General features: G+C 35.3%; 1 protein-coding gene across 1 annotated transcript; it reads right to left on the bottom strand.

Annotated features, from left to right (window-relative positions):
* Positions 1 to 48772: 48772 nt before the first annotated feature.
* Positions 48773 to 61722, bottom strand: LOC149206356 (uncharacterized). The gene is made up of 5 exons (XM_089393689.1): positions 61519 to 61722; positions 49709 to 49833; positions 49444 to 49530; positions 49258 to 49350; positions 48773 to 49085 (listed from the first exon to the last, which is right to left on the bottom strand). The coding sequence occupies exons 2-5, from the start codon at positions 49754 to 49756 to the stop codon at positions 48942 to 48944; spliced, it is 372 nt and encodes a 123-aa protein (XP_089249815.1). The 5' UTR covers positions 49757 to 49833; positions 61519 to 61722; the 3' UTR covers positions 48773 to 48941.
* Positions 61723 to 72089: the final 10367 nt, after the last annotated feature.

Raw genomic sequence — 72089 nt, 5'->3', positions numbered from 1 at the left:
ATGTTTGGGACTAGATCTGAAATATTCACATGCACCTTGAGTTCAATATTGGATCAGGAATCATGAGACTTGAAATGACTTATTCTTGAATGATCTGATATTGGGTGAGACTAGATCTGATGTTTTGCACCTGTTCTATTCGTTACCTATCATGATCTGGGTTTGTCTGAAGTCTGGAATTGCAGCAAAATTCTGAGTCAATATTTGCAGATTTGTACATAGGTTCGTCTCAGCCAAAGGGCATATACACGCAGGTTCGGTTCCTTCAAGTAGCATATACTAAAGAAAAGTTTATTTTTCAGATCTGATTGATCTATCTGATAAAATTTTGTTATTTTACTGTTGTCTTTCAATGAAGTCTTCTTAGATCTGAATGTAAAATTGAATGCATAAGGAGGTTGGCATTTGATTGATTGATTGTATAAGTGAGAAGAAATGATCTTTCTCGCCGCCTGTGTAAAGCTCTGAAATTTGACAGTAGATATTTAGAATATTGATAGTTGGTACAGACTTGATTCAAAAGTTTATGTTTGTAGTAGTTTTAAAGGTATACACAGGTTCAATTAATAGAAGTAGCGTACACACGTAGTTTGGGTGCAGCCAAGTAGCATATACATTCTAATGCATGATTTTTTAAGTTACAACTGGTTATGAATGATGATGCAGGGTTCTAGGTTCAGTACAGTGTTCTGCTATTAGTGATTTGATTTTTTAGATTAACTAAATATTGGTTGATGTAGTTTAAGTTTAAAAACTTTGATGAGTCTAGTATGAAAATTTGATGAAACATGGCCTTTAGTTTGTGGTGTTGCGATCCAGGAGTATCCAGTCTGAAAATTCATGAAACGTGGTCCCTAGTGGAAGAGTGGAGTTTTCTGTAGGCTGACACCTACGTACTAGTAAACATATTGACTAGTACAAGAGTTAGGGGGTTGTAGCTCCCTTCCAGTAGAAGCTAGAGAACAAGAGAAGGTTGTAACCTTCTGCAGGAAGAAGCCTGCATATTGGTATGAGTCTGCACTAGTGCAAGATTGTAAATAGATTTTCTTATTATTAAAAGAAGACAGACATGACAGCAGCAGGTGGCTTTTATCCACATTGGGTTTCCACCTTAAATCTTGGTGTTCATGTGTGTTGCTTATGTGTGATGATTTATTCTACTTTTACTACACTATCTAATAAATCTCTGATATACTGGTTTAAGATCAACACATGATAAATTGTCTAAATCACAAGTTCGCATATACGCTTGTTTCCTTAAGCACAGTCGCATGTACATGCTAGTTCACTTCACTGAAATAGCATATATAAATTTGTTTGAGAAATAAAATTATTGATCTAATAATACTAATTCACCCCCTCTCAGTGTTATTTCCAAAAATTGGTATCGGAGCAGGTCCTTCAGAAAAAGCTTGATCACTTGAAGGGAGATCCATCAACATGAATAATCAAGAAAGCATGGGATCCATTAGACCACCAATCTTCGATGGGAGAAACATTGTTTATTGGAAAGCAAGAACCACATCCTATCTACAATCGCTTGGAACGGATGTCTAGGAAATTGTGGAAGGAGGATATACATTTACAATAGAAATTCCTATAGATGCGGCAGGTAAAAAGCAATATGAAACCAATGCCAAAGTTGTCAATAGTTTATTGGGAAGTCTGTTACAGTCAAAGTTTGTCAAAGTCATGCAGCTCAAATTAGCCAATGAAATATGGGACAAAATCGTTCTCAGCTACGAAGGAGACTCTCAGGTAAAACATGCTAAGCTTCAAACTCTCAGAATTCAATATGAAACTCTTAAGATGCATAGTGCTGAAAGTATATCTAGTTACTTCTTACGTATAGATGAGGTAGTTAATTGTATGAATAATCTGGGTGAAGAAATAAAGGAAGTTACCTTAGCTGAGAAAGTTTTGAGATCCTTGTCTGCTAAATTTGAATCAAAAGTGTTTTCATAGAAGAAAAATAAGATCTGCAAAATATCATTATGACATAGCTTCACATAATCTTAACTGCCTTCGAGATGAGAAAAGGAGGACCATAAGATATGAGAGAAGTCGCATTTAAAGCTTCACCAAAAGGAAAGGAAGAACACAATGAATCAGGACATATTTTAGAAGAAGAAGATGAGGCAAACTTTGTCAAGAAGATTCAACAAGGTTCTAGAAGGTTTAGAGGTAAGCTACCCTTCAAATGCTTTGCTTGTGGCAGAGCCGGTCATTATGCTGCCAGATGTCCTCATAAAGATAATATGAAAAAGGAAAGGAATAGCAAAATAAAATAGAAAACAAGTTGTGAATAAAAGAAGTTACTATACTCATAAAGATAGCAATGGTTTATCTAATAGTGATGAAGATGAAACTGGACAAGATTACAAACTTCTCATGGCCTATGATAGCAATGATTTTTGGGATAGTTTAGAAGAGGATAGTGATGGTTTATCTAATAGTGATGATTATAGACTTCTCATGGCTTATGACGATGATAATTTTTGGGATGCTTTAGAAAAGGAAGACCTTCATGAAGAAATCTCTAAACTCAAAATTTGTTTAGAAGAAAAGAATATTATTATAGATACCTTAACATACCAACTTGCTGAAAAGGAAAAACACAATGAAAAATTAGAATGTGAAATTGTGGGTCTAAGAAAGGATCTTGAGAAAACGAAATCTCCCAATCTTAGATTTGCTAAAGGATCAGAAACATTAAATGAAATTATTAAAGTTCAGCGTTATCCACTGATAAAGACAGGTCTTGGATATATTGAAGAAGCATCTCAATCACAGAAGCCATCAACCTCCACCAAAAGCTATCTTGATGCAGCAAAGACCAGTGAACAATATGAAAATCGTTAGCAAAGGTATAAAGCTAATCACCAGGTAAATCATACTCAATTTACTCCAAGGATGAATAGAAGCCACAACCAACCTCAGAAAAATCATACTCAATTTGCTCCAAAGATGAATATCAATAGAAATTACAATCACCAGGTTAATAGTCGCAGGAACTTTTTTAATGGGCAATGTTTTTCATGTCATAATTTTGGGCACAAAGCTGCTCAATGCGTTGCTTACAAAACCATCATGACTTGAGAAGCACGAAATGAAAGAAATGTAATAGGGATCAAGAGAAGTTCCTATAATAACTTTTCTCCTCTTGAAAATGAAATAGAATGTTCAATTTGTAACAACTTTGGTCATGAAGAATCTAAATGCAGGAGAAAATTTCGGAAAACATCTCAAAATGAGCAAACGCCATTAAATCCCAAGATATGGAGAAGGAAAAAATCTTAAACAAAAATATGTGGTATAGCCTTGTATGCAGAAGGACAAGAAAATCAGTGATACATTGACAGTGGATGCTTCAAACACATGAGAGGTGACAAAGAAAAACTTCACTCATATAATGCCTTGGAAAAGGAAAAGAATACCTCATTTGGAAATGACACTGTTGTTGTCATAAAAGGTAAAGGTTCTATTTTCTTGAAAGAAAAGGTTAAAGCTGGAAATGTTATGTTTGTAGACAGTTTAAAGCATAAACTGTTGAGTGTTAGTCAAATGTGTGATTAAGGAAATGAAGTGGTGTTTTGATCAAACGGGTGTGTTGTTCATGAGCTTGATACAGGAGAGACCGTGATCAAAGGTACAAGAACTCCAAAAACTTATACATGCTCAAGGGAGGACAACAAGAGTGCTATCTAAGCAAAAATGATGAAAACTCTCTATGACATAGAAGATTGGGACATCTAAGATTTTCTCAAATAATAAAAGCATGTAGACTCAAGGTTATTCGTGACCTTCCAGATATCAGCATCCTAGAAAATACAATATGCGAACCATGTTAAATCAGTAAGAAAACCAGAGTTCACTTCATTGAAAAAGAAGGGTCAACTAGTAAGCCTCTTGAACTTGTCCATACTGATTTATGTGGACCATCAAGGAAAAAGTCACCTCGAGGAGAAGAATACTTTATTTTGTTCATTGATGATTTTTCTAGAATGTGTTGGATGGGTCTTCTAAAGCATAAAGATGAAGCATTTGAAAAGTTCCAAGCCTTCAAAGCTTTGGTTGAAAATGAATTAGATCGAAAAATCAGATGCCCCAGATCTGATCAAGGAGGGGAATTTACATCGGATGAATTCTTTGACTTTCGTGAACAACTTGGAATAAAAAGGCAATTATCCACTGCAAGGACCCCTTAGCAAAATGGTGTGGTAGAAAGAGTGAACAGAATAGTTCAACAAATGGCTCGAGTTATGATAGATGATTCCGGAACTCCTACAACCTTCTAGGGTGAAGCTACATTCGCTTCCATGACTATTCTCAACAAAGCAAATGTTCGGGTAAATAGCACTCAAAATCCATATGAACTTTGGTATGGCAAGACTCCTACTATAAAATACTTTAAAGTTTTTGGAAGCAAATGTTTTATCAAAAGGACTGATGAAAAACTTGGTAAGTTTGAACCCAAAGTAGATGAAGGTATTCCTTTTGGTTATTCTTCCAGAAGTAAAGGATATAAATGTTATAATAAAAGACTTGGGAAAATTATTGAAAGCATTGATGTTGTAGTTGATGAAGCATGAAAAAATCCAAAACAGATAAAAACAAAAGATTATGACAATGAAGAAGATGGGGACTATTTTCCCACATCAAATCAAAATGATATTGAAGAAGAAACCAATGAAGCACCAGAAGAAGAGATAATGGTAGAAGAAAAGACTCCATCCAGGTATGTTCAGAAAAATCATCCAGAAACTCAAATTTTAGGGGAAAAAGAGGCAGGTGTACAGACAAGAAGAACTATTACAGGGACCTCAAGCTATCTAGCATTACTATCCTCCACCGAACCTCAAAATATAAATGAAGCATGCAAAGATGAATGTTGGGTCAAGGCCATGGATGAAGAACTTGAGCAAATTGAAAAGAATGATACTTGGGAATTAGTTCCTAGACCTCATGATAAAAATATTATAGGAACTAAATGGATATTCAAAAACAAGCTGAATGAAAATGGAGAAGTCACTAGAAACAAGGCTAGACTTGTTTGTAAAGGGTATTTTCAACAAGAAGGTATAGATTTTGAAGAAACTTTTGCATATGTTGCTAGACTTGAAGCCATAAGGATGTTTCTTGCTCTTTATAGCTTTTAGAAATTCAAAGTATACCAAATGGATGTAAAATTAGCTTTCCTTAATGGAGATTTAGAAGAAGAAGTCTATATTGAACAGACAGAAGGATTAATTCTTGGAAATGATTCAAAACTTGTATGCAGACTCATAAAGGCTTTGTATGGTTTGAAACAGGCTCCAAGGGCCTAGCCTTGACAAATATCTATGCCAACAAGTTTTTACAAAAGGTTCAACAAATAGCAATCTATATACAAAGATTGAAACTAATAAATTGCTAATTATTATTGTTTATGTTGATGATATCGTTTTTGGTAGCAATGAAGAATCCATGAGTCAGAATTTTTCTTCAGTAATGCAGCAAGAATTGAAATGTCCTTGCTTGGTGAACTTACCTATTTTCTTGGTCTACAAGTTCAACAAAATAAAAATGGTGTTTTTCTTTCACAAATCAAATATCTCAAACAGAACTTGAAAAGGTACGAAATGGAATATTCTAAACCTTTATGTACCCCAATGGTAACAGGATGCAATCTCAGCTCAAATGATGAATCAACAGAAATACATCAACCAACTTACAAATCCATGATTGGTCGTCTACTTTATCTAATAGGTATCCGACCTGACATCATGCGTGTAGTAGGAATAGTTGGAAGATTCCAAGCAAATCCAAAGGAATCACACCTTCAGGTAGTCAAAAGAATTTTCAAATATCTTCAAGGAACTCAAGACTTCAATTTATGGTATCCTAGAGATGCAGATCTTACTCTTCATGCATATATAGATGCAGATTGGGCAGGATGTGCTGGTGATAGAAAAAGCACTAGTGGTGGTGCATTCTATATGGGTTCCAGGTTAGTGTCTTGGTTTAGCAAAAAACAAAGTTCAATTGCTTTATCTACAGCTAAAGCATAATATGTGGCTGCTGCATCTTGTTTCACATAGGCATTAAGATCACATGTACTCCACCCATCTCCATTATATGTGATAATACAAGTTCCATTAGTATTTCAAAGAATCCAGTCACGTGTAGGTTTTAACCCCGTACAAAAATTACCTGCATATGAATTCTAAAACACAAAAAATAAACAATGCGAGAGGTCAACACATAAAACACATATACACAGAGATTTCCCCTGGATCCCAAAACCGGGACTACCAGTTTGATTTTTCATTATTTTCCTTTCAATATTACAATACATATTTATACATGCTAAAGCATCCAATACCATAGACTGAAAACCATTGCGTCCAAAACCATGGAATGAAAACCATCGCTTCTAGAAAACATGTGCAAAAATCATGCACAAAACCATAAGTGGGTCCGCCCAACCTAACATAGGGTCCAAAACCAAAATTTTCTGGGGCGATGCCCCGGACCCCATAAAGTGGGTTACGGGTATGCCTCAAACCCCCTGTGACCCCCCCCCGCTACAGAATCGGCACAACGAACGGGGGGCTCCACCCCCCTCTAACCCCCTGGTTAACTACGTGGGCTAGTCATGGAAAGAATATAACACAACCCAACATTCTCCCACTTGTTGTTTTCTTTCCATAGGGGGGAACAAGAGAGCTTAGTCATTTCTCCAGCCCTGAAATGCCCATTGTTTTTCTACGCCAAGAGAACTTCTCAGAGCTCACATATTTTGTTAATGCATCTGCAGTATTCTTCAAAGTGTCCACATTTACCAGAAACACCTTTTTCTCTTCTATCATATCCCTCACAAAGTGATACTGAACATCAATATGCTTTGTCTTTGAATGGTATGCAGGGTTCTTTGCCAAGAAAATTGCACTTTGGTTGTCAGAGTCTATCCTTATAGCTTCCTGTACTAACCCCATACTTTAAGACAATCTTTGCAACCAAACTGCTTCCTTGCTTGCATGAGTGGCTGCCATGTATTCTGCCTCTGTAGTTGATAGTGCCACTACAGATTGTTTCTTACTCATCCAACTAACTGCACCTCCAAATAATTTAAACACATACCCACTTGTAGATCTTCTCTGATCCAGATCTCCAGCCTAGTCTGCATCAAAAAAGCCATGAATATCCAACATTCTATCCAATCCTGCTCTTCCTTGGTAGCACAAACCATAATCAGTAGTGCTACGCAAATACCTGAAAACCCACTTCACTGCTATCCAGTGCTCCTTCCATGGTTTTGACATAAACTTGCTCAATACTCCCACTGCATGTGCAATGTCTGGTCTAGCACAGACCATTGCATACATCAGGCTACTGACAACACTTGCATATGGAACACGGGACATGTCCTCTTCCTCTTCTTGTGTCTTGGGACACTGTTCAGTAGATAACTTCACACCTACAGGAATAGGAACCTTCACTGGTTTACTATCTTGCATATTAAACCTCTGTAGTATTGTCTCGACAAACTTCCTCTGGTTTAACCAGAGCTTCCTCTTTGTATGATCTCTTTTAATTTACATGCCCAAAATATAGTTTGCAGCACCAAAATCTTTCATGTCTAATTTGGAGGACAATTGGGTCTTCAAATCCTGGATAATTTCTTTGTCATTTCCAACCAGCAAAATATCATCCACATACAAGACCAAATAAATAACACAGTCACCAATTAATTTAAAATACACATAGTGATCTACTTTGCTTCTGGTGAAGCCAAGTTCCCGTATAAATGTATCAAATTTCTGATACCACATCCTTGGTGACTGTTTTAACCCATACAGAGACTTTTTAACTTGCACACAAGTTCTTTCTTACCCTTCACCACAAAACCTTCAGGTTGCTTCATGTAGATCTCCTCCTCTAGATCCCTATGAAGAAATTTTGTCTTCACATCCATCTGTTCTACCTTATAATCAAAAGCAACAGCAACAGATAAAAGTAATCTAATATAAGCTACCTTGGCAATAGGAGAAAAAATATCACCAAAACCAATTCTCGGCACCTAGGAATAACCTTTTGCTACCAACCGAGCTTTGTATTTATCCAACTTTCCTTCTGCATTTGTCTTATTTTTGAACACCCATTTGCTGCCAATGGGTTTCCTTCCAGCTGGCAACTCCACCAGATCCCAAGCCTCATTTTTGTGCAAAGATACCATTTCATCAACCATGGCCTCTTTCCAGAGTTTTCCATCCTCTAAATCTACTACTTCCTTCACAGTTCTGCGATCATCATCAGTAATAGATAAAGAAAAATTTGAATAGAACGTAGATGGACTATACCTCTCTGGCTGCCTTCTTTCTCGAACTGATCTTCTCACACTCAGAGTTTGTGGCTCTTCATCTTCTGATTCCTCCTCTATTGTAGAGTCTGATTCTTCCTCCTTTAGCCCAAACTCTATCTTCTCAGGTTCTTTTGGTTGGATTTCATGTTTAATAACATCTTTTACCTCTTTGAACACCACATCTCAGTTGTACACAACCTTCCTTGTTATAGGGTTCCAAAGCTTATAACCCTTTAAACCATCATTATACCCAATAAAGATGCACTTTTCAAATTTACTATCCAACTTGGTTCGTTTCTCCTTTGGAACATGTACATATGCATCACATCCAAATACCCTCAAATGTGAAAGTGAGGGTTTCTTACTAGTCCATACCTCTTGTGAAGTCTTATCCTCCAACGTTGATGAAGGTGACCTGTTGACCAGGTAACATGCAGTATCCACTGCCTCTGCCCAAAATTCTTGTCCTAACCCAGCATCACTGAGCATGCTTCTTGCCCTTTCCATCAATGTCTTGTTCATTCTTTCTGTAACTCCATTTTGCTGAGGTGTATATGGAGTAGTCTTCTGCCATGCTATACCACACTTCTTACATAATTCTTCAAATTCCTTGCTGCAAAACTCTCCACCATTATCTGTCCTCAGTACCTTTATCTTCTTCTACGTCGGATTTTCCACAAGAGCCTTAAATTCTTTAAACCTATCAAAGGCTTCAGATTTCTTCTTAAGGAAATATATCCATGTATTCCTTGAGAAGTCATCTATAAATGATACATAGTACACAGACTTACCCAGTGATGGAACCTTCACAGGTCCAAACACACCATTGTTCACAAGTTCTAATATTTTTTTCGCCCTCTTATTACTAAAAGGGAAACTCACCTGATTCTACTTCCCATATACACAATTTTCACAGAAATCAAAATCCAAAGAGCTATTACTCATACCTTCTACCATACCTTTACCATGAAGTATTTGAAGTCCCTTCTCTCCAATATGTCCAAGCCTTTGATGCCAGAACATGGTCTTCTCTCCAGAGACCACTAGATTTTTTACTCCACTTTCAGGAACCACAAAACTGTTGCACCCATCAATAATAGTGCTACCTTGTAGCTTGTACAGAGTTCCAATTCATACTCCCCACATCAATACCAGTGCTCCCCAAACCTTTTTACAGGTATCCTTCTCGAACACTGTTTTTACACCTGCATCATCCAGCTTTCTTACAGAAATTAGATTTCTACCCAATGCGGGAATATGTAGAACACTCAGAAGTGTTCTAACCCTTCCACCTTGCAACTTCAACTTTACTTTTCCACGACCAATTATTTTGGCCTTCCTATCATCCCCTAAGAAGACATAACCACCATCATATTTCTCATACTCATAGAACCACTCTTTATGGGGAGTGAAGTGAAAGGATACACCTGAGTCAATCAACCATGCCTCATGATCTACATGTGTACTTGAAAAATCCAAGTACACATCCCCACCTTCATCTGAGGTGGTTTTCGCCTCTACAAAAGGAGCATCATCAGATCCCTTTCCTTTATCAGGAGCTTTAGATTTACAGTCCCTTTTGCAGTGCCCTTCCTTTTCGCATTTCTAGCACACCACCTTTAAAGGTTTTCCTAGAGATTTAGATCTCCCCCTAGATTTAGATCTCCCACTTGATGACTTATTTTTTTTTCAGCTCTGGGACCGTCCTTGGACAAGCAAGGCATCACCATTTTGGCTCTCCATATTTTTTCGTCTCATCTCCTCCATCAGCAAGGATGAGACTATTTCATCAAATTGCAAGGCAGTTGCATTGAAACCTATTGCAATAACCAGACTATCCCACGAATCTGGTAGAGAACACAACAAAATGATGCACTTATCTTCATCTAAAATTTCAATATCAACAGATGCTAACTGACTTACCAAAGTATTAAATGCATTCAGATGCTCTGTCACCAAGTCTCCATCTTTCATCCTCAGGTTATATAGCTTTTTTCGTAGGAATAGTTTATTCACCAGAGACTTAGATTGGTACAAAGTCCCTAACTTGTCCCACAAAGCCTTTGTCGTAGCTTCCCCTAATACATTCAGCAATATTGAATCTGAGACACACAATCGTATTGTGCTCTTTGCCTTCCGATCCAACTTCTTACATTCTTCATCAGACACTCTCGTTGGTTTAGTACCCAGATCTACCGCGATCCACTGATCTTTATCCACCAACAAATCCTCCATCTTGAGTTTCCACAACTCAAAACTTTGACCATTAAATTTCTTGATCTTTATCTTTCCACTACTCGCCATCTTCTTTCACCAACAGAATCGATCTCGCAGTTCTCCCACTGAACAGGGTCTACCACAAGCTTGAACAAAACCCCTCAGCAACAAAGGTGTCCCCTTGAAGCTAAAACAGCTCTGATACCAAACGTAGGTTTTAACCCCATACAGAAATTACCTGCATATGAATTCTAAAACACAGAAAATAAACAATGCGAGAGGTCAACACATAAAACACATATACACAAAGATTTTACCCTGGATCCCAAAACTAGGACTACTAGCTTTATTTTTCATTATTTTCCTTTCAATGTTACAATACATATTTATATATGCTGAAGCAACCAATACCATGGACCGAAAATCATTGCGTCCAAAACTCGACCAAAAACCATCGCGTCCAAAAAACATGTGTGAAAATCATGCACAAAACCATAGGTGGGTCCGCCCAACCTAACATAGGGTCCAAAACCAAAATTTTCTGGGGCGCTGCCCCGGACCCCATAAAGTGGGGTTACAGGTATGCCTCAAACCCCTTGTGACCCTCCCCCTGCTACACAATCGGCGCAATGAAGGGGGGGGGGGGCTCTAACCCCCTGGTTAACTACGTGGGCTAGGTGTGGAAAGAATATAACAAAACCCAACATCACACACTCCAAGACCAAGCACATACCCATCACGTACCATTTTCTACATGAACAAGTGCTTGAGAAAAAGGTCAAATTGGAGTATGTTCCGTCCAAAGAACAGGTTGCTAATATATTCCCTAAACCACTGCCCAGAGAAACATTTGAATATCTCAGACAAAATATGTGAATAGTTGTTGCATCATCTTGCTGTTAAATCCAATTTTTTCATAGAAATGTTATTATACGCATGTTTCATGAAGTATAGTCATGTACAAACATGGGTTTCTGTGGGTCAAGGAACGTATATCTTTTTCAGACAAGAAAAACAATGGGGCAGGCTTTGATATGGGCTCTCTGTCTGATGTTGATGATTATAGTCTATTGATATGCTTTGTTCATTAATTTTTATCTGACTAACAAATATGACTTGATCATTGACTTGTTAACAATGCACAGGTAGCACAGGTTCAGGGGGAGCATTAGACTTCACGTGCATTTTGCATTGTTGGCATTTTGGTTACTGAGTCCATCTATGGCTTCAGATATCTATACCATTTATTACTTAAGTCATGTAAAAGTATAGGGTGTGATATGTCTTCTCATACATTTGAATGAGTCCTCTTGGAAAAATGATGTAATTTGTATCCCCACTTTGTATGGGATGGATGATGTAATTTTTATTTGCATTTCTGTCATGTATAAACAATTGGTATATCCCCACTTGGTTGGGAGATGGATGTATGTGTGAGTCATTGGTGATAGGAAGGTCATACTCACATAGTTTAGTTATAGAGTCATGTTATTCCTTTGAAAAATATTTTTGCAGACTCTGCATGTGATTAGGGGGAGCATGGACGGTGTAGTGCATCTCAGAATGTACAAAGGGGATCTCAATCAAAGAATTCAACATGCACTCAGGGGGAGCATGGACAACATAATGTATATCAAAGGGGGAGAATAACTTGGTTCGCCCTTTGCCCTTGATGTCAAAGGAAGAGAGTGTCTTGGTATTGTTGTTGCCATCAAGTCCAAAGGGGGAGATTGTTGGCATTATGATACCGGTGTTGTCCTTGATGGCAACTCACTCAGATGACAGTTCACAATGCAGCAGGTTAACAGCAAAAGATTACATATTAGACTCCAAAGAATGAAGTAAGAGAGGTATACGCAAGTTCACTTTGTCCAAGGAGTCTATACACACGGGTTAACAGAAAAAAAAAAGAGTGTATAACGTATACATGCACTTTCACAGGAGGAAAAGTGCATACATGTTGGAAAACTAAGTTTTTGGTCTAAGGTATTTGGTCCAAGGTATTTGGTCCGAGGTATTCGGTCCAAGGTATTGACCCTAGGTATTTGGTACAAGGTATTGGTCCTAAGTGGTTTTGGTCCAAGGTATTGATAAAGGCATAAGAGTATATAAGGAGGAGAAGATCATTAGACCATGTGTGCAAGAAATAAGATTCTAAGGAATACTTCTATCTGAAGTATATTTTATGTTGCAGGGTTATGTTTGGGACTAGATCTGAAATATTCATGTGCACCTTGAGTTCAATATTGGATCAGGAATCATGAGACTTGAAATGACTTATTCTTGAATGATCTGATATTAGGTGAGACTAGATCTGATGTTTTATGCCTGTTCTATTTTTTACCTATCATGATCTGGGTTTGTTTGAAGTCTGGAATTGCAGCAAAATTCTGAGTCAATATTTGCAAATCTGTACACAGGTTCATCTCAGCCAAAGGGCGTATACACGTAGGTTCAATTCCTTCAAGTAGCGTATACTAAATAAAAGATTATTTTCAAATCTGATTGATTTATCTGATAAAATTTTGTTATTTTACTGTTGTCTGTCAATGAAGTCTTCTTATATCTGAATGTAAAACTGAATGCATAAGAAGGCTAGAATTTGATTGATTGATTGTATAAGTGAGAAGAAGTGATCTCTGTCCCCGCCTGTGTAAAGATCTAAAAGTTGACATTAGATATTCAGAATATTGATAGTTGGTACAGACTTGATTCAAAAGTTTATGTTTGCAGTAGTTTTAAAGGTATACGCAGGTTCAATTAATGGAAGTAGTGTACACACGCATTTTGGGTGTAGCCAAGTAGCGTATACATTCTAATGCATGATTTTTGAGGTTACAACTGGTTTTGAATGATGATGTAGGGTTCTAGGTTCAATACAATGTTCTGGTGTCAGTGATCTGATTGTTCAGATTAACTGAATATTGGTTGATGCAGTTTAATTTTAAAAGCTTTGATGAGTTCAGTAAGAAAATTTGATGAAACGTGGCCTTCAGTTTGTGGTGTTGTGATCCAGGAGTATCTAGTTTGAAAATTCATGAAACGTGGTACCTAGTGGAAGAGTGGAGTTTTCTGTAGACTAGCACCTACGTACTAGTAAACATATTGGCTAGTACAAGAGCTAAGGGGTTGTAACTCCCTTCCAGTAGAAGTTGGAGAAGGAGAGAAGGTTGTAACCTTCTGCAAGAAAAAGCCTGTGTATTGGTATGAATCTGCACCGGTACAAGTTTGTAAACAGATTTTCTTATTATTAAAAGAAGACATAGAGGATAGTAGCAGGTGGCTTTTACCCACAGTGGGTTTCCACCTTAAATCTTGGTATTCATGTGTGTTGCTAACGTGTGATGCTTTATTCTTCTTTTACTGCATTGTTTAATAAATCTCTGATATACTGGTTTAAGCTCAACACATGATAAATTGTCTAAATCACAAGTTCTCTGCATATATGCTTGTTTCCTTAAGCACATTCGCATGTACATGCTAGTTCACTTCACTGAAGTAGCGTATATAAATTTGTTCGAGAAATAAAATTATTGATCTGATAATACTAATTCACCCCCCTCTCAGTATTATTTCCAACAGAAGACAGAACACCAGCATCCAGCTAGATTGCATCATCCATTACCCATTCCTAAATGGAAATGGGAGGTTATCATGCTTGATTTTATTATTGGTTTACCTAAGACTAAGAAACAAAATGATTTTATAATGTTAGTAATGGAAAAACTAAGTACGTCGGCATAGTTCATCCTGATACAATCTACCTACAAAATATTCCAAATTGCCAACATATTTATGAAAGAAATTTTTCGGTTGCATGGAATACCAAGAGTAGTAATTTCTGACAGGGATGTCAAATTTACTTCTACATTCTGGAAGGTTTTGTTCAAGGGACTAGGCACACAAATACAATTTAGCATTGTGTACCATCCTCAAACATATGGTTAGACTAAATGAGTAAATTAGGTACTCAAAGATATGCTAAGAATGTATGTGATGCAACAACCGACTAAGTGGGAAGACTATATCCACTTGGTGGAATTTTCCTATAATAACAATTATCACACCTCCCTAAATATGAGCCCCTTTGAGGTGTTGTATGGACGTAGATATCGAACACCTATTAATTGGAGTGGTCCAAAAGACAAACTTATGTTAGGACCTGATATTTTAAAAGAAATGGAGGAAGCAGTGAAAAAGGTAAGGATGAATTTAAAATCCGCCCACGACTGCCAAAAAATATATGTTGACAAGAAGCGAAATTTCAGGAATTCCAAGTAGGAGACCGCGTGTATGTAAGGGTGAAGCCTAAACAGAGTACCTTTCACTGGGGATGTTGTGCTAAGTTAGCACCCCAATTTTGTGGTCCTTTCCCGATCTTAGCCCGAGTTGGGCCAGTGGAATTCTAATTAGCCTTGCCTAACCACATACGATTTTATGACGTGTTTCATGTTTCATTATTAAAAAAATACATTTATGATACTAAGCATATCATTGATTGGAAGGATATATATTAGTGTATTATGTATATGTAATACTAATGTTAGTGACAAAATCTAACAGTGGTTCATGGCTATGGGGATAGGTCAAGGCAGATGGAGAGTTTCTAGTTGAACCCCTACACATCATAGATCAGAGAGAAGTAATATTGCAGAAACGAGTTATCATCGAGGTTAAGGTGCAATGTCAACACTTTAGTCCAAAGGAGGCTACCTGGGAAGATGAGAAGCTTATGAAAGAAGCATACCTTAACCTATTCTGAATTTAGGAAAACAACGTAACTATGTTTCGTTTGGGGGGGAAGATGTCATGACCCCTGATAACATCTGTAAAAATTTATTTACTAATGACTGTGGTAGAAGAATTTTGTTTCATTTATTATGCTATGGAGGCTGAACTATAAATGGACATATATATATGTGTGTTGAATTTTGTTTGAATCATATGGTTAACATGCATATTGTTTTATATGAATTATGAAAGAACGATGCTAGAGAAACCCACCCTAGGTAGGTTGGTAGTTACAAGTGAGGTAGTTACCCACCCAGGCTCTCCAAGGGAGAATATGAAAAAATCTTGAAAAGAAAGCCAAGAGGGTAATTAGAACTTGAGGCAGAAAGGAGAGTGTTCAGAAGGAAATATTGGACTGGAATGACTCTAGAGCTCGTTAGCCAATGGATTCGGTCAAGATTTGGGAAGCTCGGACCTTTTCAATTGGCTAAGTACCGCCATGATCATATAACATTGTATTGTCCTGTACACTACTATGGGAGTGAGGTGAGCTCAGGGGGAGACATAATGAGAAGGAATGGTCTCAAGGTTGGGTGGAGCATCGTTCACTTATGGTTGGAGTTCGTGGATGACGAAACCGACCAGAATTTAGGTAAGTATATTTTATAAATTTGTAATTTTTTTTGGAACAATGCATGCATATATATTTACAGGGTAATGTTTATTAGTAGTAATACTACCAAGAAAATAAAACTGAAATTTCAGGTCTTGTTTAATTAAAAGATTTGTTTTAGTAGACCGAAGTAGGCACTTGTTATGCAGTTTTACATGCCGCAACACACAGGTGAAAAGATTTAAATGTTTGAATTGTGATTAAGCCTGGGAGGTGAGTTTACCCCTGGCATGTTTCTATCAGAGAAATAGATAAAACAAAACAAACACATTCCTGTAAGGATTATACCCATGGAATAACGAAAGGTGTCATGTTAAGTTTATAGTGTGAGATGATACCCAATGGTAAATAACCTAATGAACTTGGGATTCTACCTAGGAGAAGGTTAGTTCTCTAGGCCTGACAGGGAACTGGAAACTCAGATACAGTCCTTGGCTCGCTAGAAAAGAAACTCATAAGGGGAAATTACTAGGAATGTACCAGAACAAAGTAGAACAGAAAATTGTTACATGAATTTAATTAAATATTGACGGGCTCCTATATATCTTGACTAGAAAAATTCATTCTTACATAGAGAATTATCCACTTAACTAATATAAAAATCAATTGGAAATGATTATCTATATTTCAAAAAATACAATAGACAATACCCAGTAATTCATACAGGGTCAAACCCTCAAAAGGAACCAAAGAATATGTACAATAGGCGCCGACATTTAGTTTGCAATAAAAATAACTAAACGCAACCCATACAAGATTAAACTAGATTATATACAATATTCCCACAAGTAGGTTAAATTTCGTACAACAAAACAATATCCGATAAAATTTCAAATACCATTAAAAACTATCCTCAACACCATACATCGCTAATTGCAGTCTAAATTATAAAACCCTTGACATTTCCTTTAATTTCAATAGTAGAAACCCTCATGGGGAGGTAACGACTAACACACACAGGCCATAACCTAACCTTGTAGGGTTAATTTTTAACAATTTGAAAGAAAATACATATATCCATTCCAACTGGAAACAATAAGGAAGAATACCCAACCTGGCACAGTGAATGATATGCGGGTTACTATACAAGAAGATGTATTAACCAGTCATAAACTAAACCAAGATCTTGAGTGATATATCTGTCAGAGTCCACGGAAGAAGAATAACACTTTGGCTAACAACCTGATAAAAATGTAGAGCATTTTTTTCAGTATTCGGTAACCCCAAGACTTTGCTCACCTGACATACCTGCATGCCTACTGAAGGAAAACCAGGTCGAAGAAGGTGCACCTACAGTCATTTATTTCCAATACTCAGAATGCAAAGAATATTTCAAAGTAAGAATAATCTTGGTCACTAGGTAAGTAACACAACGTTACCTGCAAAGTATAGCTATGTTGCCATAGTTTTGTTGCCATATACCTCCTCAAAAAACAAATTGTAGAGATGGACACCCTGTAGGTCAACTAGTTCAGTAATGTATGAAAATAATAAAATAATGCCAACGATTAAGACATGAAAGAAGAAACAAGGTTCCAAATCTTACCTGAGGTTGGAGTCGGCACCGACCCGCCTGTTAGGTCACTATACTACTGGTGTAGCCCCTTATTGTTATTAGTGCAACCCCCTTATTGTATTGTTGTGCACATGTAGTCCCCATATTTTATTACTGTGCCCTATAGAAGTCCACTATTTTTATTACTGTGCGCTGACATTATTATTGTTATGTTGGCTCTGATTATATTGTGACCCTTAGACTCTTATATATAGAGAGGAGGTTTTATCATTTGTATCATCCAAGAATTGTTCATTTGTGTAATGTAGATTATGTTTACCCCTTGAAGAGTCTTATTTTTAAGTCGTTGATGTATCTTTTCTTCTATTTTGTGAGCTAGTTGCATAACATTTGGTATTAGAGCTTTGGATTCTAGGGTTTTGTTGCTTCAAATAGGTCATAGTGGAATTTTCACTATAACTTCTTTTCTACAAAGTTTCAGAAGCTAAAACTAAAACCCGTTTGATTTGAAATAGTGATGAACCTCATGATTGAATTTTAGATATTGTATCGCTACATTTTCAGAGATATGAATTGATGAAGTTAGGGTTTGTGCAGGCTCTCGAATTCCATCTCAAATAGGTGACCTTGATAAAATTTTCATAACTTTCTCTCTAAGTATCAGATCTAAATTTAATAAAAAGTGATAGAAAGAGGATGGACTATAGTTTGTTGGGTATCATTTTCAAGGTCGAAGGTTGAAACAGTGACACATGGCATGTCGAACATCTTACAAGTTCGCTCTACTAAACCATTATATAATTAGGTCATCATGGAAGATTGGGCATAATTCGTTCTTGGAGAATCCAATTCAATCAGAATTTTGGGGTTGGAAAGTGAACTTAGAGGGCTACCACAGACCAAAATTTTAAAACTTAGAGATCCGAAATTACAAAGTTACAGTCATTTAAATATCAATCTCCTAAAAGAAAGAAAAAGAATGACGCGAATCAAGAAAATAGAAATAGCTAGTAAGCAAAACTAGATGGATTATTTAAAGAATGTGATCGAAGCTAAGCTAAATAGTTTTATCTATGCCATGGAAGCTAATATCAATGTTATGGAAGAAGATTTGAAGAAAGTCATGGAATATTTGAAGAAAGACATGGAAGGTTTGAAGGAAGGTGGGACAAAGCTACTACAAGAAAGGCCTCCTAATGGCGAAAAGGTAGTATAGGAAACTCATGATGAGAAAAAATAAATGTTAATCATGATTTCAAAGAATATAATGTTGGATTGAAGACCCATCATATTCCAATGATCGATATGAAGAAGTTTGATGGAAAGGATCCCATAACATGGATACTACAAATGGATAAATATTTTGATCTCCATAATGTGAAAAACAAACAAAAGGTATGTATTGCAACTTTACATTTAGAAACCAGTCAGTTCTCATGGTATCAATCACTTTTCTCTCGTAAAAAAGTGGTCACTTGATCCATTTTTATGGAGGAAATGATAGAACATTATGAGGATAAAAAGAGCAACACCTTCTTTAGCTAATTGATAAATCTAAAACAAAAGTGTTCAATGGCAGAGCACATTGAGGACTTCCAAAAATTGAATATTAGGATAACCAATATTCTAGAGGAGCACAAGATTGATGTCTTCATAGGGACTTTAAAAGATAGCATCCGACATGAGGTTCTCCTTTGGGAACCTGATTCATTGGAGAAGGCATTCAGGGTGGCAAGAAAAGTTGAAAGCACAATTATGGCAACAAGGAAGTCTACCACTCATCACTATAAAGATGGAAGTGTTGTTTATCCTAGTCTTCCACAAACTACAAGTTTGACACCACAAAATTTGGAAGAAAAAAGAGCAGAAGAGCTTTGTTAGTTGTGATAGCAAATACACTAAAGGTCATAAGTGTGCTAACAAGAAATTTATTTACATAAATTGTGAAGAGGAGGAAGAAAAGGATCAAGAAACGTCAAAAGAAGAGGATATACACTAGGAACAAACCCTGGAGAAGGAAGAAATGAATCCGACCATATCTTGTAATGCATTGGCACTTTATGGATATCATCCAACATCCATCACATCATCTTTAAGAGAAAATTCTAAGGTTCAAGAAGCGGAAGATCACATCGAGCATCAACAACAAGTTCTCCAACTCTTAAAGGATAACTTCACTTTAGCGTAGAATCAAATGAAACAACCTATAAATGAACATCGCAGTGAAATAAGTTTTAATGTAGGTGACTGGGTAGTTTTACGACTACAACCATACAAAAAAATGTCCCTCAAGCAAGCTAAGAAGGATAATAAATTATCACCAAAGTACTATGTTCCTTACAAGGTGCTGCAAAATATTGGTACTATGGCATACAAATTGGAGGTTCCTGCATCTTCCCGAGTGCCCCTAGTTTTCCATTTTTCATGCTTAAAGAAGGTTATAGGTGACAAGATCCCAGTTCAAAAAATATTGTCAGAACTTGACAAGAAAGGAAAAATCATATTGGAACCTAGAGGAGTCATGGAAACAAGAACTCGATAGGTACGAAATCAATCAATTTCATATTATCTAATCAAGTGGAAGAACTTACCCGCTGAAGACTCCACATGGGAGGGCGAGAATTTTATACAGAAGCATCCATAAATACTCAAGCGTTGAAGACAACACTTTTTGAAGGAGAGGGGCATGTTAGGTCCCTATCCTACTAGTGTAGCCCCTTATTGTTATTAGTGCTACCCCCTTATTGTATTGTTATGCCCATGTAGTCCCCATATTATTATTATTGTGCCCCATAGAAGCCCGCTATTGTTATTGTTGTGCCCTTACATTATTATTCGGCTCTGATTATATTGTGACCCCTTAGACTCCTATATATATATATATATATATATAAAGGACGTTTTATCATTTGTATCATCCAAGAATTGTTCATTTGTGTAATGTAAAGAAGGTTTCCCCCTCGAAGACGCTTATTTTTAAGTCATTGATCTATCTTTTCTTCTATTTTGTGAGTTGGTTGCATAACACCGTCTGTAGAAAAGAATAGGGTTGAAGAAATCTTGCAGAGAAAATAATTTCAGTAGTAAACCATAACTAGTAGCAGAGCACAGAAGCCAGAACATGAAGACATGGAAATGAGGTCCGAAAGTGGAAAGGGGGTGGGTTAGTTGCACTACAACTTCCCCAAGTTGATCTGCACTGTTTGATTGATGAAGCCATGGTGGACCATCGATCCCCATCACATCCGAGGAGTAAATTTCCAAGTGGACGATCACGGTACACCCTCTAGAGAGTTCGCATAGGTTTCATCAATGATGTGGTGGTGCAATAAAATAAATTTGTTAACATGTCTTATTCATAGCTGAATCATAGTGTTGTAAAATGTATTAAGACATAGCGGTTGGAAACCTAAGGTTTGATCATTGTGGCGTACAACTACGCATGTATTGGGTTTAGAATTGTTGATATAATGAAATATTTATTTACATAAATATGTTTTGATATAACCATTCTAACCCTCAACTTTCATGGATATCCATTTTATTATTTTTAAATTCCTTAATTTGGCTTCTAACTCCATGTGGTCATTCTCCTTGTATGTATGTGTCACTATCAAATTGTAGTTAAGTTTTCAGAGTAGTATAAGGAGTTGTGACAATTATATATAGAGATAGATTTTATTCCATTAATAAGTATGAGGGAGATTTGTAATTCATCGAATGATATATATATATATATATATATATATATATATATATATATATAATATATATATATATATATATATATATATATATATATATATATATATATATATATATATATATATATATATATATATATATATATATATATAGATATAGATATAGATATAGATATAGATATATATATATATATATCACCGAAATCCAGTGACAATTTCAAGAAAGATTGTGATTTTTATTGTTTAAAATGCATTTATGAATACATAAATGGATTCATAACCCTAAAAAAAGATGTTTGGGGCACTCTAATTCTATATATTAAACAACTTAAACTCAAGTGTTTAAGCATTTCTACCGATTTTGTTTAAAATTAACTTGAAAAAAAATGTCCTTAAAAAAGTGATTTCCTCTCTCTCTCTCTCTCTCTCTCTCTCTCTCTCTCTCTCTCTCTCTCTCTCTCTCTCTCTCTCTGTTATAGTTAAAACATTTTATTAGTGTGTTTCTAAAAACCAACATAAATCTATATTAACTCCATATTTACTAAGAGTCTAGAGAAATAAAAATTTTAGAAGTGAAAACTTTTCTTCAAATTTTGTAATAGAAAAGAGGTCTACATATTCGGGAATTTCATCCTTTTCGGGGCAAACCAATAATTAACTTAATACATAATGCTAGGTGGTATGATTTCAAGTAATATCTACCACGATGAAAATCTGCTGACGCACACTTAGAAAACCATGGAAGTACCTTTTCACATTAATATTTTTTTTAATGAGAATAAATTAATGTACAATCAATAAACCAAATTATTGACTTATCACATAGTGCTTGATACATTAACATTACTCACTTAGATAAGACAATTAATGATCCATCAATTCATTTATGGGTGAAAATATCGCCTTCTCTCACACGAAACCTGGTACTCAGCTGATGACCTTTAACTTCAGATCAATCGCGATATTGTATATCAATTTGATAAGGAGTTGGACTAATGGATGTCTGGGATAAAACAATGAGTATATTGTCGCTGGCCTAGAATCTTCAAAATATTTGACTACTTTTAAATCCATTATATATATATATATATATATATATATATATATATATATATATATATATATATATATATATATATATATATATATATATATATATATATATATATATATATATATATATATATATATATATATATATATAATTTGACAAGGAGTTGGACTAATGGATGTATGGGACAAAACAATGAGTATACCGCCATCGGCCTAGAATATTCAAAATAGGAACAGTTTATAAAGCGACTTTTTAAAAAATCCAACAACTGGGAATTTCCTCTTTTCGAATGACATGACATTCCTCATTAGTCCCTGTGACATCCACCAAAGTTCCTCGCCTATGCCATTTCACATCCCCATCCACCGGTAAAAACTAAGCCATACATTTTACATGCATGACATGGTGCTACCCCGTCTCATCGCACACCTTTGTCTACACCATGCATCCATTATAGAGCCATGAGGCCATGCACCCATAATAGAGCCATGAGGGAACACATTTCGTATGCAGTCATGGAATACCCTATTCACTCATATTGATATCAAAATCTACGACCACAATGTATTGTATATCACCCAGGTCGACATCCAAATCGATGTAGTGAATTAAAGTTGAATTGTTATGTTGTATCTCACTCGGATCAACAACCAAATCAATGTAGTGGAATGGTTGGACTATGTATTTAGGGGCTTCTCGAGTAGGCAATGGAGTTTTGGTATGCACATTACGGTGTTATTTCCCTTCCTTGCAACTCCATGTTGTTTGAATGCATTCTAGGTCCCTTCAACGAAAATGACTAGGGCACTGTGAGCATTTTGATACACTCTCGGAAGCACGTTTAGTCAACTTTTCTGTTATTTTTACTTTTCTTACCATTTGAGCACTTTCTCTCAACATTTTTGTCTGACTGGTAATGTCTCTGCAATGTTTAAAACCTATTGGTATATATAATACAGAGTTGAAATGTAAAGTTCTTTATCTTGATGATAAAACATCAGTTTATTAATGTACCTTACCTTGCATTTTATTTGGGGTTTCACTTGGATAGGCTCCATATCCTACACTACATACACAAAGCGAAATCATATTTTCTCAAAAGCCCCATACCACCATCGGCCTTGCACGGAGCATTGAAATTCTTGGAAGAGAAGCTTGGAAATTCCTAAGTTATTCTCAATCCTCTTTGGGGATAATGGATGAAATTCCACCCTCTAATATACCATTCCTTCATCGAGCAGATAATTTGCACTCAATGCAGTATACAATTTCATGGAATGATCTAAGCAAAGATGCAGAGTCTATCACTTGGATTTGAAGGTTATACCAGTATATAACTCCTTATGTTTCCATCTCCTAATGGGACAACCATGGTTGAAGAAGCGACGTCATGGGTGAGAAATATTTTTTCCATAACTATGTGAGGCTTGTGAAGGTAAAAAAATGAGGGCCGAGATCTGAATATCGCCCATGGTAATTTGAACACTCATGGGTGTCTAATGTGCACAAAGATATTTATGAAAATCGTGGTTGTCCCATTAAATCATTTCATATAAAATCTACTTTCTTCTTTCTTTAGACACAATTACAAACTCTTCCTATAAACTATTCTATCCTTTATACAACTGCAAACCTTTCTCCAACCTATAATTTGATTGCAATTTTTTTCTCTAGTTAAATATTTAACTACAAAATGTTGATTTACAAATACATTCAACTTCAAATGTTGTCACACCCTTAAACTTTGATGATCACATTCATGAATCTACTCTCTAAACCATACAATTTAAACTTACCAAAATAATAATCCAAAACCTAGGTAGTGAGGCCAAATTCCATGTTAATGTTAATAGTTAATAACATGGAAGAATTTGTCGCAACGTCAAACATGTAAAGGAAAAAGATAAGTACAAATTTCTCTTATTTCATGGTTTATAGGATATGTATTTTAGAATAACATGGTCGTACTTGAGCTTTCAAGAAAGTATGAAACATATACACATAAATATCTCTCATAGTTTTACATTCAAAATCAAATTCCTCATCGCACCTAACAGATCTACATTATAAAAGAAATAAGAATGAATTAGAAGTTCAACATAGGGGGTGGTGGGGAATTTAATTAAATATGATGAGGGCCACAGACGTGGGTTTACCAAGGAAGGTTGGCTTCTCATCCCCGGCCATAATCACAGTCATGCTCATGACACTGAAATTTTGACATATCATCTGTGTTCTCATTCTTCCAATCTCTATTATGAATATCCCTTGATATATTTCCTTATTGGCCTTCAAAAGGGTGCCCACACATGGAAGATAGGGTCACGTTATTTTTTATTTTATCTTTATTTTTATTTATTTTTTCATTTTTGATTATGTATTTTGAGAAAGTCAAAATGTTTAACAAGACATGACACGACATTTTTTTTCAAAGAGAAAAAAAACAACTAACTTTCTATTAAAAAATGTTGTTTTCATTTACATTATGAGTTTTGATCAACTTCATATCCCTTATAAGTGCTAAATTTTCTATTTTTGAGTGAGATTTCTTGTATCCTATTCATTGATATCCCTCAATACCCAAAAAATATGTCCACATGATCTTGTATATGAACTGTCACAATATTTAGTTAATACAATGATTTTTAGAATTTCTAGCATTAGCATTTTCATACAAAAAAACCCATCACAAAAATGACAAATTTTCACTTTAACAATATGATTCTATGTCATTGGAATGTTTCATGCTCTATGAAGAAGAGAGCCATTGCAGAAAGATGCATAAGAGATCACTCCATGAGGAATGGTACAACCTTGTTTTGATAAAGTATCCATGGCAATATTCTACTCCCTATAGATATGTTCAAACTTAGGTCCTAAAAAGTATCAATCAACATCTTAATATATTTCATCCAATTAATAAACAAGGGCAGCACAAATTTTATTTTCCTCAACACCCAGTCAATGACCAATTTAGAGTCTCTATATACTTTTATGTGATCAATAAACAACCATCTAACATTAAAAAAAACTCCCCATAGGGTGATAATCTCAATCTTATTATTAGATTTGTAACATATTTAATATAAATATGATTAGAACTCTCAAACAAAAATTATTAATTAAAAAACAAACTATTAATTTATAAATTAAAATGTTTAGAAACAAAAATTATTATTATATTACAGATCTGTTATCTGTTATACTATATTACAGTTTGGTTAAAAATGATATTTAAAAGGACCAAAAAAATATTTTTTTAATTAATTTTGACAAAAGTAAATTAAATAAATAAATAAAAATAAAATAAAGCAAAAATTGTTAATAAAAATGATATTTAAAATAATTCAAATTAAAAAGCGTAAAAATCTTTTTTATTAAAGAAAAAATGTAAAAAAAATTAAATTATAATGATTTATATAATTTAAATTTTGAAAGCATAAATAATAATACAAAATAGAATCTATTACCATTCAAATTAAAATATTTTTTATTATACCTTTAACCAAGATAAAAGCGTAAACGTTTTATTTATTAAAGGAAAAAATACTCTTAAATTATAATGATTTATATAATTTAAATTAAAAAAATAAATGATAATAAAAAAAATGAATCTATTACATCATTTAATTGATAAGTGTGGTTATTGTAGGGCTATTTTATTTCTAGAGAATGAAAGTATTTTGTAGAGATATTTGGTATGGATGGGTAGGGATATTTTACGGCTATTTTTTTAGTTTTCAAGAAGGTTATTTGGAATAAATTATGGAAAGGAGAAGAAAGAGGGATTAGTTTACCATTTCTTATGTTTATAATGGAGAAAAAAAAGGGAATTAGTTTATTATCTTTTATATTTCCAATTTATAATTATATAATTGTTTTTATAAAAAAAGGAATTAGCTTATTATTTATATTTATAATTTATAATTATATAATTTTTTTTTATAAAAAAAGGAATTAGCTTATTATTTATATTTATAATTTATAATTATATAACTTTTTTATAAATGATGTTGAAAAGTTTTTGAATAATTTAATGTTTTTAAATAAATTAACTATATTTAATAATTAAAATATAAAATAAGTTTAATATATTAAAATTAATATAAAATATACGTGTATAAAAATAAATAATTTTAATATGATTTATTTAGTTTAATATTTAAAAAATAATTTTAAAAAATGGATTTTTTTCAATTTTATTTTATAAAATATTTTCTTAATATTTTTTATTTTGATTAAATATAAAAAAAAATAGTTTAACAAGCAGATAAATGGCTTTATTGATGTTTAAAATACCTTTTTTGAATGAATAAATTGATTCAGTGCTTGAGGGAGCTGATTTTTGCAAATTAAACAACCTAAACATATGATTTCTAAAAAATTGTCCACGGGGTCTTGGATAGACAATGATCAGGTGCTCTATTAAGGCACTCCTTGATGTGAAATCGTCAATTCAATTCCCCGCCCCAATTGGGGTGATATATTGGACATGATGAAGATGTAGTCCTGCCAAGCTTACAAAAAAAAAATGTATATGATTTTGGACAAATTGACAATAAAAAATGATCACGAAAGAACCATTTAATATATTAGTTAAACTACTCATATAAAAAATACTAACATTTTAAATTATGGTTTCCTAAACCAATAGTCTGTGTAATTTGAAATGAATGTTTATAAAATAAGTTGTCAATTCTACTATGTAAATGTCAATTATACTATACTAGGCTCTTATAGCTTATTTGAGTCCATAGAGTGTTTTCTTCAATCTGTAAACTTTATCTTCTTGACCTTCAACTTCATAAGCTAGAGGTTGCTGCACATAGATTTCTTCTTCTAGGATTCCATTTAAGAAGGCTAATTTCACATCCATTTGATACACTTTCCACTTGTTTTGAGCTATTGTTGCTAAGACGACTCTTATAATATCCAATTTGGCTACTCGAGAAAATGTTTCTTCAAAGTCTATACTCATTTAATGCGATAACCCTTTTGCTATAAGCCTTGCTTTAAATCTGTCAATCTCTCCTTTTTCATTCAACTTTGTCTTATACACCCATTTCACACCAATGATATTTTTATCTTTTGGTAAATCAACCAAATCCCAAGTATCATTATTTTTTATATATTCTATTTCTTCATCCATAACTTGCACCCAATTCTTATCTTTGATAGCTTCTTCAAATAATGAAGGCTGAAATGAAAACAATGCAAAATTTGAACTAATATCCAAATCATCATGAATATCTTGTAGACTTCTCATTTTTCCCTTACCATTGCTTGATTCATCACTTGATTTATAGTTGGGAGTATTTTTATTTGTTGATCTGCTTGGAGATCCATGTTGTTCAAAAAACCTTAGATTCCTTGCTGGCGTGACTTTGTTTGGTGTCTTCTCCTGTGACGCATGTTGCTCATTTTCTTCTACATCCTTTTATTCCATCAGTAGTACTCTTGCATCAACTGTTTTGTTTACACTCCCATTCCATGACTCTTCTTCTTTGAACACAACATCTCTGTTGATTATAGTCTTCTAGGTGACAGGATTATACAATTTATAAGCTTTTGATTGCTCACTATAACCAGTAAATATTAATTTTTCACTTTTATCATTTAGCTTTCCTCTTAGCTCTTTAGGTACATGGGCATATGATACACATCCAAACACCCTGAAATGAGATACAATGACAAGGCATACTTGACCATGCTTCTTTTGGAAATCTATTCATCACACTCTTTGTAAGAGATTTGTTTATCACATAAACAATGCATGCAAATGCTTCCACCCAATACTCATTAGACAAGTTTCTTCCTTTCAATATCCTTCTTTCCATATTTATAATTGTTTTGTTCTTTCTCTCTGCTGCACCATGGAAGACAGGGTCAAGTTAATTATTATTATTATTATTATGTATTTTGACAGAGTAAAAATGTTTAATAGAACATGACATGAATTTTTTTTCAAAAAGAAAAAAATAACTAACTTTCTATTATAAAAAATTTGTTTTCATTTACATTATGAGTCTTGATAAACTTCATATCCCTTATTATTGCTAAATTTTCTATTTTCAACTAAGATTTCTTGCATCCTATTGATTGATATCCTTATATACCCAAAAAATATGTCCACATGATCTTGTTCATGAGCAGTCACAACATTTAGTTAATACAACGTTTATTAGAATTTCTAGCATTAGCATTTTCATATGAAAAAACTCATACCAAAAAAGACAAATTTTCATCTTAACACTATGATTTTATGTCATTGGAAAGTATCCTACTCTATGAAGAAGAGAGTCATTGCAGAAAGATGTGTAAGTGATCACTCCATGAGGAATGTTGCAACCTTGTTTTGATAAGCCATATGTGACAATTTTCTACTCCCTATAAATATGTTCAAAAGTTAAGTCCTGAAAAGAATCAATCAACATGTTAATACGTTTCATCCAATTAATAAGCAAAGGCAGCGAAAATTTTGTTTTCCTAACATAAAAAACAACTCCCTATAGGGCGATAATCCCATCCTTATTATTAGATTTGTAACATATTTAGTATAAATGTTATTAGAACTTTAAAGCAAAAATCATTAATTAAATAATTAAATATAATTTTTTATTATTACTATATTACAGTTGGTTAAAAGTATTATTTAAAAATGACAAAATATAGATATTTTTTATTAATTTTGGTAAAAGTAAAAAAATTAAGAATATGTTAATAAAAATTATATTTAAAATAACTCAAATTAAAATATTTTTTTATTATAATCTTAATGAAGGTATAAAAGCATACACTTTTTGTTTTTTTTTTTACACATTGGGAAAACCTATGGTAACTCAATTGTCAAACCAACATTGAGGGAAACCATCACTAACTGCTAACAACAAACGACTCATCACCATTATTCAAGGAAAACCACACCACTTGGAATAACCCACTGGTGGTCTGTAAGGGGGCAAGCTTTCACTTCCTCCATATGCCTTTGGGTCTTGGGTTGTTAACCTATTTCCTTAGGATGAACATTTTACCAAGTAAAAGTAGTTTTAAGGCATACTCTAAAAGCACACTCCTTAGAGTAGTTTTAGTTTCTCAAATAAACTGCAGTATTCACTGCTTCAGCCCAAAAACCATTCGAAAGATTCTTACCTTTCAGCATACTTCTAGTACATTCCACCAATGTTCTGTTCTTTCTTTCAGTTACTCCATTCTGCTGTGGAGTATGGGGTACTGTGAACTGCTACAAAATTCCACTATCTTTGCAATATCTGATAAGCTCATCCTTCATGTATTCTCCCCGTTGATAGGAACAGAGAATTTTTATCTATTTCCTTGTTTGTCTTTCAATCATATTTTTAAACTGCTTAAAGTATTCGAATGTATGGCTCTTCTTACTTAAGAAATACACCCAATAAAACTCCGTACAGTCATTAATGAACAATAGGAAATACAGTACACCTCCTAATTATTTTGTCTGCATGGGTCCACAAAGGTTTGTGTGCTAATTGAAGTATATCCCTCTATTTCTTTTCTACTCGAACAGGGAATTCTTCTCTATGCATTTTTCCTAATGTACATGCATCACAATCATTATGTACTTGCTTTAGCATAGGAAGATCTCTTACCATTTCCTTCTTTTGTAGTAACGGCAAATCATTGTAGTTGATGTGGCCAAATCTCTGATGCCAAAGCTCTTCTGTAGTCAGGCTCGCTGCTGTCAAAGCTTGAACTGGTGCAGGTCTCACATCCAACTTATATAAACCTCCTATTCGGATTCCTGTAGCAATTGTCTTCATGCCATCTAGCAGATCTTTAATATAACAGTTAGGTTTAAAGAATTCAACTTTCAGATCTTGATCTGTAATCATGGATATAGAATTCAAGTTCTTTGTTATACCAGGCACATACATAACATTATAAATTTGTTTGATATTACCATTAGGTAGAATGACAGAAACCTTCCCACATCCTTTGATTTGATGACTTCTGTCATCTCCTAGGTAAATCTGCACACCTTTGTTAATTTCTTTAAAATCTTTGAGCTAGTGCTTATTCCCTATCATGTGTGTTGACGCTCCTGAATCTACATACCAGATGTCTGCATCAACATTTTCATCACAATCTGCCATGAACAATCTGAAATTTTGCACCTGATCACCATTTGCGAGATGACCTACATGCCTTTTCTGCTTTTGTTGTTCTTCATAATATTTCTTTTTCTTGTACTCCCTAGCAATATGACCCAGTTTTCCGCAATAAAAACATTTAGTTTCAGTGTAATTTCTATTCGAATGCATACCTTGGGTCTGATTCAGTCTTTTGTGTGAGATTGCTCCATTTTGTTGTTGTGGACTTACTTTCCCTTTGAATAAGTTCTTCTTTGCCATCAATGAAAGATCAGCACTCTGGGGCTTCAGAGATGATCTTCTTTCTTCTTCCTGCATCAGTATTCCTGTCAGCCCTTCAAATTTCGGGATCTTCTGTCTGGAATTTATCGTAGTGATGAACATTTGGTAATCATCAATGATACCATTCATTCTAATGGTTACAAGATCTGTATCATCAACTGTATGACCAATGTCTGCTAATTTGTTCTTTAGATCCTTAATCCTTGCTATGAATGAAGCAATTGTTTCATTCTCCTCAATCTTCAGGGATATGATCTTACTCTTGAGGAACAGAAGACAATTTGAATCCTTGATCTCATTCAACTCCTTTAGAATTCCCCAGATCTCATTAGTTGTCTTACAATCTCTAATGTGCAGTATGATGCAGTCTTTCATTGACATCCTTAACATTGTCCTTGCTCTATTTTCTTGTTTCTCCCAATCTAGGATCGATGCTGATCCAGCCGTGGGCTTCGGCTCATCCCCATTCACAATCGTCCAAGCACTCTGTGCTTCTAGCAGAGTCTGCATCTTGAACTTCCAATTTGCATAATTGGAACCATCAAGCTTGTTATGTTCGTTCATGCATGCTTCAAATATATTGTTATTCATCTTGGCAATTTAGAAAGAAAAAAAAATCGACAGCTAAACGATGTTAAATTTACCCTAGATCTGTGACAGAGACAGATCATTATTCTTCAATGTTGTTTGATCTCACAACACCCCCGCAGATCACCACGGCTTCCTTCTCAGCCTCCAAACAACCTTATGTTGTCAGCTACAGCCTTGTTCTTGGCTTCCTCACGCAGCTTCTCTGACAGCTACATCCTTGTTCTTAGCTTCCCCTCGTAGCCACAACCTTGTTGTTGGCTTCCACGATCGTCGTAGATATGCCTGTCTTTTCTACGATGTCATTGCAGCTGTACATGTCTTTCCTGCGACGAAAAAGTTAAAAATATGGACGAAGGAGCTACAGTGCCTCGTCGTAGAGGTACACTCAGAACCAGTGATGATCTCAGAATCGTCGCAGTTATCCTCCTCACAACTGCGATGATCTCGGTTCAAAGAATCACCCACCAAACAGCGTACAGGTTCCTCAGCCCTAACGCTCTGATACCATGATAAAAATGGCAATGTTTGTATTAAAAAAATAAAACCCATTGGTCAGCTCTACGAAAGAGAGTCTAAACCAGGAGAGTCTGGCTCTGCAGAACACTCTGCATTGTTCATACACATTACACATTAAATAGAAAACATGGTTTTAGGGAAGTTAGAACAACATCCTAAGAAATAGAAACTAATTCCTATCCTAAGGTTACATGAACCAACTCTGCCTATTCTAGGATATTCTCCATTATCTTCAACATATGTATGTTTTCAATCCCTCTCTGAATTTTCAGAGGCGATTTACAAGGACGGAGTCCAAAAACTTTTCAATGTACATGATTTTTTTAATAAGGTAGTCTCAGGTGACCATGGTTGGGACCGATCTGTTGGCCCAAAAGCACTTGACTCTTCCCCATCTACAAATCTGCGGTCTCTTGAAACCGAGGTTCAACCTTTTCTTCACTTTGTTCAATCGGTTTATGAGAACTACAAGCCATTTTCAATTACTTTTCAACAAATCAAATGGAAATAATAGTCAGTTGAAAACAAATTAATGTTTTTTAAGTTGATATAATATCCAAGTTGACATTAGACATTAGTTACTCCTAGGTTTTAGTATACCTCTGGCCTAGCGTTAAATATGCTATGCCTAAATAAAGAAGCAATAGCTTAAACTATATTTTGTTGTCAAAGTGGCCCTTTCCACGCCTACCTCTAAGCCGACAACTGTATTATGGAGAAAACTCTGACGCGAGAAAGGAAACGGTGTTCTCTCCCTAAGGTCCTAGTTTATAAGGTAATATTTGTCACGAGCCATGTTGTCACGCTCCCCTTGGAGAGAGAGAGAAAATATAGTAGTTTCTCATCCTTCCTTGTTAAACTCTGGCATTTACGATTCCAGAGGAAGAAAGTGGGGATGCGCCAAAGGCGGTATTGGGCGTTGGAGCGAGTGGTTTGGTTAAATCTCAAAAGAGCTTGATGGCCATTCAGATCCAACCACATAATCTAGGTAGTGGGGGTCACATTGTACATTGGTAATAGAATAAAGCAGAATAGGATAGGATCGTTAGGAGAGAGGTCGAATTTGTTGGAAATAGTAATTACTCCTACGTGTAGGGAAATCTATATTAAGAGTGTGAGTTAATTTGAGTTAGTGTGAGTTAATTTGAATTCAATCTATATTTGGAAAAGTCTAATTTAGTGAGTGTTCCCATGAACATGTTAGCAAGAGTTGAGTCAAGTCTAGTTAGAAATCACATGATTCCATATTTAGTAAGTTATGGCTTTATATACCTGCGATTGGGTCATTATGAAATGTATGAGCCTAGAAGAGACAAGAGTCACAACTCAGTGAATGCAGATGTGAGGAATTTTTAGGAAGATAAGATTGTTTTATGTGTGAATTTATTTTTTCCCTCCTTTGCCTTTCCATCAAATTGGTATTAGAGTTGAGATCAAGTTTAAGGATACAAGGGAAAGCTAGAGGATATAAGGAGCCTGAGAGTCTACACCCACATCTTTCAGAGTTGCATTGTGTGAGTGATAAATCATGGCCTAGAGGGAAAGGTCGAGAATAAAAATTTAAAGCTTTTTTCACTGCCAAAGAGCAATAAGCCATAGCTTGTCAATTTTTATTTTTTCTGAAAAGAGTGAGGGCCAAAGCCCTAAGTGTGTAAACCATCATTGTTGTGTTCACATGGAAGTGAACGAGTCGTCCCATCACTGATTAAATAGAGTTGTAGCTCTTGCCATGGCTACAGCCACGAGTTCTTTGGAGTGGAATTTCTATGCTGTCATGAGCTTTGAAAAGTTAGCCTGCGATTGATAATAGGTTCTCTTTTAGAAAGGAGGTTTTTTTTTGGTAAGTTCGTCATTGGTAATGCTACATCATGGTCATGTCCAAGAATAACACCCAAATAGGTCAGAGAATTGAACTGGTGACTTAACATCTAGGATTATTTTAACAACGCACCCAATCACCATCTATTCAAGACCCTGTGGACCAAAAAAGAAGGGATGCATAGTATGAAAAGGTTTGAAAATGTAGTGTTATAAAGTTTATGAAGGTTCATGAAGATTTATAGATAGATTTTTAAAGTGATTTAACAAAAAAAGAGAAAAAAAAATAAGGAAAAGGGTTTTATTGGAAAGAGAGTTTAGGACTTTGCAAAGGTTTGTTCATCTGTAATTTTTTTCTGATTTGTCAAGAATGACAGTGTTTGGGGTTCGGAAAAATCTCTGTGTACGTGAATCCAGTGAATATTGTGCCTTACCAGGGCGCATATTGAAAATCATTTTTTTTCGGGGGTGATATGGAAGGAAGCCTCCTGCAATAAGGAAAGCAATCATAAGACAGAAGAAATACAACAATCATGGGTCGCAAAGCACAATTGAAGCAGATGAAGAAAAAGAATAAAAAAGAAGAGGTAGAGATCAGTGCCATATTTAGAGAGGTTCAGACTGCAACTGAGGAACCATGAATTCTAGCAGAAAATGGAAGAGAAATCGAAGTTGATCATTGTAGTGTGGATCTGCAACCACCTCCTATGTTTACTCGTAAAAAAAATGAATTTTGAGTTGTCAAAATGCAAACTTTTCTTCGAAATAAAGAGATAATTGAGTATCAGTCTAATAACCCATATGGTGAAGTATGTGATGCTTTAGTATTGTATTTTATAAAATGGACATTGGATGAGAACTTTTTGTGCAAGGTAGCAAAAGCTACATCTTCTAAGGAAGCCTGGAAGATCCTAGAAGAAAAAATTGGTACAAAGGAAAGTTACATGTAGCAACAAGTTGTGTCACAATATGTTGAAGAATCAATTGAGAAGTTAGTTGCAGATCTGAGAGTAGATGAGCAAGACTCTCGAAGGACAACAAAGCTTGGAGAATCTGACTCAAAGGTGGGTGATGGTCATGAACACTATAAAAGTGAAACCCATTATACATACATGAATATGGATGAAGAATATGAAACAAAGATTGCAAAGAGAGGAGTTGAAGCCTTTGTGTATGAAGTCGAGAAAGAGCATATAAATGCTCAAGAAATCCACTATAACATGGATGGTGAAGATGATGGTGAATCCCACTGTGATGAGACACATGTGGATGCTGACTGCAAAGTGAGATGTGAATTGGTGAATCTAATCGCAACTGATGAAATTGTTAATGAGAAAATGCATGCTCATATATCCCATTGTAGGGTGGATGAACATTATATTGATAACATGTGTCATTTATTTTTTGAAACAAGGATTAATCGTGGCAATACGGTAAGTGCCATGTTTGATGAAGAATTGAAGGTTGAAGTTGCCACTGTAGTAGAAAGTTATGAAACAATTGGAACTGTTCATGAAGCAGTGTGTAATCTAGCAACAGTTGATGCTGAAGAAGAGGTTAAAGTGAATGAAGAGTTTTTTATGAGAATATCCACTGATAGCATAATAGTGGGAGAAAGTTTCAATGAATTTGAAGAGGTAGAGAAGGAAGAGGTAGAGAAGAAAGCTCTCACTGTAAAGCATAATGAAGATGTTGTTTCTAACATTGTTTTTTAATATCCAGGTGTTCAAAATAGCATGGCAGCTATAGTTAAAAATAAATTTGTTGACAAGTTTGATGCAGATTTGAAGCTCATTGAAGAATGAATTGAGAAGTCAATTGAACAAATTGATGATAGTATTAAAACAACAACTAGAATAAAAGAATTAAATGAAATGGTGAATGAGAAAAAGGTAAGTGATTATGATTTTATATGTAAGCCTAATGATTATATTGAGTTTGTAGATTGCAAGCAAAAATAAGCAGCACATGATGATGAAAGTGAAAGGAAAGACATGGAAATTTGCCACAAGATGAAGAAAAAAATATTGAAGAAATCTTTAAATTTTGGAGTTCTGAAGAAATTAAATTTTACTATGAGCTAATGTTATGGAAGCAGTTGAGTTATTAGGTGTATGATAATGATAAATTGAATTTTGGTTATAAGCTTGATGATAGTGTGCATAAATGGTAGCAGTCCATGAGTGAAATAATTTTTGAAGAGGAAGCTATAGAAGACAGATTCAGAACAGATAAAAAATAAGCTGAAGAAAAATTGCAGCAACAACAAATGAAGAAATATGGAACCTGCACCAAGAAAGCATAGCCAATAATGAAGCAATTTTGAGGGTATATAATATGGAAAAAATGAAAAATAAAATCTAGCATTAAGTTGTTGTAAGCTTAGCTAATACTTAGACCAGCAGGCATGTTTAAGTGATGATTGAGTCAATTCTGAGTGTAAACCTAGAAGACAGAGGTGAGTCATGTTTGAGTTATGTTGAGTCATATTGTCGTCATTAAGGGGGAGTCTTGGAACTAGTAATTACTCTCGCATGCATTGAAAACCATATTAAGAGCACGAGTTAATTTGAGTCAATGTGAGTTAGTTCAAGTTCAATCTATATTTGGAAAAGTCTAATTTAGTGAGAGTTTGCATGAACAAATTAGTCATAGTTGAGTTAAGTCTAGTTAGAAATAACATGATTCCATTTTTAGTAAGTTAGGGCTTTATATACCCGTTGTTGGTTCATTATGAGATGTATGAGGCCGGAAGAGCCAAGAGTCGTAACTCAGTGAATGTGTATATGAGAAATTTCTTTGAATATAAAGATTGTTTTATGTTTGAATTTAATTTTTCCCTCCTCTGCCTTTACATCAAACTCTCTCAAAGAATTGACCTCTCTCCTAATTGTGAGATTCTAGGATATTCCCATAATATGCAATCAACATAACTTCAAGAGGAAACTAGGGGAGTTAAATCCCTTACTATTTTCGGTAAAAGTGTTTTATTCACCATTGATCACTTGAGGAAGCTTTGGATTACACCACGTGTCCGGTATAGCAAAATGTTTCCTCCAAGGGGGTTAGGGTAGCTATGCCTTTTTTCATGGTCGACGCAGATGGGACTGGCAGGCCTATACAGGATTCTATGAACGCCATCATTATTTTTATCACCAAAACATAAGGGTCTATCTCATTCCTTGGAAATAATTTCAGTTTGATCCAAGATTTCAACCGAACAATAATGGGAAGCCTCACTGAGCCAAAACGATTAACTAATCTAGCTCATTCCTTCCTCGGAAATAATTTGAAGTTAATCTAAGATTTCACACAAACAATTATCGAAAGCCCAACTCAACCCAAATTATTAACTGCTTTCCATATCTACAAAGAAAAACATGTTTTAAAATGATTGCACTGATTTTTGAAAATAGATAACACAAATTCCTTAAAATCAACAATGTTACAATGTGTATCGTTTCCTTGGAAATTAGATTGTTCCTTAAATGGATCTTCAACAACCATTCTATTATATGACTATAACATTGTATATCCTACTGGTATTAGCATTATTGAAACTATATCTTTAACATTTTATTAAATTCATGAAACTAATCATATTTTTACCTCTTAAACGTGTTGCTACTTTGTGTGTCATAAATAGACATGGTAATGCAAAGTAAAAAGTGTTAATCCAAAACATTTAAAACTCATTACACAAAGTACTATATGAGAAAATGCTTCAAATATGAGGGAATGTCAAAACATTACAAAGCATATTGAATCACATTGCTAAACTATTTAATATTTTCCTTATATTTGTGGAAGCATTTAGTTTAATCAGTTAGAGTTAGTATTATTGGAAATTTAACTAGTTACATAAATTGCCATTACCAATATGGAAAATCATACTTGATTTCATCACTAAATTTTCAAAAAAATCCTCTCCGTACAATTAGATATTGGTAATCGCATAGATATGCCAAAGTGTCTTACCACTTATAAATGGTTCCCGGAACTAGCATGGATCTGCCAAAAGGTCTTCCCACTTAGAAATGCTAAAAATTTAATGATGTGTTTCAATCTTGTTGTGGGCTTGACAATATTCTTCCTAATATTAAACAATGTGCTTTGCGTAATACTTGTCCACTAATCACCAAAATTTACAAATCTCTAATGTATCATTTGGATATTAATAGCCCTGAGGGATAACTCAATTGGTTGAGTTCCCATTGTTAAGTACATCGTTGATTAAGAGGTCACGGTGTCAATTCTCCTTGACACCCTCAGGGTTAGGCTCTACTAGTTTGGCTGACGGGATGCGATCCCTTCGGGTTGATCTCCAAGGATTTTCCACAAAAAAATAAAATAATAAATAAATAAATAAATGGATAATAATAAAATAATTGGATTGCCATATGTGTTATGATTGACGTCTTTGGGAATGGAATTGACCTATTTATCATAATTTTTCCTCCTTATTACAACCCCAAAATTTAAAAATAAATAAATAAATTTCCTCCAATGTTATGTGCTTTAATTTTCCAAATTGTCCAACTATTTGTTTTTCCCTGTACTGCAACTATATTTCCAATTTTGTTTGTAAGCTTACATTTACATTCCCCTATACCAATCATTTTCGCAATCCATATTGGGCCCTCACTAGTTTTTTTAGGGTCTCCCTTAACACATGGCACACATGCATTCACCTTCTCACATGTTGACCCTACTTAGGCCTTCCACAATCCATGTGGGCCTTCCACATGACGGGACTAAGTGGGCATAGTTGGACGTTAGGTCTACTCCCCAGTTGTAACATCCCCTGGTAACCTTGCAAGAAAATGTGTGGAGCTAGGAAAAATTTTCAACATTTACCAATGTGTAACCTTCTAAATTATTTTCCATATTCCTTCAATAACCATTAGATAATCCATCATCATTACATAGAGCAATCTTTAGTAAAACCATAGTGAGTTACGTGATCAATAAACAGAGAGACAAACAGATAGATGAGCAGCTTAACAATAAGGGAAAGCCTAGGTATTCGGACTTACTTCTGATTAAATTCAAAGGCTCCTTAAACAGCAGAGCTGAAGTAGGTTTCTCCTCCTCAACCGAACATGCGCGTGCAACTACCACCTCTCTCCACGGGTCTTCAAATGCCTTCACCTTACAGCTCCAAGTTCTTTTGGATTACAGAAACTGTCCTCAGACAGGTGGCCCAGTAGGCTTCGATATTAATAAAAACAAGCAGAATACATAAGGCTTATTACAATAAGAGATCTCAAAGTTCTTTGTCAAGCGATGATCTTGAACTTCTGCCGATCTTCTCTTTTATAGGCTTTCTAACTCTACTGTTCTAAACTAAAATGACAAAACAGAAATAATTGAGGGTCCTTTCGGCATAATTTTTGCCGATGGTGTCTACTCAACTTTTCTGGTACAAAAGATTCTATCCTATCCTACCATGGTCCTATAGGACTCCTATATGAATCATAGTCATTATCAGGATCAAATTCATCAGAAGAATCATGTGTTGGCCTGTATGCATCGAGCATCTTTTGGTAGTGACGTTCCATCAGCTTAGAGTATTCTTCATCAGTATCTGTTGGGTCCTGGGCATCTGTCAGCTCGTCCTGTAAAGTAGATTTTGTTGTTTTTCCTATTCCTTTGGCGTCTTCATGTAAAATTATTGTCCTTCTTGATGATTCTCCATTTTCCGTATTTTTCTTTATTCGGTGGAGACCCTGTTGCTGAGGTGTATACATAGCCACTTGTTTTTCCCACTTGTTCAGGAAAAATAAATGGTTGATCTCGATATCTAGAAAAAGAATCTCTAAAGACATTTCAGACTATGGGTGACCTCTGTACTGCCAATTCGATGTCGTTTAAGAGTTCCCAATTAAAAATTTGAAACATATTAGTGGAACTCTCGATTGCATGTTGAACCCATTCTCTGCAATTATTACTCATGAAATCTTTGTGTTGCCAGCCTATTTCGAAAATCATTGATGTACAGATTCTTTCTGAAATCGTCAGGCTAATAATATGGATTACATTGTTATTCCAATTAGGTCAAATAACACTGATAGTTGCCAAATCTTTTTGATTAATCATAAATCTTAATGCCTTGGGTTCTCCTTGTAAATCATCCATCTTTTGTAGAATCTGTATTTTTTCTGTCAACTTTAGATTTCCAAACTCATTGAACCAACTAGCATGCTGCTTAATCATCTCTTCATTATTGCTGGTCTCGATTTCTCTGATCCTCTCATGACTAAAAACCTGTGCAAAAGGATTAGGGTCAGTACTTTCTCTTAACCTGAGACTGTGATAATCCCAAGGGGATGAGAAGGTTCTGAGATATTGTAGTGTCCTTTGAATGCACTGAGATATCCTAGTGGTTGGCTTTTTTTTGCTCCCAGTCAGCGAATCCTTCAAAAATATCATATTGAGGAAAAGTGTCGTTTGCTGCATAATTCTCGTCAATCCTTTGTAGAAAGGAGGCTTCCAATTCTTCAAAAATATCTGGGATTTTTAAAGATAGAATATATTTTCCTAATTCAGGCTTTATAGGAATTTCTTCAAGATCTAAAATTTTTGCTCCTATGAAAATGCTGAGAGCAAAATCAATCCCTCCAATAAGTTGATAAAAATTCAAAACCTTGAGGGTCCATACCATTTGTTCAGTATATTCGCTAGACCATAGATCTGAGAGACTTCTGAAAAATAATTTTATCTTCATATTAGGCAAAGGATATACCTTTACCAGTTCAGCGTCTAGGCCTAAAGACATACCTACATTCTTGGATTGCCATGCTTGGCATTTTCGGATCCAAGTGTTTCTTCTCAGTCTCATTCCCACAACTTTTTTGATTTCTTCTGCAAGGTGGCTTGCATGTCCTTCAAGTAGCTTGAATCTGTCAACAAATGTATAAAAACTGTCGTCCTGTGGACCTTTACCTGGGATGGTAAAACAAGAACCTGGACAAGTCATGAATGCTTTATTCATGTCCCTGGTTAATGAATCTGTCAAAAAATTTGAATTACCTGGGATCCACTCAACTTCAAAATCAAACTGTTGGAACCAAATCTGCCATGCAAGAATTCTTCCTTTTGCAATCTGTCTTGATATTTTGGCAGATAAGAAATATTTAAAATTCTTGGAGTCTGTTCGTATTAAAAATTTCACAGGAGTAAGATATAACTCAAACCTTTGTATCCCATTGAATATAGTCAATGTTTCTTCTTCTACTATGAAATAATTCTTTTGGCTGGGTGTGAATTCTCCCAAAAATTTAAAGAAGCATCAGTTTGGAGAATAAGCAGACCGTCACCTAGTGGCAGGAGCTTTGGAAATTACTGACATTCTGCTTTCAATTGTTTAACTACTGTTGTTGCTTCTAGTGACCATCCCTCTTTGAGATGTTTCCTGATTGGGGTTGTTTTTTATGCCAAATTTGGGATGTACTTGTGAATGTAATTCAGGACTCCTAAGAATCTTTGAATTGTTTTTGTATCTTTCAATTCATCTGGAAACTGTGTCAATTTAGTTAATACATGTGGTTCCATTTGAATTGCACCATTGACTACATTAATTCCCAGAAAATATTTACTATCTTGAAACAACGTCATTTTCCTTTCTAATAAAACTATGCCATGCTGCTGAACTTCTTTTAGAAAAATTTCTAAATGCTCTAAATGGGTTTTTACATCTGGACTATGAATGAGAATGTCATCAATATATGTGACAATGAAATCATATTTGGCAAAAATGAAATCCATTCTTCTTTGGAAGAATGCAGGGGCATTCTTTAAACCAAATGGAACAACTTTCCATTGGTAAAACCCTGTAGGACAAATAAAAGCAGTTTTACGTCTGTCTTCTTTTTGTATTTGAATTTGATAATATCCAGACTTCATATCAAATTTGATGAATACCTTGTTGTGTTGTATTTTCTGCATTATGGTTTCTGGCCTTAGCAGTGGATAGTTAAAACTCTGGGTGATTGCATTGAGGGGTTTGTAATTTACTACCATTCTAGGTTTACCCCTAACTATCTCAGAATGATTTCTTACCAGAAACGCTGAACAAGAGTAATGAGACTCACTTGGCTCGATGAGCTGCACTTGTAACAATTCTTTTATTTGTCTTTTTATTTCTTGCTCGTCTAAGGGAGTGCAGGGAATCAACTTTCCTTTGACTCCATTATCATACAAGGTTACAATTTCTTGCATTGGACTTTCTGCTTCCCAAAATTGTTGGGGATTTTCTGAGCAGCTTTTTAGAAGTCTTTTGTGGATATCAATTTGTTCTGGATACCAATTGGGATCTATGCATGCCATTTTTTTTGCTTTGGATTCTTCTCTTGATTCATAAATCTACAGAACTTCTTGCCAGTCGTCCGAATCCATAATTGGCTTTCTGGCTCCCACCCTTTTCTGGCTATTTTCATGTCTTGCTTCTGAATTTGCAATAAAAATTCTGGGTACAGCAATAGCTTTCTTTTTCAGGTTTATAATCAGCTTGTCTTGGTTGATCATTACTGGAAGAACAGAATTTAAGAATGGCATTGCCAACATTAAACTAGCTGAGGGATCAAAATGTTGTATTGCAGAGATCTTAACTATACTCCCCCCAACTTTTAATGGAATATTATCTACATAATGAGTTAAACTCACAGATCCTCCTATGGTTTCAGAAACCAGTATATTTTGCAAGGGTTTCCAAAGAGATTTAAACAAATATGGTCTAGCCAAATTATTTGATCCACCGGTATCTATGAATGCATCAACAGATATCCATTCAATTTTTACTTGAAAGTGAACCGGGATATAAATAAGGCTATTAGTCTTGACTATCTTTTTTAACAAAGTATGTTCTTTTGTCTTAGTAATCTCTGGTTTTGGTGGACTAGTAGAGGTCGTGGTTCTTTACTGAAATGGACAAAAAGCATTTACTTCTGGAAAAGGTAACATAGTTTGCTTACCTTTGTTTTTTGACTGTTCTGACCGTGAGCTTTCTGATTCATCCTCTGAAACCTCTGTTGTTTCGCTAGTGACTTCACTGTCACTTTCTTCTTCTTCACTATAGTGGAGCTCTTCTGAAAAATCATCCTCTGAACAGGACCAACAAAAATTCATCTTCTGAACACATTTTTCTTCTTCTTCTGCATCTGATATTTCAGTCAAAATATATACATCTGAAATATAATATTCTGATTCTACTATGGACCAATCATCTTGAAACTCTTCTATATCTATACAAGCTTTAAGCTTACTTGATGAATTTTGCGAGCACTTTCGTGCGAAATGTCCTTTTTTACAAATGAAACAGCAATTATTGTTTCTTGGTCTTGGTTTTTTCTTCAAAAATTTATACTTGCGGAATGGCTTTCTTGGATTTGAGACTCTCTTGGGTTTAAATCTACCATACCTTTTTGTTTTCTTCTTCTTTTTGAATGGTGTCCATGGTAGCATTATTTTGCAAACATCTAAACTGGGTGTGATGTCATGTGCCTTCTTTTGCTAGCATAAGTATTTAACCTTCTCTGTAATTCTGAAAAGAAGATCAACCCAATAAACTTGATCTAGTCTTTTGTTTTGTACATCTATATCTTTCATAATGAGGTCTCCTAGGTTACTTGGAAATTTTGAAAAAAGAGAAATTTTTTGAGCCACATCATTTGAGAGATTAGCTTTAAATACCTTAGCCATGAAATCTTTACTGAATTCGTCAAAATATTTCAAATCTTTTAATTCCATTCGGCTAAGATCTGTTATCAATTGCTTTTTCTCATCAACTGGTTCTGGCACGAACTGTGTCTTTAGCAATAATTCTAATGTGGACAGTCCGACTTCCATAACGGCTCTTCTCTCTTCCTCTGATGGTCCCATCCACCAATCATAGACTATACCAGTCATGCGTTTTTCTGCTAGGACCATAATGGATACATTATCCAATTTTGTTGTGACCTGCATCTGATACAGAGCACCTATCCAAATCCGGATTGATTCTCCAGGATTTGAAGAATTATCCAAATCTAAGATATAGCCACTTGTGTTAGCAGCATACAGATCTTCCTCAACACGTGGATAATTATTGACTTCTTTCAGGATATGAACCTTATTTTGATTATTTATGGATGGCAAGATGAAAGAAGGGAATTTAGAGGCAGCTTGTTCTAGGGTCATCACTTCCTTTTTTGAAACAAAGGGTTTATCTGTTTTATATGTTTCTCTTTCACTGGTTAGCTTTCTAGTGTTCTTAGAAGTGGACTCTTCTGCACTGGTTGCAGTTACTTCTTCCTTTGATTCTTCTTCTTATTCTTGATCCCAATAGTTGGGTGCACTCATATCTATGTGAAAATTAGGAATTTCTTTGGCCTTCTTCTTCTGTCTCCTTCTTCTTCTTTCTTCCTTTTCTAGCTTTTCTGATTGCTGCTCATCATAGAGCAATTTCAGATTAGCATTTATCAGATCAGCTTGTTTACCTAAGTCATCTAGAACATCTTCAGTGTGAGCACACCAAGTGGTTAGATAGTTTCCTATCTGGTATACTTGGTCCATATCATTTGGATTCTGTGAATTTTGTTCTAGTAATGGAGCGCAGTCAGCTCTTGTTGCTGGCTGTCTAGTATTGGACGAAGAAGTACTGAACTTTGTTTTAGGCGGCCACTTTCCTCCTTTTATAAATCTGCGATTTGCAAACTGGAATTCCTCTACAGGTAGAGTAGTATTGACATATGTTCTAAACATTTTATTTACAGCAAAGAAAGGTTTTTCTTCTGGTATGTACAACTAGTTTGTAGACAGCGGGGTACTGGTGGAAGAACTAGCTTCATCTGGTAAAGGGATATGACGATAAAAATATTTTCTTCCACTGACAGGAGGTTGTTCATTTTCTGAGATTGCTGGTAACACATGTTTTTCTGGCATGACTATGGGTCGTGGTATTTTTGGTCTGTTTGGAATAATTCTAACACAACCATCTGATACAGACATTCTTTTGATGGAATTATTAGAACTATCTGCAGATGCCAGAGATTTATATTGGATATACCAGTCATTAGGCAAAGCTTCTTTGTCATAATGAACACCTTCTACTTGTGCATTGCTTATTCCTACAGCAACACAATCTTTTAAAACTGGCTGTCTTAATTTAGGATGCACTGTATTTGTTAACTGGAAAGAGGTTTGGACTATCATAGATAAATATTCATTGTCTTGAACCATTTCTAGACGTTGTACTCCAATCAAAGCTTTCCAACAATCTTTTAGGTGAATATCAGACAGACTAATGGCATAATCTAGATAGATAGTACCATATTGACATCCCGAGGATAGATTTCCAAGTATTGTTCCAATTCGGGCATGATCATATATGTTATGTCTGGTGTCGAAAACTTCTGCTATACAGGGAGTGTTGAGGCCATGACGGAATAGTGGAGCTAATCCAATTCTAATTCCTCCAAAATGTAAATAGAAGAATCTCTTTTCAGCCACATATTTTTGGAATTTTTTAATTTCATCATCAGAAAACAAGTTGAGACCGACAATTTGAACAAATGGACCTGATATTTTTATTTTTAGTTCTACTTCTTTGAGCAAAGCCCTTTTGGACAGTCTGAACAATGATGGAACTGGATAAACTTCTTTAGAACTTAACATAGGCGGGTTCCAGCTTTCTGGGTCTTCTACCTTTTCATGTTCTACATTGTCAGATTCTAGAGATCTACTGTCTACTTCAGATACAGATCGTCTGTCAATGTTTGAAAAGGATCTTAAGAAATTGGCCATGTTGAACTCTTACAATCTATTTCAGAGATTGACTGAAGCAGCTTTTATCTACACAGCACTCGTAAAACAAATGCTTTTCGAAGGCTACCTGGCTAACTTCAGACTCTGTCTATAGAATGTATCGTGTCCAAGGAACAGGGTGTGGCTCTGATACCAAAATAGGGTGATCGATAAACAAAGAGACAAACAGATAGACAAGCAGCTTAACAATAAGGGAAAGCCTGGGCATCCGGACTTACTTCTGATTAAATTCGAAGACTCCCCAAACAACAGATCTGAAGTAGGTTTCTCCTCGTGATCGATAAATAGAGAGACAAACAGATAGATGAGCAGCTTAACAATAAGGGAAAGCGTGGGTATCCAGACTTACTTCTGATTAAATTCGAAGACTCCTTAAACAACAGATCTAAAGTAGGTTTCTCCTCCTCAACCGAACATGCGCGTGCAACTACAATCTCTCTCCAAGGGTCTTCAAATGCCTTCGCCTTACAGTTCCAAGTTCTTTTGGATTACAGAAACTGTCTTCAGACAGGCAACCCAGTAGGCTTCAATATTAATAAAAACAAGCAGAATACATAAGGCTTATTACAATAAGAGATCTCAGAGTTCTCTATCAAGCGATGATCTTGAACTTCTGTTGATCTTCTCTTTTATATGCTTTCTAACTCTACTGTTCTAAACTAAAATGACAAACCAAAAATAATAGAGGGTCCTTTCGGCATAATTTTCATCGATGGTGTCTACCCAAATTTTCTGGTAGAAAAGATTCTACCATATCCTACCATGGTCCTATAGAACTCCTATCTAAATCATAGTCATTATCAGGATCAAATTCATTAGAAGAACCATTTGCTGGCCTGTACACATCGAGCATCTTTTGGTAGTGACGTTCCATCAGCTTAGAGTATTCTTCATTGATATCTGTTGGGTCCTGGGCATCTGTCAGCTCATCCTATAAAGTAGATTCTATTGTTTTTCCTTTTCCTTTGGCATCTTCATCTAAAATTATTGTCCTTCTTGATGATTCTCCCTTCTCTGTATTTATCTTTATTCCGTGGAGACCCTGTTGCTGAGGTGTATACATAGTCGCTTGTTTTTCCCACTTGTTCAGGAAAGATAAAGGGTTGATATCGATATCTAGAAAATAATCTTTAAAGACATTTTGGACTATGGGTGACCTCTGTACTGCCAATTCGATGCCATTTAAGAGTTCTCATTTAAAAATTTGAAACATATTAATGGAACTCTCGATTGCATGTTGAACCCAGTCTCTGCAATTATTACTCATGAAATCTTTGTGTTGCCAGCCTAATTCGAAAATCATTGATGTACAAATTCTTTTTAAAATCGTCAGGCTAATAATATGGATTACATTGTTATTCCAATTAGGCAAAATAACACTGATAGTTATCAAAGATTTTTTATTAATCATAAATCTTAATGCCTTGGGTTCTCCTTGTAAATCATCCATCTTTTGTAGAATCTGTATTTTTTCTGTCAGCTTTAGATTTCCAAACTCATTGAACCAACTAGCACTACAACAAAACCAGCGATTTGCGCCAGATTTAGCGCCAGATTTTAGTGCATTTTTTTTGTAATTGTGATGAGAAACCTGGCGCTAAATCTGGCTCTATTGTACAATTTTTAAAGCGTCCTTTTTTGCACCCGATTTTGCATCCTTTTTCACGCTATATTTTGCATCATTTTTTACACCAAACTATGCATCATTTTTTGCGTCAAATTTTGAACCAAGATTTGCATATTATTTTATGACAGGTTTTGCTTCTAGTTTTGTGTCATTTTTTGCATCTATTTTTCATTCCCTTTTGCTTCCTATTTTGTGTCATTCTTTGCTTCCATTTTTGCACCATCATTTGCATCAAGTTTACACTGTATTTTGAATCCAATTTAACGTCTTTTTATGCATCCATTTTGTGTCAGTTTTTGCATCTAGTCTTATGCCAGGTTTTGTATCTAGTCCTACACTAGTTTTTGCTTCTATTTTTGCACCAGCTTTGGTGCCTATCTTTGCACCATGTGTTGAATTTGATTTAGCACCAAATTTTGCATCCATTTTTGTGCCCATTTTTTCATCTTTTTTTGGACCATTTTTTACATCCACATTTACGTTTGATTTGTCTCCATTTTTCCCATCTCATTTTGCACCATATTTTGCGTCATTTGTTTCATCCAATTTTGCATCATTTTTAACACCATCTCTTGCATCTAATGTTACATCATTTTGAGCATCCAAATTTGCATTTATATTTGCATCTTATGTTGAGTCATGTGTTGTGTCCACCTTTGCATCTTATTTTGTGTCTAATGGTACATTCAATTTAGAGCCATTTTTTACGTCTACTTTTGTATTTGTTTTTGCACCAAGTTTTGCATCCAATTTTAAGCTATTTTATGCCCCTTTTTGCACCATTGTTTTGTGTCTACTTGTGTCCAATGTTGCACCATTATTTACACCGACTTTTTAGTCCAATTTTGCATTTTTTTGGTGTCTAGTTTTACATCGTTTTCACCATCCAAATTTGCATCTTTTTTTGCCTCATTTTGTGTCCACATTTGCATATAATTTTGTGTCTGAGTTCGAGCCTAAATTTGCATGTGATTAGGAATCATTTTTTACATCCAATATGGCATCCTTGGTTTCACCTTTTTTCAGCCCCATTTTGCATCTTGTTTTATGTCTTTTCTTACATCTTTTTTTTTCCTTTTTTGCACCCAAGTTTGCATCCCAAATTTACACCATTATTTGCATCATCATTTGGCATATTAAGTTGTAACGTTTTTTGCTTCTTTTTAACGCTCAACTTTGCATCTTATTTTACATCTAGTTGTTGTCTTTTTTTGCATCTAATTTGGTGCCCATTTATGTGTCCTTGTTTTTGCCCAATTTGATATCCTTTTGTATGCCATGTTTTGTTCCCTTCTTTGTGTCAACTATTGCACAATTTTTCACTTCTAATTTAAAACACTTTGATTGTCAATTGTTTGCATTTTGTATTAATTCCTAGTTTAACATCCAATTTTACTTTCAATTTTGCATCCATGGTTACATCCGCATTTGACTTCTTATATAGAGTATATTTTTCTTTACATATATGACCCCCTTTATAGATTCATAGTGAAATATATGATAGTTTCTAAATATCATTAAAGCAGATATCACAATTCAAAATCATTTGTAAAGAAATTTAAGAGAAATTGACAACATCCATCCAAAAAAATAACAATGTGTCATTAACAATTTTCAAAACATGTATAAAATAGCAACATAATACTAATAAAATCAGTATTATTTTTAATCAAAACAAGTAAAATTCAAATATGATTAACAAATCAAAATATTTCATGAATATCGTTATTCTACGATAAATTAACAACTTACGTAAATCAAACTCATCGTATGATTACAAAATCAAAATGTCTCATTGATATAGGGTAAATTCACAACACCCATCTAAACATAACAATGTCATTCTACACAATAATTTCTTCATAAAAAACAATGCATGTGCATGCCTAGCTGCCACCACCAAGATCATCCTCATGATCATCTTGACCATCCTCATTACTCTAATCCACATCATCACCAACACCGCAACTATCATCATCATCTCCTCCTTCACCACCATCATCCTCATCCTCATACTCATCATCTCCTGATATATGTTGAACATAATTTGGATCATCGTCTTGGCAATCATTACCTATAGCATTCTGACAAAAAAAATCAATATTACATGTTAGTATTAATTACATAACACAACACATGTTTTTGTTATACAATGTTAACCATAAAATGAGGTAAGATATAATATCTAATAGTACTAAAAAATAAAATGAAAATATGGTTTAAAAGTATATTGGAAATCCAACTAAGATTACATACCATAGAGTCCATCCAAACAACAAATTCAACCCATCTCTTTTGCTGCAACACCTCCTTTTCCAAATGATTTGGGGGTCTTCCATATTTTAGTTCCTATCAATCAGTAAATAGGGAGAAATTAGATAACAATGACTTTCTTCTAGTACAAAATTTATTAAAAAATTATCACATGTTTAATATACTTACAAAGGTTGTTATCAGTGCTTTTAAACCTTTCTGGCCACTACGATGAGTGACTTTTGTCTTGGTTAACCTCGCCTTGGATGCCTTGTCCTTAAACATAAACCAATTAAATTTATTTTCACACAAATACTTATAAGTATTAATACATTCTAAATATTGTTTAATGAAAAATTCAATACCTGAATTTTTATTTCATATATCTTATTTATAACATTTTAATGATTACAATAATACTCTTGTTACCAGATATTGTCAGAAGAAATCTTACAAGACCGCTACCTAAGAACATTGGACAGTTGAATGCATTAGTTAACATGTTTGAAGAATTCTATCTTCAAATCTAGATCCATCTCATGTGATTCCCGTATGTGGTATAAATTGTCTTAAAGGTACCTGCATCATTCGACACAAAGCTATTCAGCACAATCGTTAACAAAAAACATCACAACTGCACAATATGAACGGTGCATCAAAATTGGCATTCACACGTCTAAGGTCTTTTTGGCATATCTGGTGTGGGTATAAAAGGTTTCCATTAAATCTCGTAAGCCTTTTTAACTATTATAAATAAACCACTAAAGTAAAACAAACAAATCAGTTATAAGAACTGAAAAGAAAGCTTGAAAAAAAATTAATATTTTCTAAAAGGCAAACACTAGAACACACTTCCAAATACTTTTCCTAAAATACTTCTTCAACCTGGCATCAAATTTGAAGGGCATGGTCATATTTCAATATGAAGTCATACTATATTTTCAACCCTTCTATGTTGGCAAGTTAAAACTAATGTTCCACCAAGACTCCGGGATAGGGAGATGCATCTCTGGGGTGATGCACAGGGGGGGCGTGTGAGAGTACCCTCAAATTTTAGGTAAAATTAGGGGGCAGGGGGATATGGGGGTATATAAATTTTTTAATATATATATATATATATATATATATATATATATATATATACTCAATAATGAAAGCATAAATACATTGATCCATACATGATTGAATTAAATAATGAAATACACTGATTCATACTCATCATTCATACTAATACATACATCATTCATTCATACACCACGAGATTCAATAATGAACTAGATTGATCCATATTCATCATTCATTATTCAACATTCTAGAATCTAAATTGATTTAAAAATTAAATTCATCATTCATCATTCTAGATTCTAAATTGATTTAAAATTTAAATTCGTGATTCTAGAATCTAATTAGTACTAACCAAAATAGACTATAGTAGATACTTAAGCCTGAAGATTGGAATAGTAAATTGATATAACTCAAACTCAAAAAAAGTAAAGAGTGAAAGTCAAAGAATCAGTCTAAGGTCATCCATATCTAAAGTCAAGACTCGAAAGTTAAAACTGACGATTAAAAATGGCCAATGAGCATTTTAGGAGTGCCATGGAGGAGGAGGTGCAACAGTTAACTGGTAAGTCAAATAGTGCTGCGCAGCAAGCTGAGTAGACATAAGCTTGGTAACTCGAATGAGTGAGTTAGAGATTGCAAATTAGTTTAGGTTTTGATATTTGTTATGTGTTGTTCTTTTTAATTTTAATTTTTTTTATGGTTGTTTTATAATTTTTTTTAATTTCAATATTACAACAGTTACTAGAAAAAAAATTAAGCAGAACATGGGAAGGGGCAGAATTTGAAAACTATTCTAATCCATCAAAACAATCTTCTGCTCAATCTAATATTATCGGGTTAATCCTAATCATCAAGTTTAGCATCTAATGGTTATCACTATGTAGCAAAGTTGCCAGACTTGGTTGGGCTGGGACTTGGCAAGACTCAATGACTCAGCACAGACCCAACAAAGAGAGAAAAACTCAAAACATGGTAAATTTTGAGCACAAACCAATCCATATAAGTTATAAAACCACAATCTATGCAGAATTTCAAAAGATTATCTCATAAAATACGATGACACAACATTTGACACTCGATATTTGTATGCAAAATAGTGAACTGAAATTCCACGATCAAATTCACAAATAGTACTCCATTCAGCTACATAACTCATAGTTTCATAACATAATTGGATAATCAAGGTAGACAATGTCTCCAAGTCCAATCTCAAGCCTCATTCATGACTACAAAGATGCCAAGAATAAGCCCTCAAGGAGTTAGCCAAAATCTCTAGACTGAAGCAATAATTGTGGTGCAAACGTATTTGGTGTTTCCATTAGAGATAATGAAACACTAAAGAGACCCTGAGTCTCTTCATCAAGCCTGTAGGATGACATCCCATCCTACAGGCCTACTAGTATAAACTTTAAAAAAAATGCAAGTTGATAAACTAAACAGTAAAGCCTGAATGTGTAATTGCCCACTTACCTGAACTTTGAATGCTGAGAGGGTGAGACGACTTTACTCAGCAGCTAGTGATCATTGATGATGCTAAAGCCTCCTTCAATTTCCCTCATAAATGATGATGCACTCAACCCACTCACAGTGACAGCACACAGCACTCTTCTAAGGAAGAAATGGATCTTAAAAATATATGGAATGATAAAGAATAAGGGGAGAAATGTCTTTATAAAGACTTCCTGCCCTCTCAAACACTTCATTTCCCTCCTAAAAATCACAAGTGCGGGGTATTTTTGGTCACTGTCATTGGGTCAGCTAAGCCTGGGTCAGACTCCCGAATCTAGCAAGTCTGGCAAGACTCCGCTAAGACAAAGGGGAGCCTGCCAGGGGAGTCGCTGGGGAATACTCTGTCCAGAGCTGACTTGGCAAGACTCAGCCAGACTCAGGAGACTGGGAAGAGTATGAAGCACTGCTATGTAGCCAAAGGATATATGCATTTTATGGTACTTGTCTACAACTAGATAAGCAAAATTGTTGGGCAATCCAAATAGAAGTCTTCTACATTTGCATAAATCTACAGGACATAACAAAGAGGACTGAACCATCTATCCAAAATGAACCAAGTAAAATACAAAACTTTGAGTCGACTCAGCCAATGCAACAATTTCATTATTTTGTAGATTCTTTTACTTTTACATAAAAAAAACTAGTTTGCATTGTTGTTTTTTTTTCTATGTGGTTCATGAACCCCGGAGATCGGTGACCGCTACATCCCCAAAATATTTGTACCAGGCAGATCCATCTGAAGTGACCACTTACTGCCTGCGCAACCACGGAGCCTAGCCTCGAGAGTGTTGACAGAATCGAACCCATGCCCTCTCAATAACAAAGCTGCTTTATTGACAAGACTCGACCAATTGAGCTAACCCTAGGGGCTTAGTTTGTATTGCTGTTACAGTAAGAAACAAAAATATTTATCACTTTCTGTGATTATATTACCAATTTTTTGCAACAAAAATATTGATGATGGTGCACAAAGCATTTTTTGTAAACTATGAAGTTAAGTTTAGTTGTGCAAAAGTTTGTAAAGAGCCTCTCAGAAGCCAATCCCTGCGAGCTGGAATCAACCAGGGCATTATCAAACTCATTCCTATGGCAAAAGACCTAGTGCTAAACACCACCTGGAGACCCATAACTCTTTTAAACACCTTTTAAAAAATCTTGGCCAAGGCATCTGCCTTGTACATCAAGCATATTCTTCCAAAGAGTATTCGCCTAGAACAAACAAGGTCTACTTGTGGGCAATATATCCTTGACAATTTCAATGCAGTCTTTAAAGGCATAGAATGTGCCCATCATACTAGCCTCAATGGCTTGTTTGTCAAAATAGACTTTGAGAAAACTTATGACCGGGTGAAGTGGTCCTTCATTCAGCAACAAGTGACAGCAAGGAGGCAATCAATCAGCAGCTCCACTGAAGGTTGAGCTGAGGAAGATAGATCTTAATTGCCCAAAGCAAAACATGGCCCCCCTCAAAAGGGGTGCTTTTGGGCTTGGTGCTCTTGATTAAATGGTAGTTCCAAACCCTTATATATAATAGAGCCCAATGGAAACATCGCAATTCGCTCATTCCTGAAATCCTAAAAATTGTTATGTCTGATGCATTTTGAGTGGAATCTGAAATTTACTTTCTCCATATGAAATAAAATGAGGTCAGAACCACTCTCAAACATCCTAAGTCAATTAATAGGGCCCTAGGGTTGAATGTTGAGCTTTCCCACTCATAAATTATTGTTTCAAGCAAAATTAAGGGGGGGCACCTAGCCCTTTTTTAGGGGAGCTGCCCAGAAGCACCCCTTTTAGGGAAACACATCCCCACAGTAGGGAAACGTTTCCCCTGCGTCTCCATGTGTCTCCCTAAAAGGGGGCGTGGGGAAACGTGTCCCTGAGCATCTTCCCATCCTAGGTGTGTGGGAAGCGTGGATACGTGCACCCCACCATAGGGGACACATCCTCATGGAACACTGGTTAAAATAAACTATTGTTTTCTTACAAAAGCAAAAAATGGATCAAAATTTTAACTATTTCGTATTTTATGTTTAGCACAATTGCAAGTCGTGTGGTAGTACTAAAATAGGATAGATAAACAACAGTGTTTTTTATAATCACTACATAGTCGAATTCCTATCAATCTTATGTGGAAATGATGTAGCTTGAAGTATCTAAATGCAGTACCAAAGTAGAATTGATACCAATAACCAAACAAGGCAGTGACAGCACAAACAAAATTTGTTGTAGCATCAAACTACAGAACTGTATTATCTAAATTTTTTCTTGGTAGCACTCTCATTTCTGTAAAATGTTTTTAATTCCAATGAACAAAGACTTGCCTGACTCGATAACGAAATTGTGTTCCTTTGACATCAAGGATTTAGAAAAGGATTTAGAAAAGAATTTAAAAAGAACCAATCATAGTAGAAGGATCATTACAGGATCTAAATACTAAAAAATAATCACCATAAAAGAACACTAAACATTAAAAGTTAAAACTAAAGATTGGAGTATCTAAAGAACAGAACCTAATTATTGACAAAAACTAGACATTAAATGAAGGATCGTGGGATCTATGACCCAGTGCTGATAAGAATACAAAATCAACTTCTGCATTCCCCTCATGACCCATCTGGATATGGACTTAAGGAGACCAAAACCAATCTTAATAGATTAATTACAGGATGTAACTGCACAAGCCTACAACTCCATGAGTCTATCCCCAATCTGCTTATACTAGATATAAACAACACGTTTGTAGAAAGTTAGAAAAATACATTGTACAATCAGGTTGAACTCAATACAGATTCAATTGGACCTACAACACATTCCAGCCACAAAGCTGGAAAGAGCACAATAAAAATAAAAGCAAACATTGAATCTTATCACTGTTGTGGATTTTGTCCTTAGAATGACATGAGACATTCCAAATATGATGCCCAATCTGATATGTTGGCTCTTCTAGCATGGATGCAAAGAGAAAGCAATTACAGTACTTGATCTGTTTTTTATAATATAAGACTATATTTTGCTAAGAAAACAAAGGTATACAAAAAAGCCCACATGCATTACATATCGAATATCATTCCTTCGGGAAATCCCTAAAAGCCAAGTGTATGTGGAGACTAATATCAAAAGAGGACCTCTGGAATCAGATTCACATTCAGAGATATATTGAGCCCAATTCAGCAGAAGACTGGATTGGAAACTCAAACAAGTCAATCAACAATGCATCCATATTATTGAAAGTACTGACTATAACATTCCCTTTAATAGGCAGATTGTTGGCATGGAAGGTTTGCAATGAGGCTAAGTCGAAGATCAGTATAGACCCATGGATAAGCAGTGGAGCTGAGTACAAGCTGCCAGAAGCAGTGATAAACTCTCTTCAATCTAGATCAGGCAGCTGGACCAGGAAACTCCTCCATTTGCCAGCAGGATTGGAATAGCGCTGAACAGAGAGACGACTCAAAGGCCAAGAAAATATTCAATCAAAAGGATTTATAAACAAATCAAAAGTGTGCCATGCCTATATAAAAGACTCTGATGATGAACATGTCTGGTCTAAAATCCAGCCTTGGGGATTTACACTCCAAAGTTAGGATAAGAATCGTGTACCCTGGACAGACCAGAATGCACACTCTCATGGTGGAAGCGCATCTGGATAAGAACCTTTAAAAGTTCATTATTTACATGCAGTTGGCAATCTTAAATAGAGCACCCACATAGGAAGTTCTTAAGAGAAGAAATGGATCAAGTCCAAGCAAATGTATCATGTGTAAAAGAGTTGAAAAGAACATAGACCACTTACTGATATTTTGTCCTTAATAAAGGAAATTTGGATGGTTTGACAAGGATAAAGGACTGTGGACAAGGAGGTTATGCTGAAGAGTGCTCTAAAAAGTGGTAGCAAAACTCAGTCCTCAAAGGCCTTCCTCTAATAGTATCATGGGGAATCTAGAAAGATAGAAATCTTGAAATCTTTGAAGACAGGTATATAACTCTTTCAATGTGCCTTCCAAGGTCAGTCAATCTTCTCAAACTTCAAAGCTTTTTCATCAACCCCAACACAGAAAAAGTTGATTCGTGCTCCTATGGACAAATCTGGAACATGGGGATTACTTTGATGGAGCTAGTCAAGGTACCCCCCAAAAAAGGGAAGCCATACGTGTTCTCTATCTCAATAACTCTCACTGTATCAGATTTAACACAGATTTAGGTGAGGATCAAATAACTACACCGAGCTTATTTCCCTAACAATACTCCAAAAGCTAGCAGCCCACGGTGGAATTTAAAAAAATACCAGTGTTTGTTGGCTCATTGTTGTTAGATAGTGTACCCCAGATCATCTTCTACTAGGTTGGAGCACACATGGCAGATCTGGGCACCTTATATTACAGCGGCATTACACAAATCCATGCAGCATTAAATTCCAAACAGCATCATGATCTGTTGGTGAGAATGCAGCAATAAATAGACAGTAGGAGCACATCACAAATTTAACTATTCCAGCAATAAGGGCACACACATGCATGTATGGACCAGCCATAAAAAGAATAAGATAATTTTATCATTATACTTCAGGTTAAAGATAAAGTGCTAAAGTTAGATGAGTCAGTTCTGTTTTATTTTTCAGTCTTTCTGAATTCATTTTTTATCAGTTAGATAGAGCACAGATCCAGAGATCTAAGTAATATATCTATTTTTATAAACCCTAGGTGTCACTTATAAGAAAGAGTGAGAGTATGGATCTGTAATAGGGTTAGTTTCAGTTCTTACACAAAATCCTTTCTAGCAGATTTTTATTCAGTAGTATTGGAATAGCAGTAACAGGTGTTTTTGACATTGATCTGTGTGTTCCAATGTATGTATTCCAACAGTGTTTGTAGATTTTAGTGAGATTTAGATTGCAGTTTTGATTAGCCTTTAAATTTAGACAGTGTTAGTTTCCACTAGAAGAAGAATCTGTTTACAATGAGTTAGACAAAAATTCATAATGGTATCAGAGAAAGGTTTGTTGAAACATTGTAAAAATCCTTGAATAGATAGTAGGACTGCTACCTATGAAAGGGAGCTGTCAGGAGGCTCTAGGGATCGGATGCTGTGATCCATGCTTGAGAAAAGCACAGTGAAGTTTCAAGTTGTCGGGTTCTTTGTTAGGCTGCTGATCTGTCTTAACTTTCGTTTAGGCGATATTCCAATGCAGTAGTATGGCTACAGTCAATCTCAAATACATGGACAGATTGGAAGGTCCCTCTTAACTTCATCCCAGGGAAGTCTCAGGTAACCAGCCTGCATCCATCTTAACTACAGATCTTCCAAGCATTTGGCGGGATCAAATCTCTTTTCACTCTAAAAGAGGTTTGCACCTCAATAGATTTGATCCCTCTCGACACTCGATAGATCTGGAGTTAAGATGGATCTAGAGTGAGAAATTATTCTTACATAAGAATACCATTAGCAAAACCATGGGTTGTCAAAACCACCAACAATAAATTGACTATTTTACCTCAAGTTTATTTTAATTGTTAATTTTATTTTTTATTTTATTTTTTTTTAATTTTATTTCATTTCCATTTTATGCAATTTGACTGAGTCAAAATGTTTACATATCAAGACACGACATTACAACATCTCTTCCATACCAGGCTGGTGAGCGCCTCTAGGCACAGAGATATTGTTGGAGTAGGATTTGTCTAACTTCATTGAGAAACTGGTTGTAGAGCCTCCCAAACCTGTGTAATTAGTAAATCATAAAAAGAAGATGGCCAAGGTCAAGTGAGTCATACTTGAATCTATGAAGGATCATTAGATCCCTCACATCACCAAAAAGACCACAATAAAGTACATGTTTGATGCTCTAGTCACTCTATCAGAGTGAGAACAACAAACAGAGGACATTCCTAAGAAATAAGCTTAATCCATGCAAATGAGTAAAAGGATATTGTAGTTTCCTACTTAATGAAGATTATTGATCTCCATGATCAGCTTGCAGCAATTGAGAGGAGGTGAAGGGTGAAAAGCTAGTACTCATTGCATTAAATAGGTCCTATTCTTTTTGGAAACTTTTTGGCTATGACATCTAGGCCAAAAAAAAAGTTAAAACTTCCCATTTTGAAGAGGCTATGGAATGACTTCAACTAGAAGGAGCAGAATGTTGTCCCCATTAGTAAGACGAAGAAGGGCAACAAGAAAAGAGGAACTAAGAAGGGTTAAAAAGGGAAGAAAGAGAAGCCAGGTTCTTGTAACCAGGGAAGGAAGGACTTGAGCCACATCAAGTGCTTCAAGTGTCAAATGTTTGGGCACTTCGCTTCCAATGTCATCAAAAGAAGGGGAAGGGAAAGCAACTTGTAAAGAGTACAAAAGCATCAGCTCAAGTGGATGAGCTTTCATCCAATCTCGAGATACACTTCTCAATGGTCTCATGCCTGTCATCTGACATCATGTCTGATGTGGACTGGTATGTGGACAGTGGAGCCTGCAAACATACAACCTCTAACAAGAGTACCTTTAGTAGAACTTCGTGATGATGCCACATATCCAGTTGCAAGAGTGGGATCCATCAAGTGATATCATTAAGCTTACTAAGTTAATGATGTTTTGTATGTACCTAGCTTAAATAAAAATCTCTTTCCAATTTCAGTGATGATAGATCCTACATATATGGCTAACTTTGAAGATCAACAAGTCCTCATCCTAAATTGCAAGGGAATCCTGTAAGAACTTTAGGGTATGATAGTGACAACATGTGTGAGCTTTGACAAAAGAGACTAGGTCACTTGCACTAGTGAATGTTGCCAATCTTGAAAAACATGGTGTGGGCATTGCCAATCTTCAAGGCTAAGAAGAAAGGAGTGTGCAAAGGTTGTGCACTTGGCCAGCATGTAAAGGATGTTTTCCTGGCAGTAAACATAGGTCAAGAGGGGTTTCTGACCTAATCAACTCAAATGTATGTGGGCCCATCTCTTCAACTTCCTTATCAAGTAACATTTACTATGAATATTTTATTGATGATTCTTCTAGGAAGTCCTAGACTTAATTCACAAAAACCAAAGGAGTTTGATACCTTTTGCATGAAATCAAGAATCAAGAAAATGTTGATAGTTCCCTACAACCCTCAGTAGTTTGAGGCCTTGATTCATGATCTAGTTCTGCTCATGTGTCTCTGTGTATAAACATGTCTCATCATTGTCTATATTTTGAATAGGTATCCTCACAGAATTTTGAAGGATAAGACTGGAGGAATTCAGAAGCCTCAAGTAACACATCTTTGAGTTTTTCAGTTGTCCTATCTACATTCATATTCCAGATGGGAAAAGGACCAAGTTGGAACCTTCTAGTTTGAAGGGCATTTTTGTAGGTTAGAGTGAAACCTCAAAAACTTATAGAATATACATTCCATCTCAACATAAAGTAGTTGTGAGCAGAGATACCAAGTTTGAATAAAATGCATGGTCCTCTAAGTCTCAAGAACCTCCAATAGTGACCATGGAGGCAGAAGATCTTGGTATCCCAAAAACAGATCTGCAGAAATCAAAAAGATAATGAAACGCACACTTAGATCAGCAAGCTTTTGGAAGTGCAAGGGGTGCCTCTTTACCTTCAAGTTCAGCTAGAAAGCCTAGATGGCTAATCTAGCCATTAAAAGAGGCAACAGAGTAAGTTGGTGCTCCAACTACTTCCCTTCAAATAAGCCACCCTCCTAAAAAGTTCCCTAGTTATGTTGCACTGATATCTTTCATTATTGAAACAAAACCTTCTAGTAATGGCAGTAAGGAAGCAAGTACTGCAAAATGCCATGATGGAGGAATACATCTCCTCCTAAAGAATGATGGGTAGGAGATAGTGCCTAGACTAGTGGAGAAGTCAGTATTTGACTCTAGTTTTTCTTACAACAATCATGCATGGTTAAGCATGCACCAGATAGCAGCATATAAAACTACAAAGCTCAGTTTGTGGCTGGACGGTTCTCCCATTAAAAAGGAGTTGACTATGAGGAGACTTTTTCTCTTGTTACTAAATATACCTCTATCAGATTTACTATGTCTTTCACAACAATCTTCCATTGGATTTTATATCAAATTTATGTAAAGACAACATTTCTTAATAGGTTGATTAAAGAGTTATATGAATAAACCAACCAAGAGGCTTTTAGGTGAATAGGCTTGAGACCCATGTTTACAAGTTGAAGTAGGCCCTTTATGAGTTGAAACAGGCACCATTTTCATGGCACTCCAAGATCGATGAGTAACTTTAAGATTTGGGTTTCACTGAGACAGATGCAGATTCTAATTTTTACAATTTGGTAGATAATTCTAATCTGCTTGTTTTAGTCCCATATGTAGACAATCTTACACTCACAGGAAGTTAAAATGAATCCACAAACTGGTGCAGGGCAAAATTGGCAAGAGAATTTGTCATGACTTGAAGCACTACTTGTTGGCTCTAGGGGTGTAGCAAAGTGCAGGTGAAGTGTTCCTTGGACAGAAAAAGTATGTAATTGAAATTCTTAGAAGATTTCAAATGATGGACTGCAAACCCATGGCTACTCCAGTGTATGCAATTGAAATTCTGATGAGATTTCAAATGCTGTACTGCAAACCCATGGCTACTCCCCTGTGGTAGTAAATCCATTGTACTTTGCTGATTCTAATTCAGATTTGATGAACATATGTATATAGGGAATTGATAGGTTTCCTCATGTACTTAGTTAACACAAGGCATAACATTTGTTTTGCAGTCAACACTTTCAGTACATGGTGCAGCCTAGGCAAGTTCATCAGGTTGCCACAAAACACAAGTTCTAATACTTGGAAGGGGGCAGTGCATTTTTCACTGAGATATGTTAGTGATGCAGCTTTTTATTCAATGATAATGGAATAGCATTAACATGGGTTCTCGACAGTGATCTACATGTTCTGTGCATGTTTTCTAACTGTGTCCGTTTATAGGCTCAAACGACATTCAGATTACAGTTTCGATTAGCCTTTAAATTCAGACTGTGCTACTTTCCTGTAGGAGAAGAATCTGTTAAACAAGTGTTACTAAATTCATCAGTTGTTAGTAATTAATTGGATGAATGGCAGTAGTAGAAGATGAAATCAAACATTCTGTCCGTTTTTATTTCAGAGTGCTTTGAACATGTCTACAAAGAATTAAATGGTGAAGCAGACACCTTGAGGAAGGAAGGACTACAGTTGGCTGAGGGTTCAAGGTTATGAAGTGAAATCAAGGATTGTCATATCTTACACGAACATATTTCTGCATCCTCAAATGGGGATTCTTATGACAGTCAGTATTCTGAAGATGATCCAAGTGCCTCAAAAGAAGAATTCTGAATTTTAGAGAAGTTACAGGACCCTTCAATCAATATCAATGCCTTCTTCAGGCTTAGCAAAGAATGTATATTTTCGTTCTGATATTTCTCGAAGCTTAAAGCATTTACAGAATGTATATCTTTATACTCGGATGAAATAAAAGATTAGAAAAATTGAGGGAAAATATATCAATATCAATCGATATGTAAGCCAATAAATGCGCCAAAAAAAACACAGATTGAAAAAATATTCCTGTTGTGAGTCTGTGAAAGCAAATATAAGCAGCACCTCTTCTGGAAAATGTGAAGCGGAAATACAAAACAAAAAAGACATCGTGATAAGAGAATATGGGTTGAGAGGGACAAAAGAAATCAAGGCTTAGACTCACCTCTATCCGATTTCATATGACGATCTGAACCAGCCGCATCGGTTATCCAAAAATGCACCTTTGTCCGTGCACCGATCAAGTCAATCTGCCGCCTGGAAAGAAAAATAGCACAATGCAAATATTTGCAAATGCGTCTACCTGAAAAGGGGGCGCGGCGTAAGAGGCCCTCCTGAAACCCCTCGGAGAAGGATATATCTACGGACCTGAAACCCTACATCCGATATAACAACGCATTTTAAGATATAAATGTTTTAAAAAGTTAAAGAGCATTGTCGTCGACCCTGAAACCCTACATCGTATATAGAACTAGCATTTGCACAAACCGGTGCAACGTCATAGAAGTAGTGGGATATGGAAGTAGGTTTGTGCAACGTCATAGAAGTAGTGGGATATGGAAGTAAGTAAAAGTAATATTTTAGTAAAATGTTAAATATGTGTTGTATGAATTAATAATTTTATTATATAATTAATAAAAGAATTAATAGAGAAGGGTTATTATTTTAAAATTTAGGATATAATTAAAAAAAAAAAAATTGAGAGGAAATATTAGTTTTAAGATCAAAAAAATTTAATTAAAAAGAGCGATAAATTTTAGGTTTAATTCTAAAGCCTCAATGCGAAAGGATTATATTAGAACATCCTAAAAAGTCATTTAAGAAAAATGGCGATTAAAACCTTTTCCAAATAAATTTTAAAGGTTTAAAGCATAAATATAATAAAAGTCGGCATATATATGTAAATAGTAATAAAGAGGTCGACCCCATAAAACTACCACGTTGCATATTGGGATCTCGCGAGTGGCGTTTTTGTTTTATTGTCCATGACCAAACTTCCGAAGCCTCTAACTTGCGACTTTATTTACACCATATCCATTCAATTTAATTATTTACACCATAAACATTGCAACTTTTAATGTCCATGACCAGACACACGTCTTTAAAACTTGTGATATGAAAGGCGTGACATGGCAACTGTGATATTATATTAAGGTGTGCTATGATGGAGCAGTCGAGTCTGCAACACGTATTGCAATCGGAGGTTTCAAAGTGACAAGGCTTCAAAAGTTGAGATATGGCGGATGTGATATTAATGGCCAAATGTGGAGAATTAATGGTTTTCGATAGAATAAACGCATTCATTATTACTAATGGTTTCTTGAGATTTCGCTCATAAAAGTCTTGGATTATTATGTAATCGGTTATTTGCTAAGTTATTTGCTCTGAATGTTAGTTACTCTCACCCTTGTGTTTCTCTTGACAAGTCAGTCCCAACAAGCATAATTCAACAAAAATGTCTTGGTCGACCAAAGCCATGAAGAAACCTGTTGTTCAACAACAATCAGTTGCTCTTCCCCCTGAGTTTGCAGAATTGCTTGCATTATTTACCGATACCACATGCACCTCAAACACCGGAACATCTACCTGGGAGGCCACATATCAACTTTTCGAAGATGAAGAGCCGAGAGTCACAGAAAGAGTAGTCATAGCCGAAGATTCATACCCGGTTTCTGATACTACATATAGTGATCTGGCCAATTCATTCCTCCACAGAATTGTTGCTCAGCTGAACATCCTTCCTTACATGGATATGATCACATGTGTTGTTGACCATCTAAACATCGCTGACAGAAACTTTATGACCAAGAGGAACACAATCATCGGCTCTTTCACCAACAAAGATTCAACTCGAATGTACCAGTTGTCGGCAGCTCAGAAGAAATATGATATGACTTCATTGAGAAATTCATGAAGGAAAATCAGGATCAATCTAAAGTCATCAAAGGATGGAGAAGAGATGCTAGCAAGCACAAGCGAGAAAATAAGGGTATGCATTCTATAGCTTCTCTTGTCGGTCCATATTGTTATGTTGCCACTATGATATGTAGATTATTTGGTTATGTCAATACCCAAAAGTTTTCAGACCAGTGGGTACCCTTGATTGATGCAGCTATGTTATGGACTGGGGGACTGTTCTATCTAATAATTTAAGTATCCAAATCCTAGATTATAGGAAGAACTGTAGTTTTTTTATTCTAGAAAACATTGTTCCCCCATTTTACATGAGTGCCTATGTAATGGATGTTATTTTATTTACTTCTGATTTCCCATCCATGGGATGTAAATGGACCATACAGGACCCTATGTCTATCCACGTTTATCATAGTATTCTCCGGGAGTCAAAATATAGGAAAAAGAGCATCATTCCTTTGTTTATTCTCATACAGAATACAAATTAGATGCATGGTGTGAAGGAAAATGAAATTTACAGGTTTGTGGTTGAAATTTATTGGTGTATCTATACGTGTATCTATAAGTTGTATTTTCATAGTCCATGGGTTGGGAATACACAATTCCCATCCACTTGAGCTCAATTTTATCTCGCAAAACTTCATTGGGATCTACCTAAACACATATGCAAACATAGGTGAAAATGCCTTTCAAAAGTCTTTCCCTGTCTACTTTGACGAATCTTCCAATAAAATTGCCCACTTTTTCTAAGAGATCTAGATGGGTAAAGTGAATGGGAAAACTGGGAATCTTACCCATACTAGAGTAGTCATCGGCAACATAGTGAGAGGATTGAAGTTGGGAAACCATGGCTTCACTAGAAGACCAACTCATCCCCAAAACCATGGACCTTGGTTAAGGATTTTTTTCTTATCCTCAAGACATTTGAAGATCACCACAAAAAAACATGGGTCTACATCCACCCAAACCGACGTTCATCCAATCCTATCATAATCGAACAGAAAAACGCTAATTTTTCAATAGAAAATGGGGAATAAAAGTATCACCCAAGGATAATGACCATCGCATCAAGCGCTCAATCATAGGGGAGGAGCAATAATTTGAAAATCACACGTCCTTGATTTCTGTTGATTTAACTCTGAACACTCATGTAATATTCTCTTGCTTGGCGAATTAAACACCACTGCATGGAATGGACGAGGATTGAGCCGAACCCTGGATGAAGCTCACTTCATTCTCATCTAAACACAAAACTATATATATGTCAAAGCTATTACAATAGATTCTGACTGTCAACATCTCGAGGTTCTGTTTATATGTGGCTACCTTTTATGGTTACTATTGAATGTGTGATTGGCAATAGTAATGGCAACTTAAGGCTGCCAAATTTCCTTCGATTCCCTCACTACATCCTAACACAAATAGTTGTTCAATGCCTTGGTTGTCTTTCAAAACTGGTAGGCAGCATCTTCTTTGATATTTCTCGATGGTTTTAATTCCACTACAACCACAACTTTCATTTACATAAACTTCGTGTTTTCGCACGAGCGACGATTGTTAAAGGTGAAATGTCACTTGGATGGTTTCAATGTTGTTGACCCATCATAACTAACTAACGGATATGCCCATTACAATTTTATACCACCCCATTATCAATATCAATTATGCATGGGAACCAATTAAAGCAACTTTTCACATTAATTTTATATGAGCATGAGAACATGTGTTAACAAGCAGCGCATAAAGCCTCATTTTGAATGCCAGTCACTTAGAAGGAATTCCTCTTGTAGTAGCATCCTCCCTACTAAACTTTGCTAGTGCTAACATTAGAACCACCATTACAACAAGATATCTTTCTAGTGTTGACAACACCATTATAGTAAGATACCTCAAGAGAGACAGAAAATTTAAAAAGTATGATAGTAATACGTATCCAGAAGATGGTATTGAAACTAGTAATTGTTCACGAATCCATAAGATTGTAAGGTCATTCTCATTATCATAATCATTGTCATCATCATCACCATCATCCTTGTCATTGTTATTGCCATAATTACATTATCATCATAATCACCATTCATGCCATCATCATCATCATTATGGACATTGTTTGCAATTGTTCATAATTGTAGATGTTGTAAGAAATATCATCAACCCAAAAAATGTGATGAGTGCTAGAAAAGGGTTGTTTAGGACACATTGATATACGCAAGAGAAATAACAACTCTATTTTTGACAGATGATCGATGATGATCATCATCACCACCATTATCATCATCATTGTCATTTTTATCATCCCCATCATCATCATTAATGTAATTTCTATCGACATTGTTGTAATCATGCATCATCATCATTCATGCCATTATTGTTTTTGATGATGACCTAGATGAAAATGATGATCATGACACCAAACATAATGCTTATGATTATGACAATGACAACATCTAAAATTGGGAAGATTCGCCAACGTCATTAGCATCGTCATCATCATAATCATTGTCATCATCATCATTGTCATTGTAACCACTATCATCTTTATCATCATAATCACAATTCATGTCATCGCCATCATCTTCATTTTCATCATTGTCAATATTATTGACATTGTCATCAATTGTTCATAATTGTCAATGCCATAAGGAATATCATCAATGCAGAAAATATGATGAGTGTGGAAAAGGGATGCAAAAGCGAACATAGAAATGGGGGCAACAATAGAAGTAAAATTGGATGAAAAGTAGATACAACATAAGTAGATGCACAACAACATGAAAAACATGACACAAAAGTGGATGCAAAAGTAGATGCAGTTGTCAATGCAAACTTGGATGCAAACATGAAGGCAAAAGTGGAAGCAAACATGGGTCCAATGGTAGGTGTAAAACTTGCCACAAATTGTGGTGAAACAAATGTGGATGCAACAACGGAAACAAAAGTATATGCAAAAATGGATGAAACAAAAGTGGATGCAATAGGGGATGCAAACGTGGAAGCAAATGTGGTTGCAATGGTAGGCGCAAGATATGGTGCAACAAAAGTGGATGTAGCAATAGACAACAAAATATGCAAAATAAGATGCAAAAATGGACGTAAAAGTGGAAGCAAGCATTGATGCAACAGGCAAAACAAAATTGGATGCAAAAAATGGATATAATGTAAGTAGATGCAAAAGTAGATACAAAACGAAATGCAAAACCCAATGCATAAACCTGACATAAAAAAGGATGCAGAAATAGATGCAATATTTGATGCAAAAGAGGATGTGAACATGGATGCAAAATTGGAAGCAAATGTGGATACAACAGTGAGTGCAAAACATGGTGCAAATTGTGGCATAACAAAAGTGGATGTAATGATAGATGCAAAAAAAGAATCAAAGTATGATGCAAATGAAGATGTAAAAAGGGATGCAAAAAGTGAAATTTAAAATGGGTGCAACAGTGGATGCAAAATTGTGTGCAAAAGTGGATGAAATAGAAGTCGATGCAAAAGTAGATGCAAAACGAGACACAAAACCCAATGCAAATCCCGGTCCAAAATTGGATACAAAAAGGGATGCAAAAATAGATGTAGTAGTTGATGAAAACCTAGACGCAAATGAGGATGCAAACGTGGATGCAAAATTATAATCAAAAGTGGGTGCAAAAGGAGGTGCCAAACTAGGTGCTAATTGTGGCACAAAAATATTAGATGCAATAGTGGGTACAATAATAGATGCAAAAGAGGATGTAAATATGGATGCCAAACAAGAGGGAAAAGTGGATGCAACAAAAGTAGATGCAACATTTTATGCAAAAATAGACACAAAACACGATGTAAAACTTGGCGCAAAAGGGATGCACAAATGGATGAAAAAATGGATGCAAAAAATGATTTAAAAAAGGATGCAAAAAAGGATGCAAAAGTCGATGCAAACGTTGATGCAAGTGTAGGTGCAAAAAGTGGATGCAAATGAGGATGCAAAAGTATGTCAAACAAAATTAGGTGCCAAACTTGATGCAAAACCTGGAACAAAACCTGGTGTAAAGGATGACACAAAACTTGGCATAAAATTTGGTGCAAAACGTGGTGCAAAACCTATTGCAATACCTGGTGCTAAACTTGGTGTAAGATTTGGTGCAAAACTTTATGCAAATTTTGTGTCAAGTTTTGCACCATATTTGATAAATGGATGCAAATAGCACCAAAAATGGGCTCCAGATGCAAAAAAAGAAGTAAAAAGGGACGCTAATCGCTGGTTTTGTTGTAGTGTAGCATGTTGCTTAATCATATCTTCATTATTGCTGGTCTCGTTTTCTCTGATCCTCTCATGACTAAAAACTTGTGCAAAAGGATTAGGGTCAATACTTTCTCTTAACCTGAGACTATGATAATCCCAAGGGGATGAGAAGGTTCTGAGATATTGCAGTGTCCTTTGAATGCACTGAGATATCCTAGTGGTTGGCTTTTTTCTGCAAAAACCATCTTTTATCTCCCAGTCAGTGAATCCTTCAAAAATCTCATATTGAGGAAAAGTGTCGTTTGCTGCATAATTCTCGTCAATCCTTTGCAGAAAGGAAGCTTCCAATTCTTCAAAAATATCTGGGATGTTTAAAGATAGAATATATTTTCCCAATTCAGGCTTTATAGGAATTTCTTCAAGATCTAAATTTTTTGCTCCTGTGAAAAATGCTGAGAGAAAAATCAATCCCTCCAATAAGTTGATAAAAATTTAAAACCTTGAGGGTCCATACCATTTGTTCAGTATATTCGCTAGACCATAGATTTGAGAGACTTCTGAAGAATAATTTTATCTTCATATTAGGCAAAGGATATACCTTTACCAGTTCAGCGTCTAGGCCTAAAGACATACCTACATTCTTGGATTGCCATGCTTGGCATTTTCGGATCCAATTGTTTCTTCTCAGTCTCATTCCCACAACTTTTTTGATTTCTTCTGCAAGGTGGCTTGCATTTCCTTCAAGTAGCCTGAATCTGTCAAAAAATGTATAAAAACTTTCATCCTGTGGACCTTTACCTGGGATCCACTCAACTTCAAAATCAAACTGTTGGAACCAAATCTGCCATGCAAGAATTCTTTCTTTTGCAATCTGTCTTGATATTTTGGTAGATAAGAAATATTTAAAATTCTTGGAGTTTGTTCGTAATAAAAATTTCACAGGAGTAAGATATAACTCAAGCCTTTGTATCCCATTGAATATAGCCAATGTTTCTTTTTCTGCTATGAAATAATTCTTTTGGCTGGGTGTGAATTCACCCGATGCATAGGCACAAAGTTTTTCTTCACCTTTCTCCCTTCGTTCAAGAAGAACGGCTGCCCAAAAATTTAAAGAAGCATTAGATTGGAGAATAAGCAAACTGTCACCTGGTGGCTGGAGATTTGGCAATTACTGACATTCTTCTTTCAATTGTTTAACTGCTACTATTGCTTCTGGTGACCATCCCTCTTTGAGATGTTTCCTGATTGGGGTTGTTTTTCTGCCAAATTTGGGATGTACTTGTGAATGTAATTCAAGACTCCTAAGAATCTTTGAATTGTTTTTGTATCTTTCAATTCATCTGGAAATTGTGTCAATTTAGTTAATACATGTGGTTTCATTTGAATTGCACCGTTGACTACATTAATTCCCAGAAAATCTATACAATCTTGAAACAACGTCATTTTCCTTTCTGATAAAACTATGCCATGCTGCTAAACATATTTTAGAAAAAATTCTAAATGCTCTAAATGGGTTTTACATCTGGACTATGAATGAGAATGTCATCAATATATGTGACAATGACATCATATTTGGCAAAAATGAAATCCATTCTTCTTTGGAAGAATGCAGGGGCGTTCTTTAAACCAAATGGAACAAATTTCCATTGGTAAAACCCGGCAGGACAAATAAAAGTAGTTTTATGCCTGTCTTCTTTCTGTATTTGAATTACAAACTTCATATCAAATTTTTTGAATACCTTGATGTGTTGTATTTTCTGCATTATGGTTTCTGGCCTTGGCAGTGGATAGTTAAAACTTTGGGTAATTGCATTGAGGGGTTTGTAATTTATTACCATTCTAGGTTTACCCCTAACTAACTCAGAATGATTTCTTACTAGAAACGTTGAACAAGAGTAATGAGACTCACTTGGCTCGATGAGCTGCATTTGTAACAATTCTTTAATTTGTCTTTTTATTTCTTTCTCGTCTGAGGGAGTGCACGGAATCAACTTTCCTTTGACTCCATTATCATGCAAGGTTACAATTTCTTGCATTGGAATTTCTACTTCCCAAAACTGTTGGGGATTTTCTGAGCAGCTTTTTAGAAGTCTTTTGTGGATATAAATTTGTTCTAGAGACCAATTGGGATCTATGCATGCCATTTGTTTTGCTTTGGATTCTTCTCTTGATTCGTAAATCTGTAGAACTTCTTGCCAGTCGTCAGAATCCGTAATTGGCTTTCTGGCTCCCACCATTTTCTGGCTATTTTCATGTCTTGCTTCTGAATTTGTAATAAACAGTCTGGGTACAGCAATAGCTTTCTTTTTCAGGTTTATAATCAGCTTGTCTTGGTTGATCATTACTGGAAGCACAGAATTTAAGAATGGCATTCCCAACATTAAACTAGTTGAGGGATCAAAATGTTGTATTGCAGAGATCTTAACTATACTCCCCCCAACTTTTAATGGAATATTATCTACATAATGAGTTAAACTCACAGATCCTCCTATCGTTTTAGAAACCAGTATATTTTGCAAGGGTTTCCAAAGAGATTTAAACAAAGATGGTCTAGCCAAATTATTTGATCCACCGGTATCTATGAATGCATCAACAGATATCCATTCAATTTTTACTTGAAAGTTAACCGGGATATAAATAAGGCTATTAGTCTTGACTATCTTTTTTAACAAAGTATGTTCTTTTGTCTTAGTAATCTCTGGTTTTGGTAGACTGGTAGAGGCTGTGGTTCTTTTCTGAAATGGACAAAAAGCATTTACTTCTGGAAAAGGTAACATAGTTTGCTTACCTTTGTTTTCTGACTGTTCTGATCGTGAGCTTTTTTATTCATCCTCTGAAAACTATGTTGCTTCACTAGTGACTTCACTGTCACTTTCTTCTTCTTCACTGTAGTGGAGCTCTTCTGAAAACTCATCCTCTGAACAGGAAAAACAGAAATTCATCTTCTGAACACATTTTTCTTCTTCTTCTACATCTGATATTTCAGTCAAAATATATACATCTGAAATATAATCTTCTGATTCTACTATGGACCAATCATCTTGAAACTCTTCTATATCTATACAAGCTTTAAGCTTACTTGATGAATTTTGCGAGAACTTTCATGCGAAATGTCCTTCTTTTTTACAAATGAAACAGCAATTATTGTTTCTTGGTCTTGGTCTTTTCTTCAGAAATTTATACTTGGGGAATGGCTTTCTTAGATTTGAGACTCTCTTGGGTTTAAATCTACCATACCTTTTTGTTTTCTTCTTCTTTTTGAATGGTGTCCATGGTAGCATTATTTTGCAAACATCTGAACTGGGTGTGATGTCATGCACCTTCTTTTGCCAGCATAAGTATTTAACTTTCTCTGTAATTCTGAAAAGAAGGTCAACCCAATAAACTTGATCTAGTCTTTTTTTTTGTACATCTAGATCTTTCATAATGAGGTCTCCTAGGTTACCTGGAAATTTTGACAAAAAATGAATTTTTTGAGCCACATCATTTGAGAGATTATCTTTAAATACCTTAGCCATGAAATCTTTACTAAATTGGTTAAAATATTTCAAATCTTTTAATTCCATTCGACTAAGATCTGTTATCAATTGCTTTTTCTCATCAACTGGTTCTGGCACGAACTGTGTCTTCAGCAATAATTCTAATGTGGACAGTCCGGCTTCCATAATGGCTCTTCTCTCTTCCTCTGATGGTCCCATCCACCAATCATAGACTATACCAGTCATGCGTTTTCTGCTAGGACCATAATGGATATATTATCCAATTTTATTGTGACCTGCATCTGATACAAAGCACCTATCCAAATCCGGATTGATTCTCCAAGATTTGAAGAATTATCCAAATCTAAGATATAGCCACTTGTGTTAGCAGCATACAGATCTTCTTCAACACGTGGATACTTATTGACTTCTTTCAGGATATGAGCCTTATTCTAATTATTTATGGATGGCAAGATGAAAGAAGGGAATTTAGAGGCAGCTTGTTCTAGGGTCATCACTTCTTTTTTTGAAACAAAAGGTTTATCTGTTTTATATGTTTCTCTTTCACTGGTTAGCTTTCTAGTGTTCTTAGAAGTGGACTCTTATGCACTGGTTGCAGTTACTGCTTCCTTTGATTCTTCTTCTTCTTCTTGATCCCAATAATTGGGTGCGCTCATATCTATGTGAAACTTAGGAATTTCTTTGGCCTTCTTCTTCTGTCTCCTTCTTCTTCTTTCTTCCTTTTCTAGCTTTTCTGATTGCTGCTCATCATAGAGCAATTTCAGATTAGCATTTATCAGATCAGCTTGTTTACCTAAGTCATCTAGAACATCTTCAGCGTGAGCACACCAAGTGGTTAGATAGTTTCCTATCTGGTATACTTGGTCCATATCATTTGGATTCTGTGAATTTTGTTCTAGTAATGGAGTGCAATCAGCTCTTGTTGCTGGTTATCTAGTATTGGACGAAGAAGTACTGAATTTTGTTTTAGGCGGCCATTTTCCTCCTTTTACAAATCTGTGATTTGCAAACTGGAATTCCTCTACAGGTGGAGTAGTATTGACATATGTTCTAAACATTTTATTTACAACAAAGAAAGGTTTTTCTTCTGGTATGTACAAC

Source organism: Pinus tabuliformis, chromosome 1_2, assembly GCF_031772625.1.
Source record: "Pinus tabuliformis cultivar Carrire ecotype Pingquan chromosome 1_2, CPIR1, whole genome shotgun sequence".
Lineage (NCBI taxonomy): Eukaryota > Viridiplantae > Streptophyta > Pinopsida > Pinales > Pinaceae > Pinus > Pinus tabuliformis.
This window is presented reverse-complemented; position numbering and strand designations above follow the sequence as displayed.

Bases quoted from the DNA above. Each gene is read 5' to 3' on its own strand.
- LOC149206356 (XM_089393689.1), bottom strand. From the start codon at position 49,756: ATGTTAACTAATGCATTCAACTGTCCAATGTTCTTAGGTAGCGGTCTT. The intron at 49,531-49,708 runs GTAAGATTTCTT...TTTATGTTTAAG, and splicing joins TGTTCTTAGGTAGCGGTCTT to GACAAGGCATCCAAGGCGAG. The intron at 49,351-49,443 runs GTAAGTATATTA...ACTGATTGATAG, and splicing joins AAGCACTGATAACAACCTTT to GAACTAAAATATGGAAGACC.